General features: G+C 42.6%; 4 protein-coding genes and 1 pseudogene across 9 annotated transcripts; 2 read left to right on the top strand and 3 right to left on the bottom strand.

Annotated features, from left to right (window-relative positions):
• Positions 1-26863: 26863 nt before the first annotated feature.
• Positions 26864-28290, bottom strand: LOC139288279 (trace amine-associated receptor 13c-like). Its single transcript, XM_070909556.1, has 2 exons — positions 28124-28290; positions 26864-27671 (listed from the first exon to the last, which is right to left on the bottom strand). The coding sequence occupies exons 1-2, from the start codon at positions 28288-28290 to the stop codon at positions 26864-26866; spliced, it is 975 nt and encodes a 324-aa protein (XP_070765657.1).
• A 263-nt stretch (positions 28291-28553) lies between these two features.
• On the bottom strand, positions 28554-30732 carry LOC139287797 (trace amine-associated receptor 13c-like; annotated as a pseudogene).
• Positions 30733-39270: 8538 nt separating this feature from the next.
• LOC139288304 (trace amine-associated receptor 13c-like) lies at positions 39271-40695 on the top strand. Its single transcript, XM_070909586.1, has 2 exons — positions 39271-39437; positions 39888-40695. Exons 1-2 carry the CDS (start codon positions 39271-39273, stop codon positions 40693-40695), a joined length of 975 nt encoding a protein of 324 aa, XP_070765687.1.
• A 4493-nt stretch (positions 40696-45188) lies between these two features.
• henmt1 (HEN methyltransferase 1) lies at positions 45189-50894 on the top strand. Its single transcript, XM_070909536.1, has 9 exons — positions 45189-45272; positions 45528-45640; positions 47142-47276; positions 47512-47694; positions 47905-48088; positions 49200-49416; positions 49669-49801; positions 50064-50215; positions 50788-50894. The coding sequence occupies exons 1-9, from the start codon at positions 45189-45191 to the stop codon at positions 50892-50894; spliced, it is 1308 nt and encodes a 435-aa protein (XP_070765637.1).
• A 3683-nt stretch (positions 50895-54577) lies between these two features.
• On the bottom strand, positions 54578-71048 carry fam102bb (family with sequence similarity 102 member Bb). Of its 6 annotated transcripts, none has more exons than XM_070909021.1 (12): positions 70903-71048; positions 66760-66880; positions 65867-65896; positions 65294-65410; positions 64818-64864; positions 63888-63973; positions 63497-63515; positions 59619-59713; positions 58151-58385; positions 56744-56880; positions 55544-55613; positions 54578-54890 (listed from the first exon to the last, which is right to left on the bottom strand). In XM_070909021.1, exons 1-12 carry the CDS (start codon positions 71046-71048, stop codon positions 54848-54850), a joined length of 1146 nt encoding a protein of 381 aa, XP_070765122.1. In that variant the 3' UTR covers positions 54578-54847. The 6 variants fall into 6 exon arrangements, with proteins under 6 accessions (XP_070765122.1, XP_070765121.1, XP_070765124.1 ...); XM_070909020.1 differs by lacking the exon at positions 63497-63515 and adding an exon at positions 62839-62870 and having other exon boundaries at positions 59619-59700; XM_070909023.1 differs by lacking the exon at positions 63497-63515 and adding an exon at positions 60103-60134 and having other exon boundaries at positions 59619-59700; positions 63894-63973.
• Positions 71049-71621: the final 573 nt, after the last annotated feature.

The following is a 71621-nucleotide window of genomic DNA, read 5'->3' as shown; positions in this document are numbered from 1 at the left end:
CCACAAGACTGACCTGAGAGTGACCCTTGCCACACATCTGCCTCCCCCTCTCCACCAGCTCCGTGCGTTCCCACCCACCTCACAGCACGAGTGGACTGCCGGACTGGTATCACTGTGGTTACATGGGACGGCGCACTTGGTGCCACATCTTACACCGTCTACGCTCGGGGCAGTCTCGGCCACAACGCCGAATGTAACGGCACTGACACCAACTGTGACTTCCCTAGCCTGGCGTGTGGGCAGGACTACACCATCACAGTGGTGGCTCGCCATGACTCCTGCGTCAGTTTGGTGAGCGAGTCCTTCAACATCACCACAGGTAATAAAAGAATGCTGCTTTGTGTCTCCCCAAAGTGATAGAAAGCATCAGCAACCATACTAAATTGAAGGGCTTTACTGCATCTGAAAGGTGCTGTCAGTAATATTTAACTGGCTCTTTGATCAACGTAAACAGAATCTGTGTTTCTCTCTTTTTATTGTTGTGTTGTTTTCCAATCAGTTGCCTATGATAAGCTCAGAATTTGTAAAAACGTTGGAGTTTGTGCAGAAAGGCAAATTTGCTAATGTTGTTGTTTCTTATGGCTGCCACTAGGTGTTACTAAAGAACCATATTTTACAGGGGGCACTTTTAAAGTTATAAGCTCATAAAACCCATCTAAAATCCAACTACGAAGCCACAGAAGCAACTGCACTTAAATAGCTTTTCAGCGTGACAATGCTTCCACAAATTCTTACTCTTACTGACAAAATCACAACATTTATTTTGTATTTTATAGGGATTTAAAATGTAAATTACACATGAACCCCTGACTATGCATTTACTTTTCCCTCTCTACATGTAGGTCCTTGCCCCCACACTGGTCTGAAGACCACCCTGGACTGCGACACCAACACGGCCGTGGTGTCTTGGACGCCCGGCAGCGGCATCCTCTACTACAACGCCTCGGCCGACGCCTTCGACGTCGTGCACCTGCAGGCCTGCTCCACCAATGGCTCCTCCTGCAACATCAGCTCTCTGCGGTGCGGGGAGAGCTACAGGGTGAGCGTCAGTGGACAGGGACAGAACTGTCCCAGTCCGGCCCAGGACTGGAACAGACTCGTCACAGGTAACGCTGACACTCATCTGTTTGTAAAGTACTTTTAGCTAACTGTCCTATTATTATCCCATTACTTTTTCCACTGTTTCTCCACCATTTTTACCCAAAATGTTTAGCTGTTTATCAATTTCTTTAGCTATTAGTTTCAACTGTTTTTCCATCACTTTTGGCTAACTATGTCATCTGTTTATAAATTACTTTTATCCAACTATTTGAACTATTTATCCATTACATTTGACCACATTTTTCAACCGTTTATAAATTACTATTTTCTATTAATTATACGTAATTCATTCGTTTATGAATTACTTTTGTCCTCCTGCCTGACTATTTTGACCATTTATACTTTTATTTAGTAATTGTACAGTATGCACGCTGAATAAATTGAGAGAAAAAAAAATCCTAAATACCAATAGAATCATGCAAAAACCATAACATAACCAGGCATTATTGAACTAAAGTTTTATGCCAACAATCATTCTGCCATTTTCTTGAAGTCATCTGAAAAAGGAACCCCCAGATCTATTACATGCACTCTTTTAATGCATGTGATAATGCATGTAAGTGATCTGACTCACCATGCGCCTTGCACTCCTCCAGCTCCCTGCCCTCCGACCCTGCTGAGGGTCGACTCCTCGTGTGAATCGAACAACATCTCGGTGTCGTGGCAGGCCTCGCAGGGCTCCGTCTCCTACATGGCCGTGGCTGAGAACACGCAGGGCCACCGGTGGTCCTGCAACACCAGCAGCACCGCCTGCCAGATATCTGGTCTGCCCTGTGGACAGCAGTACCAGGTCTACGCAGCTGGTGTTGATGAAACGTGCGTGGGAGCCAAGAGCGACATGAAAATGATTCGTACAGGTAGGTATTAAAACCCAAGGCATCCCAAAGGTGTTCAGTGGGGTTGAGGTCAGGGCTCTGTGCGGGCCAGTCAAGTTCTTCCACACCAAACTCATCCAACCATGCCTTTATGGACCTTGCTTTGTGCACTGGGGGGGTACAGTCATGCTGGAACAGAAAAGGGCCTTCCCCAAACTGTTTCCACAAAGTTGGAAGCATAGAATTATCCAAAATGACTTGGTAAGATGAAGCATTAAGATGTCCCTACACTGGAACAAAGGGGCCTAGGCCAACCCCAGAAAAACAACCCCATAGCATTACCCCTCCTCCACCAAACTTTACAGTTGGCATAATGCAGTCAGGCAGGTAACGTTCTCCTGGCACTCGCCAAACCCAGACTCGTCCATCAGACTGTCAGATGGAGAAGCGTGACTCGTCACTCCACGGAACACGTTTCCACTGCTCCAGAGTCCAGTTCTTTCACAAATGTTTGTGAAGGCAGACTGCATGGCTAGGTGCTTGATTTTATACACCTGTGGCAATGGGACTGAATGAAACACCTGAATTCAATGATTAAGAGGAGTGGCCCGATACTTTTGTCCACATAGTGTATGTGGGATTTGTAAATGTCCTTCTTTGGCGCCCCCCAGTGGTAGCCTCAAAAAAGAAACTGTGGCAGACGGCAACGCATGCTGCTACACACTTCAGCAAATTACCAATAAAGATTCCACTATGTTAGAAAATACCGGTTGATGCTTTTATGTTAATTTACTTTTACACTAAATCCATATACAACTTTCCTTGAATTAATAATTCATTTTGGAAACTGATTTATAATCCTAATATTATTGCTCCCCCAGACAAAATATTTGAAATACTTTTCAAAACGTGCCATAGAACTGAGTCACCACATGAATAAACGAAGTAGTATTTTCAGCAAACATTTATCAGGTAGCTACCGAGGCTAGTATATGGCACTAAAGCCGTGTTCATTATTGCAGCAACCACATTTGTAATTCACTTAATAACGACAATTTTTGTACAAAGATCAATTACATTTTTGTTGGGTGATCATTTAAACCTCAAGAATAATTCAATTGTGATCACAAAACAAAGCCTTCACGAGCACACAGTAGTGACAGGATGTTTTCTCTCCAGCTCCGTGTGTGCCACAGAACGTACAGAACAACCTCGACTGTCTGTCTGGCGTCCTCAACGTTACCTGGCAGTCGACAGGTGACGTTCTTCAGTTCCGCACCTCCGTGGTGAGCAGCGAAGGTCACGTCAGCGTCTGCCAGACGGGCAAGCATCACTGCGTAGTGCGCAACATGCAGTGCGGTCTGACCTACGTCGTGACAGTGGTGGCCCAGGATGAGGCCTGCAACGGCTCCCACAGCCCCACAAAGCAGGTCCTTACAGGTAGGTAAAGCTCCAGGTGATAGTTGCAGTACATCTGATAGACAACAAGTACAAGTATAAAGGGTATTCTGTTCCTCATCTTCAACCCTCACCTCTTCTTCCACTCTTCCCCTCAGCTCCCTGTCCTCTCTCAACCTTCCTCCCCGCTGTCAACTGCACCACCGGCGTTGTGTCTGTAACCTGGAACAACAGCGTGGCGGGGGTCGTGTACACGGTGTCGGCGGTTGACGCCACAGGCCGGCGACACAACTGCAGCGGTACAAACGGCGGCTGCAATCTGAGCACGGTGGAGTGCGGGACGAAGTACAACGTCACCACCGCACCATCCAGGGACGGCTGCTGGGGCAAAGACAGCCCCACAAAAATGATCACGACAGGCGAGGATCAATAACATTATTATTATTATTACTGTTTTTTTTTATTCAATTTTAGCTTATTTTTTAATCTTCCATTTTATTTTACTTTTTAAAATCCTATTTCTATGTCTGCTTATAGGTGTGCTTTCACCTCCTGATTATTTGAGAATATTTGTCAAGTTTAAGATTAAAATTTGGCATGATTGTAATCTATGTTTTTAAGTTATATGAAGCAACCCTGCATTCTTACTAGGCAGCCATTTGCCACAGAAATGTTAAAATGTGTAAGTATATAGCCATTATTTTAACCCACAGCTCCTTTTTGACAGTGTGAAAATGGTCAAGATGAATGAACTTTGCTGTCAGGGTTAAAAGACAAGTTTCCTTTAAATCAAAAACTACACATTTATACCAATCAAAAACTCTTTAAGGTCCATGAATGAGAGCACTAACGTTTTGATCGGTTCCTGGTTACCTCCAGTTCCCTGCGTGCCTCGCCTGACGGACGTGGAGATCGACTGCCTGACAAACTCAGCCTGGGTGATGTACGAGGAGTCCGCCGGGGCTGAGGACTACGTTGTCATGACGACAGACAGCCAGGGTGACGTCCGGACGTTTGAGTGTAACTCCACGTCAGACGGGACGTGTTCTCTGCCGCCGCTGACGTGCAGCCAAAACCTCACCTTCACCCTCAAGGCCCGCGACCCGCAGTGCCCCAGTGCACCCAGCAATGCCGTCACAACTGAGACAGGTAGATTAAAAAAAAAAAAAAATACAATGAAACTATTAACATAAAGTTACAAAAAACAGTATTTATCATTTTAAAAACAAGAAAACCGGAAGTCACTTTCATCTATGACAACACCGACGTTATCTTTTCATTAAAACGTGATGCTTCAGATTTGCTCTTAACGCCATTTTTGAATAAATCTGAAATGTCATGTTTTAATGAATGGAGGATATCTTTTTTTGTGTTTTGCGACTCTTTTTGACCTCTTGAAATTTTTACAATTTTTTTTTTGGTATAAAATATGAGTTAAAGTCTCTATGTGTAGAATTAGAACATTTCTAACTTGCCCTTGAGTGGTCGCATCAACAAAGATGCTGTGGCAGACAGAAATGCCTCCGTATCAGACCTGGAGACCCTAAGATGAAGTGGCTGATTGACTGCACCAATTTTAATTAATCTATTTTAATCAGCATTGTCTGAGTTTTCTTCAAAGAAAATCTAATGCCCTTAGAATGACTTGAAATTCACGCTACATGAAACAAATGGCTTTAGTTGTTGTAAAAGGTTTCGGAGGATTCATTTTAAATTGTACCTCTCCAGCTCCCTGTCCTCCTGAGGACGTAGAGAAATCAGTGGGCTGCGACAATCGCACGGTCAGCATCGCCTGGTCCGCCGTCCCCGGTGCAGTTTCGTACACGGCCACGCTGGAGCACATGAACGGAGGCACCACCTGCTGCACCTCCTCGGACACCGGCTGCGACGTCACCGACGTGCCGTGCGGAGAGATGTACATTCTGCTCGTCGTGGCTGAGGGACGGACGTGCAACAGCTCCCAGAGCGAGGGGCAGATCGTCAGGACAGGTACGGTACACACAGCACGCGTTCACGCACATGCATGCTTTATAAACTGCGTGAAGAACTGGGAACTGAGAATAAAATACAGTGCTGCAGCCACAGTGTTCAGGGTTTGTGGAATGAAAAATGCGTAAATACGTTTCTGTATCGACCTCTCCTCCTCAGCGCCATGCGTTCCTCAGGACCTCGAAGCCAGTGTGAGCTGCCGCGACAATGTGGCCTCCATGTCGTGGACATACGGCAGAGGAGAAGGACAGTTTTACAGGGTGAGGGCTGTGGGCACCGACGGCCACGTGGGCGAGTGCAGCTCCCACGAGAACCAGTGTGACCTGACAGGTCTGCGATGCGGACAGCACTACACGGCTACTGTGACGGCAGAGGACAGAGACTGCAACAGCAAACCCAGCGACGGTGTGACGATCAAGACTGGTGTGTACTTTAAGTGCTGGATTCTGTGTGTGTGTTCAGGAATTCTGAAAAGCTGCTGCTGTTGTTATTCACAAACTTCTGTGGGAAAGGTCACAAATGTCCCTGTAAATCAAAAACTACACATTTATGCTGCCATGTTGTGATTTTATCTTCGTGAAGTTTACGCTCACTTCTGTTCCTTTTCGGCGGGAGAGTAAGCTGGTGCAGCTCATGCTATTTTTTTCCGGAAATAATTAACTGACATCAGGTGTTCGAACCGGCGAATATACAGTAAAGGTTTTCACAAATGTTCGACATTTTGGGAAATTAACTTATTCACTTTCTTATCAAAAGTCGGACAAGAAGAATGGAAAATATTGTTATGTTCAGTCTGTACAAAAACCAGAGTGTTAAAAATGACAAGTTGTGGTTAGCGGCCAATCAGCAGAGACTCCAGGAAGTCACTGCGGCCAAGAAATAGTCCGGTTCATAAACCCCTGTAAAACTGTTACTTTTGTTTTTTATGTCACGTCTTTTGGTGCCGGTAGGTGGATTTTGTTACTTCCGAACAGAGCCAGGCTAGTTGTTCCCCTCTGTTTCTAGTCTTTATGCTAAGCTAGGCTAACTGGCAGCTGCATGTAGCTTCATATTCAGCGTGAAGACATGATGTTCTCGACCTTCTCACCTGACTCTGGGCATGAAAGTGAATAAGCGTATTTTAGCCGATGTTAAATGATTTCTTGAAACTAAGGTGACAAAAGAAGACTTGCGCCAAATCTTTATCTCTCCTCCCCAGTGCCGTGCACCCCTGCAAACGTCTCCTCTGTGGTTGACTGCGAGGCCAGTGCTCTGATTGTGTCCTGGTCTGAGAGCTCAGGAGCCGACTCCTACATCGCCACAGTGCAGGACAGCGACGGGCAGACCACAACCTGCCAGGGCACGACCGAGGGCTCCTGCAACGTGACAGGAGTGGGCTGCGGTCAGATCTACCATGTCTCCGTGGTCTCCTCTGATGGATACTGCAACAGCCCGTCCACGCCTGTGCTTGACGCACCGTCAGGTAGGACAGAGAGTCAAGTGACGGGTGACGTGTGTCTCAAGAACGGAGGAATCAGACTAGAAATAGATTTGAAAAGAAATGAAGAAGAAATGGATGCAGTGATCCGGCAGAAAGGACTGAGCTTTAAAACACATTGCAAATTCCTTGCTGTCATGAGAAAAACTTGTTGTCTTCATGTTTTGTACTTGGAATAAAAGGCTTCATAGTTTCTGAGTTGAGGAGATTATTTGACCCTTTAGCATTATGAAATCACAATGGATAAAGTAATACTGATGTAAAATACGAAAATGTGTGCTTTTAAACACTGTGTGTCGCTGTGTAATTGTACAAAAAGATTCAAAACGAAATGAATTCAATATTGTTTCATATTTGTTAACAGTGAGACATTGATATTGCTGTTGGTATTAAAGTAAAATGTGCTGTCTCTCGATTTTGCTTTTCACGTTAGTCCGATAGACAATGCATTAGCAGCACACTCATCATCATTAACAAGCTTATCTTCCTTTTACAGTTCTTTTTAGACATCAGGGCAAAGTAGTAATATATATTTAAAGCAATGCTAAAGTGACGGCTGTCATAACCTGTCTCACCTGTCCTTTCAGCTCCCTGTAAGCCGAGACACATCGAGGCAGTGATGGACTGCCACTCGCGGACGGCCGTGGTGGCCTGGTACCCGGGTGACGGAGCTTTGACGTACGAGGTCACGGCCACCTCCACGTCGGGCCACAGCGCCACCTGCGAGGCCAGCGCCGCCCACTGTGATCTGGAGTCGCTGCTTTGTGGCCAGAGCTACTCAGTCTCTGTCAAAGCTGTGGGACAGACCTGCAGCAGCGTCGCTCAGATGGCGGGACGGCTGGTCACTGGTGAGCCACGCCGCGCAAACAAGCAAACGAAGCCTGCATGCATGCTTTAAAGTCCCCCTCCACTCAATAATATGTTCTGCTTGCTGTCACTTCACTCGAAGGGGGGAGCGTTTCTCTCTCTTAAGTTGAGTTACTAGGAACCCGATCATGGCCCATTATGCAACTTACACAACAAATGCGATGTGGAAACCTCGAGGTCGCACACACTGAAAGAGTGGAGTGGAAAATATCTCCATGTGTAGATTCAGGACGTTTCCATTTGAGGAGAAGGAATGGATATAACTTTAGGAGTGATGAGGTCCTTGAACTTGTCAGTGGAAAAACATATCAGACACAATTTTTTTGTCTTTTGGGGTGGGGCTTCACTCTGCCCTTTGACACTATCAAAAAAAAAAAAAGACACCCCGCCCTTCATAAATAGCGGTGGTACAAACTATGTCTATTGTTGAGTCCTAAAAGTCTTGTTTTCTTCAAAGAAATATGAGAATAATTCAAACTGTTTCCTAAACCAATCAACTATAATTTGATAGAATTGAGTGTTGGTATCTTAATAGTGATCGTTGCACTAGAATGATTCTAGAATTTTCTGTGCAAAGAGTTGGTTTGTATTGGAGACATGTCAAAATATCTACGTTTTATTTTTTGTGTTATTAGTCAATAATTACTCTTACTATACTAGACGCATGATTTATTTGAACGCTGTATTTTTCTGTTGTATCCACAGATAAAAAGCAGATAACGTAGTGCTATTGACTCACGAACGCTTTCCTCCATCCCCTCTTCCAGAGCCGTGCATCCCCGAGCGCATCACCACTCAGTACAGCCTGACGATCGGCCAGGTGCTGTGGGACATGACCGCCGGTGCTGATTACTACACAGTTGCCGGGGTAACGGAGCGGGGCCGGGTGGTCAACTGCATCACCAACGACACCTACTGTGCCATGTACAACATGGACTGTGGCCAGATGTACAGCATCAACGTCACGGCCAACAATGGCGTCTGCAAAGGGGTGTCCACCTCGAGCGAATCAGTAACGATGACGACAGGTGAGGAAACGCGATGATAGAACTGTCTTTATTCTTTCTCCAAGTGAGAGAAGATGCATCTTTGCACTTGCTTGAGAACGTCAACAGAAAACTGATAAAGATTTTCAAGCAGAAATACCAAACTTTTAGTCCAGCTTCTCAATAATGAGGATATGCTACAAGATCATTTGAGAGCATCATCTTCAGCATTTTCCCTATTTTGTGAATTTCAGAGCTAATGACTAGTCAATTAATCAAGGAAACAATCAGTAAGGAAAATAATAGCTGGACGCGGCCCTAGGACAGAACAAGTGTATGAACTTTAGGCTTAATGTGTCACTTTTGGCATGTTTTCAGATAATGTAGCGTATTTGTGTTTGTCATTATGCAGCGTAGACGGAAGATAATATCAGTATCCATTCCGCCTCCTTCATCCTGTCCTGTTCTCTCCTTCTGGCCCCCAGAGCCTTGCCCGCCCAACAACGTGCAGACCAATGTGCAGTGTCAGGGCGACGCGGGAACCGTGTCGTGGGAGGCCAGTTTCGGCGCGGTGGGCTACGAGGCCCGTCTCGCTGGGCGCGATGGCCACTCCGTGTCCTGCTACGCCAACGACACTTTCTGTAACGTGGAAGGCCTCCACTGTGGAATCGTCTACTACACCAACGTCGTCGCCATCGGAGAGACACTCAACAGTAGCATCTCCACTACTGTCCTGCTGGTCTCAGGTGTGCTGTCCTCACATATACATTTTTTTTTTTTTAGAATGTTATGCTGAATCCTCTGTGCCACACGTTATACCTGCACTTTTCCACCACAGTGAATCTATTTGATTGAAAAGCTGTGACTTGTTTTGGTTTAGAAACATTCATAAGGCAAGATTTTCATGTTTAGCTTAAATCACCAACTGGGGTTAGGGTTAGGGTTAGTAGAGAAGCATCCTGAGTATCCTCGGCAACTGAGCACTGTGTACCTAAATTAAAGGTGCCCTGTGGAGTTTTTGACCGCCAAGCTCTTATTTACAAGAGCTTACAAGATGTCTTTACAAGAAAATGTCACTCCAACACACATTTTTATATGCAAATCGTTCCACAACCGCATATGCAGTTTGATGCTTGTGACTTCTAGCGACCTTTAAGAGCAGGCTACTTTCCGAAAGAGACGGTGATTGATGAAGTTGCATCCATGTCCTGTATATCTTTTCGTCTCTAGCTCCCTGTGCAGCTGGAAATGTGGCCGCCGATATGGATTGCAACAACAACACAGCCGAAGTCTCCTGGAGCTCGGCCAGCGGAGCAAACTCCTACGTGGTGACTGCCGCGGGAGCGGGCGGCCACCGGGCCTCGTGCGAGACCGATGAGCACCAGTGCGATTTGACGGAGCTGCAGTGTGGTCACACGTATAACGTCAGCCTCGCCACCATCGGCGACCACTGCCAGACTGAGACACACACTAATGTCACCTTCAGCACCCGTGAGTTGAGCAACATCTCAGTCGTTGGAGTCGTTGGAGTCGAGTGTATATAAGGAATCTCATATAGGGGGGGATTTCTCATAGATGTTTTGACACTTAAACTCAACTGAACATGTTGTCCAGGACCCTGCAAACCTTTGCGTGTTGGAGTGGACCTGCAGTGTGGGACGAGTACGGCCAACATGTACTGGGAGGAAGGAGAGGGAGTGGAGCTCTACATGGCTACTGCCACCTGCAGCACGGGAAGGACTCTGCAGTGCAACTCCACCAACTCCACCTGCCAGTTCGCCAACTTGCACTGCGGGGAAACCTACGAATTGTCTGTAACTGCCTACAGTAACATGTGCTACAGCGAAGTCAGCAGCGCTGTGGAGGTTCAGACAGGTAGGGCTCATTATCATCGACTAATTAACTAGTTTGATTGATTAAGAAATTGGATTTTTAGTAATGACTTTTTAATTCTATTGATATATTTAAATATCTTTTTTTATTAATTAATCTTCCCCCATTATGTGTGCAAGAGGGTAGACCAAGAGGGAAGAACAGGTTCAGATGTTTCTGCAGTACTCTGTAAACTATGGAACCCAAATACCCAAAACGTTATACTAATTATAACAATTCTGTGAAGATTAAAGAATCCCATCCTATATTTTCTTTACTGATACTATTTGATTTTCTCTATTTATCATTTCAAAATATTTGTCATTGTGTCTGTTAAATCACTGTCTGTCACCCACCTCTGCGCAGACACTGCATAATGAACTTATCCTGCATTAGTCAGCAATCCGTTGTAGCCGATTAATCAATGAGTCGATCTCCAGACAATTCATCTGCAGCAATTTTAATAATTCATTAATTGTTTTAAGTACATTTTGAGGGAGAAATACAGTGAACTCTCTTGTTCCGGCTTTTTAGAATATGAATAACATGTTGGTTGTTTCAGTCTTCTATGATAGTAAACTGAATACTTCGGGTTGTGGTTTTTTAACAATTTGACAACCTATGATGGGCAGTTTTCACTATTTTATGACATTTTATGGACAAATGCTTGTCGGTTAAAAAGAGGACTAAGGACGCCGTGTGACGTTTGTGTCCAGATCCCTGCCAGCCAACTGACCTCACAGTCAGCGGGTCCTGTGACAACGAGACGGTGGTGTTGGATTGGTCCGCGGCTGAAGGGGCGTCGGTGTATGTGGTGACAGCCACAGGAGACCTGGGGTACGCCACGTCTTTCCAAACCGATGAGACATCAATAGAGGCGGAGCTGCCCTGCGGACAACTCTTTACCTTCACTGTAAAAGCTCAAGATGACCGATGTGACAGCGCTGTGAGCCGCCCTGAACAATTCAAGACGGGTATGCGTCTCATTTCTATTTTTGTCTAATGCGGTGCACAGCATAGTAAGTTGATGATGATGCAACAATACACCCTCTGCTCAGGTCCCTGCGTGCCTCGGCACGTACAGGGCTTTACGCACTGTGAGAACAACCTGGGCTCGGTCAGCTGGGCCGAGAGCGACGGGGCGGAGTCCTACATGGCCATCGCGGTGGGACAGGACGGCCACACCCACATGTGCCCCACGAACGCCACCAGCTGCACCTGGGACGACCTGCACTGTGGCGAGCAGTACACCATTCATGTCGTTGCCAACGACTACCTGTGCAGCAGCATGCCGAGCAACAGCACCTCAATACGAATGGGTAAACGCGCTTTCATACTGAACTATGTGACAGCCAGGAAGGTTTGAGAGGGAATTTTTTTTCGGGCCACTTCCTCGTTCTTGGGAAGTTACAGGTTGGAGAGAGTTGAGCGAATGAATCAGGCTTGAGTGCTGCTCTGAAATGCGATTAACCCATCAAGAGAAAATCAATCTGTGTCTATTTTGTTAATCGATTCATCGTTTAAGTCATTTTTTGTAAGCAAAAATGCCAAGCATTCCCTCGTTCTAGCGACTCCAAAGCAATGATTTGCTGTTTTTCTATGTTTTATACAACTGTAAATGTGTTATCTGTAGGTGGTGAACTGTTGGGGCTCTGGGACATTTTATGGACCACATGATAGATAATAGATGATAAAGGATTAATTGGGAAAATAATCACCAGATTAATCGAGAGTGAAGATGATAATTACTTGCAGCCCTAATCACAACTAAACTTTTGTCGTCTGTTTGTAGCACCCTGTATTCCTCAGAACTTGAAATCATCTCTGAACTGCACTACGAAGGTGAATACTTTGCCCTCTTTTCTGTCTTCAGATCCGCTCTGTGAATCACTTTTGGTTTGAAAGGGGCCATACAAATGAAGTTCATTATTGTTATGATATGAACTGAAATTAAAACTATATTGTAACCTGTTTCGAAGGTGGGATCCCTGACCTGGAATGCCAGTGATACTGCCGAGTTCTACATTGTGACCGCACAGACCAACAGTGACCACAAAGTGCAGCTCAGCACCAACGATACATGGACCTTCATTTCCGAGTTCCTGTGTGGCCAGGAGTACTTCCTGTCTGTCCAGGCGGCCGACTCTGTGTGCACAAGCCGCCCCAGTCAGCCCTCACGGCTTCAGTCAGGTAGATTCCAGTTTTTCTGACTTCTGGTCATTCCAAAGTCAGCCTTCACTAACAGGGCATATAGTCCTTGTAATGCCCTCCCACCGTCACCCGGTCTATTCTCCTTCGTTCCCTCAGAGCCCTGCCCGCCCACCGGCGTCTCCAGCTTCATGAACTGCCTCTCTAACATTGCTGTGGTGTCGTGGACCGGCTCGGCTGGGGCGGAGTACTACACTGCCACAGTGACGCAGGAGGACGGCCAGTCAAAAAGCTGCTGGTCTGAGAGCGAGCAGTGCGGCATGCCCAACGTCCACTGTGGACAGAACTCCACGGTGACCGTCGTCGCCTCGAACGAGAAGTGTAACTCTGACCCCAGTGAGGCGGACGCACTGCAGTCAGGTGAGACATTCAGGGCAATAGTGTTCATTCAACTTCGAGACTTCTTTTATACATTATGAATAGCTTTGGTCAAGAGTTTAGGTGGCTTTAATATATTACTTAATAAAGTTCTTCAGATTTAAGGGCCCTTACTTAAGGAACCAGTTAAAATGGGTTAAAATGTATCTTTATAATTAAAACTTATCTTAAGTGTCTTACGTCTGACAGAACATGGTTTCAAACATAAGACTGATAGTTTTGTTTTTCAAGATTTCTTTCAATCTACATATTTAATTTATATACAGAAATATCATTTTATATTTTTTTTTACGGAGGTAATAAACAAGCACTCCTTGAGCTGTCTTTCCTATTCCTGTAACTTTTATGTTGTTTTCTAAATTTTAATTTGTGCACGTAAAACTCAAAATAGAACTCAAACTCAAATGATTTTCCCTATCCCCATTCAGGCTGAACAAAATTATTTGCAGTAGTGGTGACAGGCAATGGGTGATGATAAACTGGCCCATGCCAAATGGGCAAAGAGAAATATATATATATACAGTATATATAAAAAATAAAATCTTTAAGGGAAGACAATGAATATAATTGTCTGCAAAATGGTCCCAGTGTTGTCTTATTGTTGCCTTAACTGTGATTGTTTAGCTCTTGTCACTCCATAATTAGTAATACATAAGTAAACCTTCTACAACCCCCCCCCCATGCCTTTCTCCAGTGCCTTGTGTTCCCACTGATGTGGAAGTGAACATAGACTGCTCTCAAAATCAAGCTGTGGTGTCCTGGAGTGCCAGCGAGGGCGCTCTGTCCTACAAAGTGTCGGCTCAGAGCACACAGGGAGACATGTCCATCTGTGAGACTACAAACCTAATGTGCACCTTGACCAACCTGACGTGCGGCCAGTCCTACTCTGTCCAGGTGGTGGCGCAGGATGATATTTGCTCAAGTCTGCCCAGCCCAGCTACAAAGTTCAGCTCAGGTAGGACAACTGGAGGGACATTCATCTCCTTTGGATGTCATAATGTGTACATGTGATTGTGACCTGTTGCTCTTAACGGGTACAAGTGTAACTCCAGTCCTCCGTTTCTTCCCCCCCTCTCTCAGTTCCCTGCACACCCGACATTGGCTCAGTGGTTCTGGACTGCTTCACCAACTCTGCCCTCTTGGATTGGGCCTTCGCCGCGGGGGCCCTGAACTACACCGCAACAGCCCGGTCCTCTAGTGGCCATGTTTCCACCTGCAACTCCAACTTCACCAACTGCGAGCTGCAGAACCTGCAGTGTGGCCAGACCTACAATGTGATCACTGTGGCCTCAAATGAGAAGTGCAGCAGCCCTCCAAGCACCAGGTTGCAGGTGGAGTCAGGTGAGCTCTCAAAAACTTTTAATTAGAAAATTAAAATTAGGATTTTTAAATACGGCTTTTGTTTGCTGACCTGTAGTGACTGAAATTCATATCTCTGCACATACTGAAGAAGTTACAGGTGCAAAACAGGTACGGATCTTTATTTTCACTTTGCATGTTTCCCCCCAAGAAATCTTGGAATAAGAAAAAAAAAATAAAAGAATCGATAAAAATGCGGGTGAAAATTGGATTTGAATGCAAACATTATTTGAATCATCTCTTTATTTATTTATATTTATTTATTTTTCCTCTACATTTTTTTCTTCACTTTGTCACTTGAACCAAGAGGATTGTTTACTGTTATATATGGTAAAAAGTCAATCCTGGTATTTCTTTTTTTTTGATGGATATCACACACTTCAGACCACACTTGTTTTTTTCGCTGTCCTTTCCTCCTCCAGTGCCTTGTCCCCCTGAAGATGTTGTGCCTGTACTGGACTGCTCGACCAACACAGCCCGTGTGGAGTGGCAGGCCAGCAGAGGGGCTGATTCCTACGTTGTCCAAGCCTTCGGCGTGGAAGAACATGAATCTGGCTGCGAGACAGAATCGCAGTCCTGCGTCCTGGAAGACCTCATGTGTGGCTTCACCTACAACATCAGCGTGATCGCCGTTAACAGTGTGTGCAATGTCTCGAAGAGTGACACGACGCAGCTGCAAGCAGGTAAGGGTGGTCACAGAGGTTTGATATGTTGAGGCCTGGCAGCTGATGTTCTTTTCGGTAACATTTGGAAATATTGGGATATTTCTGTTGCTGAAGATCATGCAGATGCTGTATGAATAAAAAACTTGGAGGACTAATAGTGCTGTATTCCTGTACGTCTTTGTGATTTTATATACTACTTAAATAACAATACAGTATTTCCATGAAACTGATTTGGGCAAAATAGTTGTAGCGTTGTCTTTTCTCTGGCAGCGCTGATATTGCTAATAATTATCAACGATGGTTCTCCATTTGTATGGATGTTTACTGATCCTGAATCATCAGATCGTTTGTCTCTCTTTGTGTCTGTGCAGTGCCCTGCGTACCGCAGCAGGTGGAGGCCCGGGTGGTTTGCGAGGCTGGCGCTGTGGCGGTCTCTTGGGAGCCCAGCAAAGGGGCATCATCATACACCGCAGTTGCCCAGGGCAACGGCGGCTACGCATCAACGCGCAGCAGCAACCAGACAACATGCTTGTTCGATGACTTGCTGTGCGGCCTCAACTACTCCATCACTGTTAGCGCTTCAGATGAGACGTGTAGCAGCGCCGGAAGCTCTGCTGCGGAGCTCAACACAGGTAGACTCATAATGATGTGGAAACCTTCATCAGACATTTATCCTGAACCGCAACATCCAGTGTAGCTGTAAGGCATCTTGCATGTTGTATTAAAGCTCTATTCATACCTGACTTCATCCACACCGGTCTGTCCGTCTGTCTGTAGTGCCGTGCGTACCGCAGAAAGTGACAGCAGAGACGGTGTGCAGTAATGACACAGGCGTTGTGTCGTGGGAAGAAGGAGAGGGTGTGTCCTCCTACACGGTGCGAGCTTTTGGGCCCGATGGTCACAAGACCATGTGTAACAGCACCGCGACCAGTTGCCAGCTACCCAACATGCATTGTGGCCAGCTCTACAACCTGACAGTGACGGCTCAGGATGGACGGTGTGACAACAGCCACGCCTACCTCAATCTGCAGTCAGGTAAGTGTGAACAACAATCTTTTTTTTTTAGTTAATGTGACAATAACAATGAATGAATGAACACAGACTTTTGAGAGGTTTGTTGGAGAATTGTGTTTGGAGAACCAGGGACGCAGCGCCTGAGTCAAAGTAGGACGATAATTATCTTTGTCCATCATTTTTCTTTTCAGGCTCCATAGAAAGAAACATTTATTGTTTAACATTTGCTTGTAGAACCTCACAAAGTGAGGTATAACCACAAACACTGCGCGTTTCGTCCTCTTAATTTAGTTGGAATCATTTAAACGTGTTGCCGACATGTGAATTTTCTCGTCTCTCTAATATATTTTGAAGCAACAGGAACTCTATAATCTTACTGCTTCTCTTTCCCCTCTCTCTCCCAGTGCCTTGCAGGCCGACCAACGTTAAGGCTTCCCTACGGTGCCTCTCAAACTCTGCTGCAGTGACATGGGAGCGAGCCAGTGGAGCGCTCTCCTATCTTGCAGTGGGTGTTACAGCAGATGGAAGCCACCGGACCGAATGTAACAGCACCGTGACCTACTGTGATCTGAGCGACCTGCAGTGTGGACAGACCTACAACGTGAGCGTGTTCGGCCGGGATGAGTCCTGCTCCAGTGTGGAGAGCGACGAGGCTTACATGCGGACAGGTATCGTCCTCAATGTCCCTCAACATTGAGGTTACTATCAATGTTGAGGAACACAACAGCAGCACAGAAATCTCCTGGGTAGTTTAACAATACGACATTAACCTGCCTCTTTGCCTCTGCCCCTCAGCGCCCTGCGCACCCCAGGATGTGGCTATTGATGCACAGTGTGCCGATGGTGCCATGACCGTGTCCTGGTCCCCCAACCCGGATGCCCAGTACTTCCATGTGGCGGCAGTGAGCAACACCGGGGCGAGACTCCACTGTAACACCAGTGGCACTTCCTGCACCTTAAGCAATCTGCCGTGTGGACAGAACTACAACGTTAGCGCGCTGTCTGTAAGAGACGGCTGCGAGAGTAAGCTGAGCCCTGTGGTAGAGACTTCCTCAGGTAAACGTCAAGCAGTCATCCACTTGTTCAAATGCAAAATGTGCATGCTTGTTCTCGGAAAGATGGTGAATAAGCATATTTCTTTTACCACCTGACTGAAAACTCAAGCAAGTCTTAGTGCGTTGTATCTCTCCCCTTATTAAATGATATTTTGCCTCAATATTGGGAGGAGGTTTAGTGCACTCCATGACACGACAGTTCATCAGGGGAGCTTCTTCCAGTCCACGCAAAATTCTAATTTGTATGACCATTCGTTGCAATATGTCAGCCAATCGTCTTTGTACCGAGCACTCGAACTACATGCTCATTGCTCTCCATCTCATCCTCCACAGCTCCATGTGTGCCCAGGGGCATTGAGGGCCATCTGGACTGCGTATCAAACTCGGCCTGGGTGACGTGGGACGCCTCAGAAGGAGCCCTCAGCTACTCTGTGCTGGCCGAAGGGGTCGGAGGTCACAACTCCAGCTGCGCTACCGCCTCCTCTCCCTGTAATGTGCCCGATCTGAAATGTGGGACGCTTTACACCTTCCACGTCACTGCTGTCAACAAACACTGCCAGAGTAATCACAGCGCCACCTTTGAGCTTGAGACAGGTATTCAACAACAATCTCAACATTTGTGAAGTGAAGTGCTTGTTGTCTCTGAAGGGCTACGAAGGGACATTATCTAGTAAGCATTTTACCATAGCACAGACAAGGTGTCTGGAACTAAAGTACTGTTACATTGACGTCTGTGGTTTCCAAACGTTTTAGGCTTGTGACCCCTTAAAATGAAGCAGTGGTCAGTTGGGACCCCTCTCAGCTTGAATTTGTTAATCAAACTGTGACTTCTACTCCTGAACTCAGATTCTCAGGTTGAGCATTGGAATTATTTTTAGCTGTAAAACAACAACAACAAAAAAATGATTTCAATTTGTGTAGCGAAACTTTTTTCTTCTTTTCCGGCCCAAATAATAATAATAATAATACAATGGCTGGGTTAAGTCATTTGGGGTTACAACTGATCGTCTGCAACATGAGATTTACTCTGTGCTTCTATATTGAACAATATAGTGAACTGCGTACAAAAAAGTTGTAAGAGCAGATTTAGATTTATAAACTGATCTAATCTGTGCTTCCATCTGCTGGAAGGAGCATCGTGGGTAATAAAAAGGGATATAGCAGTATCTGATCTGATTGGTTGGTACACCCCTCTGCCGGGTTTTAAAAGGTTTATAAAGAACAACTAATGCTGTAAAGCACCTATGAAGCTTTTGAACAAGGTGGCCTTAAAGATTACGTAGAACAAGAAATGAGAAGGACACAGTGATCATAACTTTCCCATATGTGTCCTGTCCTTTAGGTCCTTGCGCTCTAACATCCATTAGTGCAGTGACACAATGCAACAGCGACACGATCCATGTTGAATGGGAGCTGACGGAGGACACACCCCTCTACCTGGTGACCGCTGAGGGCCACGACCAAACCCTCATCTCCTGTAACAGCTCCTCCAACTCTTGTGAACTCCAGGATATCCGCTGTGGCATGCATTATAGCATCATAGTGTCGGCGTCTTCTGATAAATGCAGCAGCCTCAGAAGCCCACCAAAGAAGATAAAAACAGGTATTTGTAGACTGATTCGTTTTATCACTCCCTGAAGTTTTGAGAGGATAAACTACAGTTGATTGACAGAACAAATGTCTTGAGTGGATATAACGGGAATAAATTAGTTTTGGATGTGTCTAAGACAAAGTGCCAATTAATCAAGGGTCGAAGAAGCCAAGCTCCGTACAATCTTCTCATGCAACACTATGCAAACTGTCATGGGTGAAACACAAAGATACGATGCTAACTAGAATGGGAAAAGGTCTTGCTGTCACCAAGAGTTGTTACAAGATACAAGATACAGTGAAGCAAGTAATTCAGAACTTAAGTTGGATCCCATCTTGATTATTCCCCAGCAGTATGGTCAAGAGCTTCTGCAGGCAATCTGAAGAAGCAGAACAAGCTCAATGCACAGTCATATATCAAGCAATGGATGAACGGAATCCGAGCAGCTAAAGGGGATTTAAATAAACAAACACCTGTAGAAATATTCATGGTTATTCTGTCCTCTCTAGCGCCCTGTGTCCCAGACAATGTAACAGTGGTACCATCATGTGGGGAGAATGGCGCCAAGGTGACGTGGGGACGCTCCCCTGTGGCGACATCCTACCTCCTGACGGCCACAGGAAGGGATGGACATGTTGCGAGCTGCAACACCTCAGTGAGCAACTGCTCCCTGGAGGATCTGCACTGCGGACAGCCGTACAGCTTAAGCATCACCGCCAGTGGAGACAACTGCACCAGCCAGCCCAGCACTTCGTCCTTCAGAACAGGTAGATAAGTGATGATGATGATGATGATGATGATGATAAGACATTTTAGTTCAGCATCTCTTCGCTGTTCTTTTCCTTCAGTGACATTCATTATTGATTTAAGACCGTTTTTGACCGTTAGTGTGACGATGAAGGAGGATTTCCCAAATACTCTCTCTTTCGACAAAACAAGATGGGCATTATAGATAATTAATTGACAAATTCTTACTTGCGGCCCTGAAAAAGAAGTCATATTTTCAAACAGAGGAGGGAGCTAACTAATTGGAGACTGTCATACAGCAATAATCAGTTTTTTATTTCATGCGATAATTCATTAAAAATCAGTTCTGGGTGACTGAGCTTTTCCTGATGTTCTTGTAGTTCTGTTACTGCACTAATCAATAACAACCATAATCATCTACCTGCTACTTTCAGTTAAACTGACACATTGAAGTTATTGTAAAGCACACTTGATTTACACTTCACTAGTCACCTCTCTTAGAGTAGATTTTATTAATGTATAGCGCTTCATAACCAACAAGGATGAGTTAACATTATCCCTAAAAACTGCAGGCCCGCTTCCTGCTTGAATCTCTGACAGTAGTTTGTTTGTGTCTGTCCTCGCAGTGCCCTGTGCGCCCGCCGGTCTCGCAGTGGATATTGACTGTGAGACAAACTCTGCCGTCATGTCTTGGGATGCCAGCGAGGGCGCCGTGGAGTATTTTGGCTGTGCCCGGTCTATGGACGGAGACGCGCTCTACTGCGACAGCACCGTCACCTCCTGCACCATCGAAGGCCTGGAATGTGGTGACATTTACAATTTCTCTGTTGAAGCCTCTGACGACGTCTGCAACAGCTCGTTTACTGCACCTCTGCAGGCGGGAGCAGGTAAATATTAGAGGTCACCATTATTAACAATGCTCCAATTAGTTAATTCAGCATACAAAAGCAAGTGTTTAGATGTTATTTCTAGTCCTGTGTGCTTGCAGGAATATTTATTTCACTGAAAAACAACTTCAGGCCTCAGTGACACAAGATTTCTGTTTGTTAAATATAGTACGTAGATATAAAAATGTTGTATAGTCTTGCTTAGGTCTAATACAATAATCATGCCGAGAATTAGCTGTCGCTTCCCTGTCATTCGATTTAATACCTGCAATGTAGTACAGCTAATCTAGTGGTGAAGGTCTTGTAAAATGATTATTTTATTCTTTTTGAAAATGTTTCACAATTTTACGAGTGGTATGCCGACACACTGCAGCTGAAGAACAAGAGCGAAGCACGTTTTAACTGCGCTAATTCTCCTTCCTCGTCAGCTCCATGCGCTCCGACTGCTCTGAAAGTCCAAATGCAGGAGATAGGCCGAACTCACTGGGCCATGACGTCATGGGACAGCGTCAATTGTTCTGATGTTGAGTACCTTGTGGAGATAACCGGTCGGATCCAGAACAACCCACAGGCCCTGATGGAGGTCTCTTCCTACTGGCTGCCCAGGACGTACTTTGAGTTCCCCATGCCTTGCAGCACAGCTTATAACCTCACTGCACGCTCCAGAAACTCAGCCGGGGTCAGCGAGCCGTCCAGCGCCTTTACTGGAGTCACAGGTAACGCTTAACGCTGCTGTCATCCCAGGCTTTATACAGAAGGTTATTAGTGACCTTTACACATTTATACAAAAGTTCCCTTTTCTTCCTTTCTCTCTTTGGGTTTAGTTTTATGTAAATTAAAGTTGTCAACACTTGAATTCCCCCTATTTATGTAACAAACAGTTTAAAACACACAGTAATGTAGTTGTAAGCAATTATAAGTCCTCTCGTGGGTACGCATAAGTGGAAGCTGGTATGCAAACAAATTAATACACAGTTGAAATAATACAGAATATCGCTAACATATACTGTACATTAATAAATAATAGATGTTTGTATACTGCTTATAAATAGGGGGACTTTAAATAAAGTGTTAACCTAAAAATTTGCTTAACAACTCAAAATGTCTCCCAGTCCTCCTGTTAACAGCATTATCGCCGTGTCTTCCCCAGTCCCCTGTGCTCCACAGAATGTGAAATACACTGGCAACAGACAGTCTGCTGTGCTCTCCTGGGATGCGTCAGTGTTTGCCACGAGGTACGCTGTCTACAATGTGTCGGGGGCAGTCCGCGTGAAGCTCTGCAACACCACCGAGCTCTCCTGCCAGCTGACCAACTTCAGTCCTGGCGCCACTGAAGTGACAGCCAGCAACGCAGAGGGAGAGAGCAACGCTAACCGAGATATTACAGGTCAGGACACACGGTGAAAATGCACAGGACTCAGGAAAATAATCTGCCTTCCGTCCAATTTTGGCTGTTGCTGCAAGACTCATAACACATTGCTTTTTGTTTTATCTCATTGTTTGTCCGATGTCCAATGGTGTATGAGTACATAAGGGGGCTTTCACACCTCATCTGTTAGATTTGGTTCAAACAAACTTTCCGTTTTCCTGTTTGGTTCAGTTGGTTTGGCTTGGTATGAAAGCTGTCGGTTGGAACTATGGTGTGGGCTAAACAACCGGACCGAAACCACCTGAAAAGGAGGGTCTTGATCTGCACAGGGGTCCGCTTCGTTTGTGGTGTGAAAGCGAACGGACCAACCAAACAACTATGTGATAGTTGATACATGAATTCAAACGCTAAGCTACTATTGAATCCACTGTTAACTCTTAAGAAAGCGATCTCCTGATTTGTATAAGCGGTGTATATATGGCCTAGGCAACGTTTACTCAAGCTCGTATTGTAACCATGGTAACGCGAATGCACTTCAGCACGAGTAAAGGGATTTCCCCGGACACATTCGCAGTTCGTCTTTAAACAATTTTTTTGTGTCAATGTAGCAACCACACAGTAACGGCCCCCTCGTAACAAAATGTCTCTTATTGTGTCCCGTTTCTGTCTGTTTGCTACTAAATATATATAATATCCACGTAGCGCTGAAGATACGGGGTGACAAACTGTCCAGTAACCTGCGAGTCCATGCAGTGTGACTTCAAGGTTACAGCTCTTGGTTTGTTTTTTAAAACAGTGTGAATGAAGTGAACCATTACAGAACAATACAACCATTTTATAATTTTAGCAGCAATATCGCACCTTTTGAGGACTGCAACTTAAGATGAGAAACTAATGGGAGATTAAATGGATCACCAAAGTAGCTGACTGGCCCTCACAGAAAACTGTGTGCTGTGTGTTAGCCAGTTAACAGCCACAATTCTCTCAGTGCCGCCAAATCCATCCCATGATCTATTTCATCGAATCACTTGTTGCTCACCTTCCTCAGGTCCAACAGGAAGTCGCAGAAGAAGAGATTTGCGGGCCACTCAAGTCTATGCCCATTTAGACGAAGGTGAGTGTGGTGTTGTTACATAACCTAGAGATAATGTTATATATAGTTATGAATCATGACGGCCACATTATCGTAGGTCATATAGGCCTGTACTATAAAACAACAGTTCATTTCTCACCCATCTCTCTCAACCCCATCCCCCCTCCCTCTGTCTTTCAGGTCTTGAAATCCCAGAAGTGCTCACTGTAAATGTAAATGGGGTTTCCGTGTATGTGAAGTGGACGACAGTGACGGATGCGACCGAGTACACGCTCGTGATCGAGGAGGAACAGAGAGAGCAGCAGGCCAATCAGCAACCTAGAGTGAGAACCGTGGAAGGTGACTTTTACACAGAGACTGACCTCAAGCCCTGGACCACCTACTGCATCAGGCTGGCAGCCAAAAACACCATCAACCAAAGCGACTACTCCAGGCCAATGTGCAGAACCACCGGTGCCTCCTAATGAAATACCACACATCCACTTAAATAGACACTGGACTCTAAATACCATCACATGGGTTATATGTTTGTCCTCTTCACTGTGTAGCGTCCATGACAAAATTTTTACAGGGTCAATCTCTGAGAACTTTAGGAGGAAAATTGCAAAAAGAAAGTAATTACAACTACAAAGCTTTAACAAAAATATTCCGTTTGGGGTATGTCTTACGTGTCACAAATAAATTATGATCAAAGCTGAGGAGAACCTTTAGATTTGAAAGCTTTGAATCTTTGTTAGCAATAGCGTATATATACATTTTCATAATTGTGGCTGGTATCATAGCAGCATGTGGCATTATAGCTGTCTAACAAAGTATTTCTGAAATTATATTTATCAAAAATGGTTTTATTTTTGAGGTTAGGTTATTAGATTCTCTGGATGATTGTTAAACAAAAAAACAAACAAAAAAAGCGTAGTGTAAACAAATAAACAGATAATTTATCAAGCAATATTTTTAAAACCATGCAGTATATTTTCTTTATGATGTACTATGTGACTTCTCATTTTGTGCACACTGACAGATCTTTTTTAACAATCCCAGAAATGAAGGAATTGAAAAATCTGTGAAACATTAAATACACCCCTCTGTGTAAACATTATTGTTGATTACTTTTTTTAAATGTGTGTGTGTGTGTGTGTGTTTATCTAGGGCTGCAACTAATGATCATCTTCATTATAACTTAATCTGCCATTATCAATTGATTAATTTGGTCTATAAAACACAAGTGAAAAATTGTCCAAAATTTTAATTTAGGACAAAAGTGGAAAATAGGTTTAAGAACCTGAAACTATCAAAAGCGAGTAATCAATAATGAAAAAAGGTGCCTAATTTTCTTTTGACTCATCAATTAATAAACTAATCGTTGCAGCTCATCTGTTTACTGCAAGTAAAGGGGAATCATTGTGGGTACATTTTCTAAACTGGAGAATACAAGAATTTAACATGTCAACTTTTTTATTCTGTATGGTTTCATTTTTAATATATGATATAAAATATGAAGGGTCTGATGTATCATTAAGAGCCAGAGACAACTTTCTTTTTGTGCACGCAGGCTGAGAACTTGATTCTGATGAACAGGGAGACAACTGTACCACACACTGATTCCAATCAGAGCCTGGAGACCAGTGACTGATTTCCCTTTTCTTACAAGAAATCAAATCTTCCTGTGTGAGACCATTTGGTTCATAACTGTTTTGTTCTTGCTTTAATTTTACACAAACAACATATTATTTATTAGTACTTGTTGAGGTAATAAAGGCCAGATTATGTGAAATAAACTGCTGATATATATTTACAGAAAAAGCCCCAATACCTTTTATAGACAGAAAGTCATCATTGAATAATAATAATAATAATAATAATAATCTTCTTATATAGCACTTTTCTTAACAATGTTACAAAGAGCTTCACAAAAGGTTACACCTTCATAAAATGAGTCAGTATGTATACAGTATATTTCTAATTTCTACATTGAAACTGTATATTCAACAACTTTTCTAAACCGAGGGTGTTATAACTCCATCATCTTCACTGGCAAAGGTTGTTAGTATAAGTATAATGGTTTACATCTTGAATACTTTTTTGCAGCTCTATCAAGATGTCAATATATCAAAATATTGTGCTTTCACTGTGTTCACTAAAAATCTTTGTGTTGACAGTTGACAAAACAGCAAATAAATTGAATTCACCTTCAGAAAATGTCAGTATGTATCAGTATAATTCTAATTTCAACATTATTTTGGCCTCACAGGAATCGTGCTGCAGTATCTGAAGGCTGACAATGAGTTTAACTGCTTTTCTAAACCAGGGGTAGAAAAAGGCATAGATCAGAGGATTCAAACTGGAGTTACAATAGAACAGCCAAATTGGAGCTGATGAATCTACAGCACATGTGGTGTCCTGTCCTGCTATGGAAGGGATGTAGTATGGACAGAGACAGCATCTCATCGGACTCATCTCTGGTGAGGATGAGTCTGCCTACAGGTGGGAGATTGACCATCTGGTGACTTGGTGCAACAGCAACAACCTGGGAGCTGAACATCAGCTCCGTCATCAAGAAAGCACAGCAGAGGATGTACTTCCTGAGGCAGCTGAGGACGTTTAACCTGCCACAAACAATGCTGGTTCACTTCTACACTGCCATCATAGAGTCCATCCTCACCTCCTCCATCACTGTCTGGTACGCTGCTGCCTCCACCAAGGACAGACGCAGACTGCAGTGTCTGCAGAGAGGGTGATTGGCTGCAACCTCCCACCTCTTAAGGACTTGTACTCCTCCAGGACCCTGAGGAGAGCAGGGAAGATCGCTGCCGACCCCTCCCACCCCGGACACTATCTGTTTGACCCCCTCCCCTCTGGCAGGAGGCTGCGGTCCATCAGGACCAAAACCTCCCGCCACAAAAACAGCTTCTTCCCCTCTGCAGTCAACCTGACCAACACGGCCAAAGCCTTGCAAGTTATACGTTATATCAAAGTACACCGCCCCTGTCCCCCCTGCGTTACATTAACGTACGCACCCCCTACTGGACACTTTATTTGGTCACTGCACTGTTTGTTATTTATCTTATCTTATTCTTTTACCTTTACTTTTACATATTTGTTGTCAAAACAATAGCACCATCAGACCACGGCAAATTCCTTGTAATGTTGTATGTTACTTGGCAATAAACAGTTTCTGATTCTGATTCTGATTCTGAATTTAATTGCTCAATTTTACATTTGGTGCTTAGTCTACACAGGTACACTGGTGCCTACTTAGAACCCAAACTGTCTCAACAGTTTGACAGACAGGAATAAAGAAGGAGTTCCACAGTCTGTTCAGTCGAGCCCGTGGGACTTCTTCTGTTTGATGGCAAAAGCTGATATTCTTCAAATAAAATATGAAGGGTCTGATGCATCATTACAAGCCACAGACAACTTTCTTTTTGTGTACGCAGGTTGAAAACTTGACTCCAGCGTTTGACCCACAATATTTGAGGAGATGCGTAGCAGTCTAGGCAGTCTAGCTTTAAGATGAACAGGGAGAGAACCTGGAGACCAGTCACTGACTTCCCTTTTCTTACAGGAAATCAAGTTTATGGCCTGCAGCTGTCTCTTTTTGGGTCACAATAAAAGTGCTGTAGAACATGCTGCATAGTCTTCCTGTGTGAGACAATTTGGTACATAAATGTTGCTTTAATTTTACACAAACAAAATCTTCATTAGTACTTGTTGAGGTAATGAAGGCCAGATTATATGAACTAAACTGCTGATATATACATTTACATAAAAAAGTCCCAATTCCATGTATAGACAGAAAGTCATCAATGAAATATAGCAACAATAATAATCATAATAACAATAATCTTATATAGCACTTTTCTTAACAATGTGACAAAGTGCTTTATAAAAGGTTTCACATTCATAATATTAGTCAGTATGTATACAGTATATTTCTTCACCATTACTTAAGACTTCAATTCACCTTCATGAGTCAGTTTATATACTTATCCCTACATTATTTTGGCCTCACAGGAACCGTGCTGCAGTATCCGAAGGCTGACAATGAGTTTACTCGCTCTTTTAAACCAGGGGTAGAAAAGGGCATATATCAAAGGATTAAAACTGGAGTTACAAAAGAAGAGCCACATTTGAGCTGATGAGTCAACACCAGCTGTGGTGTCCTGTCCTGCTATGGAAGGGATGTAGTATGGACAGAGACAAATTATAAACACAAGAAGAGTAACACCAAGAGTTCGAGCAGCCTTGATCTCAGATTTCTTAACAGTCACAGTATTTGATTTGACAGCTGAAATTTGAGACCGCATGACACGAGCCTGTGACACAGCCACCACAAACACTCTCATATAGAGAACTATGATCACAGTAACAGGGCCGAAAAAGGTGAAGAGCAAGTCTACTGCCCCTGAAATGTAGTTTATGGTAACTGCACATTCTTGATAGCAGGAATTAGACAAATCTATTTGTGACAAGTGATCTTTCAGTATTATAAAGTTGTAGATAACAGAACAAAACCAACACAGAGACACACTGATTTTAACTGTTCTTGGTGTTATCATGGAAGAATAGTGCAGAGGGACACAAATAGCCACATAGCGGTCCACTGATATGAGCACCATGTTCCCAACAGAGGCAGAGGTGAGGGTGAAGCTAAACAGGTACGAAAGAGCACATGTGATTTTACCCAGAAACCCACAGGACTGCAGGAAGAGGATTGCAGATGGCATCACTGCAAGGCCCACCAGCAAGTCAGACACAGCCAGGGAGAGGAGGATGAGATTGGTGGGGGTGTGGAGCTGCCTGGAGGGGGAGAGTATGATTAGTGCCTCATAATAAGTGCAAATGAGTTTAGGTCACAGCAATTATTGTGAGAATACAGACAGAATATGGAAAGAGAAATGTTACTTTTATAGACACAGCAATATGAAAGCCAAACTCAACATAGCCGACATGACAAATAAAGCTTTAGAATATCAATCAGCTATTTGAACTAATCAGTACAGCAGTTTGGGCGTAGTAAGACATTAATCATCACGATTATTGCTATTGTGACACATTTATACAGTGAGAATAACATTTTCATCTGCAAGTGAAAGTAGTGACATCTCTGGCCTGTCTTAGCTTTTTGAAAACCTTGTATAGAGGGTGGGATTTTTTTTAGCATAGAACAGCAGAGAATAAACAAAACTTCCATCCATGAATTCAATTCATACACACTGTCAGATGTTATATTTCAAGAAAAGTGTCTGTGCCTGAAGTGGGAGATGGAGATGATGACCAACAAGTTGAGCATCACAGTGAGCAGAGCGATGCAGCACAGCAGTGTTATGATGAGCCTGGCTGTGGGAGTAACAGACATTGACCTGCAAGAGGTGTTGAGGGGAGGGATACAGAGGTCAGCTGCTTCCAGAGTCTCCATCATCATCAGAGACAGTGATAGACAGAGACAGTGCATCTGAACAGACAGCAGCTGAGGTCAGCCCTCTGATTCACTTCTTCATAAGATAAGATATTTATCTCCCTCTTCAGCTTTCCTGTTGCTCTCCCTCTCTCTCCTCCTCTTGCTCATCCCATCAGCTTGTTTTCTCCCTAGCTCCTAATAATCAGCTCTTTAATGATGTAATTCACTCCCCCACTCCATTGTTGTTCTCCCTGCATCTCCCTCCCTCTTTCAAACTACCACTATCCACTGTGAATCAGAATCAGAAATCAGAAATACTTTATTGATCCCCGGGGGGGAAATTTTACAGTACTGGTGCTCCCATTCAAGATTAGAAAGCAGCATAAATTTAGAAATAAAAGTATGTACAAAATATAAAAATAAGATATAGAAAATAAAAATATATACATTTACAATATTTAAGTGAAAAATAAAAGTTAAAAAATATATAGTGATGTGGTACCATGTGTTCAAACTGTCCATCAGTGATGTCCAAAGTTAACACTCTGGCAGCACTGGGCAGCTCCTTCAGTGACAGGCTGCTTCACCTGCAGTGTGTGAAGGAGAGATAGCGTAGGTCTTTCCTCCCGGCTGCTGTCAGGCTCTACAATCAGCATTGCTCCCAGAAGACCACGCACACCGGAATGGACAATTCAAATATTTCTGAATGGATAACAAATGGTGCAATGTCTCTCTATGTGCAATACAGCATAATTCCCTTACCTTTCTTTCTCTTGTTCTGTAAATTTCTAAATTATAGTTGTTTTTTTAGTTTTAGTATCTTTTTTTTATGATGGCCTTTATTGTTTTTATTCATTATGTCTTGATCTTTCTACTTATGTCTCTGCTATTGCACTATCCTGTATGTAACGTAGCAAATTTCTCCGCTGAGGGATTAATAAAGGATTATCTTATTTTATCGTATCTTCCTCATTTCCACCATCTTTCCTGGTGCCCTCCCTCTCTCTCTTCCTCTTGTTACTCTCCACACACCTTTTTCCCAGCTCCTAATCAGCAACTTTTCCATTTCATCGTTGACTCCATCACTACATTTTCGCCCTCCCTACATGTCCCTCCCTCTTTCAAACTACCACTATCCACTGTGATCCCCATCTCTACAACCCCGTTTTTCTTTCATTCTTTATCTAGTCATTGCTTCTAGTGTATTTTCCAGACATGGTATGATTTTTCATTGCAAACATGGACCACCAAATATTTGATCTGATTTGATTTCACTTTATTATCAGACGATATTTTTTAATTAGTCTTGCATCCCAAGACGTACACTGTTTCACATATATAAGAAAACATGACATTTAGCCAAACAAAAAAGGAACAAATACTACAATACTACAGGATTTCTTAACAGTCACAGTATTTGATTTGACAGCTGGAATTTGAGACCGCATGACACGAGCCTGTTTCACAGCCACCACAAACACTCTCATATAGAGAACTATGATCACAGTAACAGGGCCAAAAAAGGTGAGGAGCAAGTCTACTGCCCCTGAAATGTAGTTTATGGTAACTGCACATTCTTGATAGCAGGAATTAGACAAATCTATTTGTGACAAGTGATCTTTCAGTATTATAAAGTTGTAGAGAACAGAACAAAACCAACACAGAGACACACTGATTTTAACTGTTCTTGGTTTTATCATGGAAGAATAGCGCAGAGGGACACAAATAGCCACATAGCGGTCCACTGATATGAGCACCATGTTCCCAATAGAGGCAGAGGTGAGGGTGAAGCTAAACAGGTACGAAAGAGCACATGTGATTTTACCCAGAAACCCACAGGACTGCAGGAGGAGGATTGCAGATGGCATCACTGCAAGGCCCACCAGCAAGTCAGACACAGCGTGTGGTGGGGGTGTGGAGCTGCCTGGAGGGGGAGATTATGATTAGTGCCTCATAATAAGTGCAAATGAGTTCAGGTCACAGCAATTATTGTGAGAATACAGACAGAATATGGAATATGAAAGCCAAACTCTACATAGTCTACATGATCATCAATCATCTATCTGAACAAATCAGTACAGCAGTTTGGTGGTATTAAGTAGACGTTTATCATTATGATTACTGCTATTGTGACACATTTATTCAGAAAAACCCACTGGGAATCACATTTTCATTTATAAGAGCAAGTACTGACATCTCTGGCCTGTCTTAGCTTTTTAAAAACACAGTCAAATCCTTGAATAGAGGGTGGACTCAGAGCTAAAGTAGGTCGTAGAATAACAGCATAGAATAAACAAAGCTTCCGTGCCTGAAGTGGGAGATGGAGATGATGACCAACAAGTTGAGCATCACAGTGAGCAGAGCGATGCAGCACAGCAGTGCAATGATGAGCCTGACCTTGGGAGTAACAGTGTTGAGAGGAGAGATACAGAGGTCAGCTGCATCCAGAGTCTCCACCATCATCAGAGACAGTGATTGTGCATCTGAACAGAGCGTCTAGCAGCCCTCTGATTATCATTTTCATCATTTTTGATAAGACAAGACAAGATATTTATCTCTTATCTTCTTCATGTTTCCTGGTGCCCCCCTTTGAGCAGATGCGTAGCAGTCAGATGGTGACCAGTTACTGATTTCCCTTTTCTTACAGGAACTCAAATCTTCCTGTGTGAGACAATGAGACAAAGACATACAGGATTCTGAGGCAGGCAGTGGTCAGGGACAAGTGGCCTGGGAACTGAAGGACAGGGAAGTCACAGGGGACCTCAGGCGGATGGCCTGGGTGCAGGGCAGAGGCTGCGCAGGAAACCTCAGGTGGATGGCCTGGGGACTGGACAGACGGGTGGTGCCGGTCTGAAGGACGGGCAAGAGGATGACCGGACATGCGGAGATGCTCTGGAGGACAACCAGACAGACAAACTGGAGGATGGTGTTGGGACAGCAGGACTGGAGGTCGGTAGAGCCAGGGAAGCAGGAGAAAACAGCCGATTGTTGCAGCACAGGAACAGGTGTCAGTTGGTCCACCGACTGGGAGCCAGAGGCAGGAGTTGGCAGGAACGCTGACCGGGAGCCAGAAGCAGGAGTCAGCTGCAGCCTAGGAACCAGAGACGACAGGAGAAGTCTGCAGCTCAGGAGAAGCAGTAGTCGGCGGGGAATCCAACTGGGAACCAGGACTTGGCGGGGAGCCGGTGGAGCTGGTGTCATCTCTGAGGTGCTGGGCAGCGAGAAAACCGGGATGCTGGGCAGCTGAGATTCTGTGGCGCTGGGCAGCCTGGAGACCGGGATGCTGGGCAGCTGAGTCTCTGGAACGCTGGGCAGCTGAGGCTGGCAATGGCATTGGGAGCCATGATGACCATGTCTCCTGCGGCCTCCACGGGACCCTGTGAAAATAGCCAGGCGAGTACCCTCAAAAGGAGACCTCTGGATGTCAGGGTGGCTCCTCAGTTGTTCCACGAAAGGCTCCTGGGGATAGGGGAAAGTTGGCTTAGGACAGGCAGGTAGCAGGCTGGCCGGCTCAGGACAAGCAGGTAGCAGGCTAGCTGACTCAGGACAGGCAGGTAGCAGGCTAGCCAACTCAGGTATAACACCCGAACCCGCAAATTAAAGCAAACAGTGCAGAAACTTTAAAGGAAATGGCGTTCCACCAAACTGGAAGGATCACGTTTAATTTGGCAAGATAGTCTTAAACTTATAGGAAGGCCCTCTGTAAAGCCAGAGCAGCCTATTACTCAACATTAATAGAAGAGAACAAGAACAACCCCAGGTTTCTCTTCAGCACTGTAGCCAGGCTGACAGAGAGCCACAGCTCTATTGAGCCATGTATTCCTATAACCCTCAGCAGTAATGACTTCATGAGCTTCTTTAATGATAAAATTCTAACTAGAGACAGAATTGATCACCTCCTGGTGGTACCTTACCTTCAAACATAGGAATCTCAGAAACAGCTGTAAAACCTGATGTATATTTAGATTGCTTTTCTCCCATTGACCTTCACCAAATTACTAAAACCATTTCTCCATCTAAGCCATCAACTTCCCATCCCAACTAGGCTTCTTAAAGAGGTTTTACCTTTAGTCAGCACTTCTTTACTAGTCATGATCAATCTGTCTTTATTAACAGGCTACATACCACAGTCCTTTAAAGTAGCTGTAATTAAACCTCTTCTTAAAAAGCCCACTCTTGATCCAGAGGTTTTAGCCAACTATAGACCTATATCGAACCTTCCCTTTCTCTCCAAGATTCTTGAGAAAGCAGTCGCCAACCAGCTGTGTGATTTTCTACATGACAATAAGTTGCTTGAGGACTTTCAGTCAGGTGTCAGAGCTCATCATAGCACGGAGATGGCACTGGTGAAAGTTACAAATGACCTTCTAACTGCATCAGACAAGGGACTTGTCTCTATACTTGTTTTGTTAGATCTTAGTGCTGCATTCGACACCATTGACCATCATATCCTATTACAGAGACTGGAACATTTAATTGGCATCAAAGGAACCGCACTAAGCTGGTTTAAGTCATATTTATCAGATCGATCTCAGTTTGTACATGTTAACGATGAATCCTCCATGTACGCCAAAGTCAGTCATGGAGTTCTACAAGGTTCTGTGCTTGGACCAATACTATTCACCTTATATATGCTTCCTTTAGGGGATATTATTAGAAAACACTCCATACATTTTCATTGCTATGCGGATGATACCCAGCTATATTCATCGATCAAGACAGAAGAACCTCATCAGTTGGCCAAGCTCCAAGCATGCCTTAAGGACATAAAGACCTGGATGACCTGTAAGTATCTGATGTTGAATTCAGACAAGACAGAAGTTATTGTTCTTGGCCCTGAACACCTCAGAAACACAGTATCTAAGGATATTGTTACCCTAGATGGCATTGCCCTGGCCTTCAGCGCCACCGTGAGGAATCTCGGAGTTGTCTTTGATCAGGACATGTCCTTTAACTCCCACGTAAAACAAATTTCAAGGACTGCCTTCTTTCACCTCCGTAACATTGCAAAAATCAGGAAGATCCTGTCTCAAACAGATGCAGAAAAATTAGTCCATGCATTTGTCACGTCTAGGCTGGATTATTGCAATTCCTTATTATCAGGCTGTCCCAATAAGTCCCTGAGGACTCTCCAGCTGATCCAGAATGCTGCAGCACGTGTACTGACAGGAACCAGGAAAAGAGATCATATTTCTCCTGTGTTAGCTTCGCTGCACTGGCTCACTGTAAAATCTAGAATAGAGTTTAAAATCCTTCTCCTGATTTACAAAGCTCTTACTGGTCAGGCACCATCATATCTTAAAGAGCTCATAGTCCCCTATTACCCCACTAGAGCACTGCGCTCCCAGAATGCAGGGTTGCTTGTGGTTCCTAGAGTCTCCAAAAGCAGAACAGGAGCCAGAGCCTTCAGCTATCAAGCTCCTCTCCTGTGGAATCGGCTCCCAGTTTGGGTCCGGGAGGCAGACACACTCTCTACTTTTAAGAGTAGGCTTAAAACTTTGCTTTTTGATAACGCTTATAGTTAAGGGTTGGCTCAGGCCTGCCTGGACCAGCCCCCTAGTTATGCTGCTATAGGCCTAGACTGCTGGGGGACTTCCCATGATGCACTGCGCTTTCCTCCTCTCCCTCTTCATCTTTGCACATTCATCACAGTCCAATGCATGTTACTAACTTTATTTCTTCCCCGGAGTTTCTTTGTGCTTTCTCGTCTCGCAGGTTGCTGTGGATCGTGGTCCTGGTACGCCTGGGTGCTGCTGCCATGGGCCTGCCTGACTCTCATCACTACAGTTATTATGTTTAGTCGTAGTTCTGTAACTATTAAAGCTGCTATTATTAATCTCAGCTAGTATTACAGCTGTAACTACTATTATCAGTCATATTTCCAGTATCATTATAATTATAGCTGCTATTTCTACTGCTAGTGCTGCCATACATCTCTGTCTGTCTGTCTGTCTGTCCGTCTGTCTATCTGTGTCTCTATGTCTATCTCTCTCTCTCTGTCTCTTTCTGTCTGTCTGTCTGTCTCTCCCCCTCTCTCTTTCTCCCTCTCTCTCTCTCTCTCTCCCTCTCTCTCAAACCCAACCGGTCAAAGCAGATGACCGCCCACCTAGAGTCTGGTTCTGCTCGAGGTTTCTGCCTCTTAAAAGGAAGTTTTTCCTTGCCACTGTCGCCAAAGTGCTTGCTCATGGTGGGAACTGTTGGGTCTCTGTAATAACATTATAAAGAGTCGGTCTAGACCTGCTCTATTTGTAAAGTGTCATGAGATGACTTTTGTTGTGATTTGGCGCCATATAAATAAAATTGAACTGAATTGAATTGAATTTTTAATTAATGTTTGTCAAACACTGAAGACAACTCTCCGCCCTCTACTCGGCAGGACACACACATTCACACACACACACGTTCACACCACGTGGGGGCTGATACAGACAGATAGGTCATCATGCTCGCATTGTTTTGAAGCGAAGGCTACTAGTGGTCTTAAAATGTACACGCAAAGCAAATTCATCAGAATAATCAAAAATGAATATAATAACGTAGCCCGTCTTAAATGAGTAGTCATCTGTCCGGCCGGCACTTATTGAACGCTGAGTTGAGAGCTGTGAGAGTGAATCAAAACAGTAAAGTTGCGGACTGTAACATCAGAACAATGTGTTCAGAGACACTAAGAGCGACTTGTCCTCATTGAGGATCCATTGTTTATATAAAAAGGTTCAGTCAAGTGTATCCAGTCATATAGTTCTCACAGATAGTTTGGGTTTTATTTGTCCAGGTTGTGATCACTGAGATTGCTGATTAACCTTGACTTGTCTCATGGAAAAGATAATCAGGGGGCTGCTAGACACTCTGTTCAGATGCAAAATCACTGTCTCTGATGAAGCTAAATTTCATTAAATTCTTAGTGAGAGTTACTTTTGTGACAAGTATAGCTTGGACTTTTTCTTTTTTCTTTTTTGCCAGGGACCATGTATATAAAACAATCTCAAACAATGAGAATAGATACTATGTATCAAATTTAGATGTACAATAGATCAGCTAACACTGCACTGCACCACACACACACTTCCTGTCTAAACTGACAAATGCCTAAGAGAATATGATATTCCCTAAACTGAGAAACAACATGTCATTATACTACAAATAATGGCCCATTTTGCATGGCAGCCTTTTCACACCTTCTAGATAAATAATTATGTGTCAAACCACAGGGGCATGCCTCCAATCAAAGGTGTTAAGAAAACACCCCCTGTAACATAAACACATTGTACACTTCTCATCATCAAAACATGATGTAATAGTTTGGAAACAGGGAAGGTTGTAGCCCCAAAACAGTATGGGCTGTTTTGCATTTCAGTCACTTGTTCCGAAATGGGGTTACAAGGCCCAAGAACATGGATCAAAGCAAAGGAAGTTGACAACACACCATAGTGAACGTGACGTGTTTTTTCTGTGTGTTTTTAAGTTAAATTTGGACATCACTGATGCACAGTTTGCACACATGGTACCACATCACTATATCCACTGCAGTTTAGTTTCTAACAGTGTTGGTTACAAAGACCTTTGGGTTTTATGTAACCAATGCCCAATATAGTAATGTTGTAAACAAAGTCGAAACAGGACATATCCCAAAAAGATACGGACCAGGGTTGGGCGATATGTTAAAATTTTCCAACCGGCCAAAGTCAGCCCAACAACCGGCGATTGCCGATATATTCGTGTAGGTGAGGTTGTGGGTGTGTTCCCACTTATTCTGTTTGAATAAATTTGCCTTCACCTTATCCTCTGATGTCCGTGGTATGTAAAAATCTAATTTTACTGAAGCTTTACAGCCTATAGGCTAATCACCTTCAGATCTTTGCGAAGCAATAAGCTGTAAAGACTGGCAGAATAGCTATCTGAGGGTTCGATCTCCGCCTCCCCCCGTCATGACGAAGTGTCCATGAGCAAGACACTGAATCCGAACTTGCTCCCGATGGAGACCAGCACCCTGGATGGCAGCTCGGTCGCCATCAGTGTGTGAATGGGTGAATGTGACCTGATCTGTAAAGTGCTTTGGGAACCGCTAAGATTGATAAGCGCTATATAAGTGAAGACCATTTACCATTTACCAAAACAGTAAAGTTGCAACATCGAGCAAGAGCGACTCGTCCTTTCACATTACATGTTTGAACCATTGTTCACACACAAATATTGATTAGAGCAGCTTTAATTCAAGTGTATCCCGCCATATACTTACAACAGATAGTCTTGGTTTTAATTGTCCAGGTTTTGATCGTTGACAGTTTTAAACAATTATGGTTTCAGCTTGTCTGTCTGTCCGTCTCATGGTTGTGAACTTAATGTCTCACGAACGCCTTCAGGGAATTCCTTCAAATTTGGCACAAACGTCCACTTGGACTCAAGAATGAACTTATTACAATTTGGTGGTCAAAGGTCAAGGTCACAGTGACCTCACAAAACACATTTTTAATGTGTTTGAGTTGTTGACCATATTTTGAATTGGTGACCATATTTCATACTTTTGACTCAAAGGTCAACGTCACTGTGACCTCAAATTGACCTTGACAAACATGTTTTTGGGCATAATTCAAGAATTGATGCAGTAATTATGACAAATGCCTGCAAGTATGACAACGATGAAGTGATGACAGTTTTTGCCCACTTCATAATGTCCTGGAAAAACCCTTTTATGGCCATTACGCAACACTATCAGGAACAGAGGGGGAGATTGTGACCATATTTCACAGCTGGTCGGACACTGAATAGGTGACACTTTTGACTCAAAGGTCAAAGGTCATTGTGACCTCAAAATAGGTTTTTAGCCATAATAAGAATTGGGCGACTCCAGATTTCACACACGTTGACTGGGACGACACAATGAATAAACAATAACTAGCACAGTACGGGCTTCTTGTCCGTTCTGCCTTTCACTTCCTGCCTCATTCTCACATTTTGTGTAACTATACTCCATAAGGATCCATCTCACCAGAGTAATCAAGTACATGTGTACCTGTTTAGCCGGAACATCTATGATAATACTTTCAGTTCAACAATGTATATTCATGGGAATCATACATATGTATCATCAATATAGTAAATACTTACTTTCAGCAAAAACATACACTTTATTTACCTTTTATTCAATTCCTTTTATTCACTATATATATGAGTCTGGACAGACATGAATGTGAACTGCGACTGGTTGGTGTAGGCTTGCACCGGGAGCGGTAAGCGTAAAGGAGGAGGGCTTGGGGTTCTCGTTAACAACAGGTGGTGCAATCCTTCCCACATCACCATCAAGGATCGTGTCTGTTGCCCGGACATTGAACTGTTGGCTGTTGGACTCAGGCCGTACTATTTGCCCAGGGGAATTCTCACATGCCATTGTTGTGACTGTTTTACACCCCCCACTCTGCAAACCCGAAGTCGGCGTGTGACGTCATTCATTTCGGGTGACTTCAACCACGTCACCATGGCTAAGACACTTCCCACCTTCACTCAGCATGTGAGCTGTCCTACTAGAGAGGAGAGGACCCTGGACTTGCTGTATGCTAACGCGAAGGATGCATACAACTCCTCTCCCCTCCCCCCTCTGGGTAGGTCAGACCACAACCTAGTGCACCTCAAACCCTGTTATGTGCCTCTGGTGCAGAGCCAGCCTGCAACCACGAGGGCAGTGAGGAGATGGTCGGAGGAGGCTTATGAGACACTTCAGGGGTGTTTTGAGGTGACTGACTGGCAGGCACTCTGTGAGCCACATGGAGAGGACTTTGAGGGGTTCACAGAGTGCATCACGGACTACATCAAATTCTGTGTGGACTCCACTGTCCCAGCAAGGACTGTCCATTGTCATTCAAATAACAAGCCATGGGTGACAAAGGACATCAAGGCCATCCTAAATAAAAAGAAGAGGGCCTTCAGAGCTGGCAACAGGGAGGAGGTGAGATCGATCCAGGGGGAACTGAAGGTAAAGATCAGGGAGGCCAAGGAGAGGTACAGGAGGAAGCTGGAGTGGAAACTCAGCAATAGTCGGATGTATCAGTGAGGGTGATGAGGAGGAGTACAGGGCTGCTGTGGACAACTTTGTCGCATGGTGCGAGCAGAACCACCTGCAGCTCAACGTGACAAAGACTAAGGAGCTGACTGTGGATCTGAGGAGGACCAAGGTGCCGATGACCCCTGTTTCCATCCAGGGGGTCAGTGTGGACATTGTAGAGGATTACAAGTACCTGGGAGTTCACATTGACAATAAACTGGACTGGTTAAGAACACTAATGCCCTCTACAGGAAGGGCCAGAGCCGTCTCTACTTTCTGAGGCGGCTGAGGTCCTTCAACATCTGCCGGACTATGCTGAGGATGCTCTATGAGTCTGTGGTGGCCAGTGGTGGCAGAGAGGAGGATGCTGTCCAAGCTGCGGGGGATCTTGGACAATGTCTCACATCCTCTCCATGACGTACTGGTCAGGCAAAAGAGCAGCTTCAGTGGGAGACTCATTCCTCCCAAATGTACAACGGAGCGCCACAGGAAATCATTCCTGCCTGTGGCCATCAAACTGTCCAACTCCTCCCTCTGAGTGTCACTTACATGAATAAACAGACTGAAAATCTTCTACATACACTACCTCAATATTACCTATTCTTATATGGCAATACATACATATATATATTTATATTGACATACATATATATGTACACATCAATAAAGTATTTCTGATTTCTGATTCACAGTGGATAGTGGTAGTTTGAAAGAGGGAGGGAGATGCAGGGAGAACAACAATGGAGTGGGGGAGTGAATTACATCATTAAAGAGTTGATTATTCGGAGCTAGGGAGAAAACAAGCTGATGGGAGGAGCAAGAGGAGGAGAGAGAGGGAGAGCAACAGGAAAGCTGAAGAGGGAGATAAATATCTTATCTTATGAAGAAGTGAATCAGAGGGCTGACCTCAGCTGCTGTCTGTTCAGATGCACTGTCTCTGTCTATCACTGTCTCTGATGATGATGGAGACTCTGGAAGCAGCTGACCTCTGTATCCCTCCCCTCAACACCTCTTGCAGGTCAATGTCTGTTACTCCCACAGCCAGGCTCATCATAACACTGCTGTGCTGCATCGCTCTGCTCACTGTGATGCTCAACTTGTTGGTCATCATCTCCATCTCCCACTTCAGGCACAGACACTTTTCTTGAAATATAACATCTGACAGTGTGTATGAATTGAATTCATGGATGGAAGTTTTGTTTATTCTATGCTGTTCTATGCTAAAAAATCCCACCCTCTATACAAGGTTTTCTAAAAGCTAAGACAGGCCAGAGATGTCACTACTTTCACTTGCAGATGAAAATGTTATTCTCACTGTATAAATGTGTCACAATAGCAATAATCGTGATGATTAATGTCTTACTACGCCCAAACTGCTGTACTGATTAGTTCAAATAGCTGATTGATATTCTAAAGCTTTATTTGTCATGTCGGCTATGTTGAGTTTGGCTTTCATATTGCTGTGTCTATAAAAGTAACATTTCTCTTTCCATATTCTGTCTGTATTCTCACAATAATTGCTGTGACCTGAACTCATTTGCACTTATTATGAGGCACTAATCATACTCTCCCCCTCCAGGCAGCTCCACACCCCCACCAATCTCATCCTCCTCTCCCTGGCTGTGTCTGACTTGCTGGTGGGCCTTGCAGTGATACCATCTGCAATCCTCCTCCTGCAGTCCTGTGGGTTTCAGGATCAAATCACATGTGCTCTTTCGTACCTGTTGGGCTTCATCCTCACCTCTGCCTCTGTTGGGAACATGGTGCTCATATCAGTGGACCGCTATGTGGCTATTTGTGACCCTCTGCGCTATTCTTCCATGATAACACCAAGCAGAGTTAAAATCAGTGTGTCTCTGTGTTGGTTTTGTTCTGTTCTCTACAACTTTATAACACTGAAAGATCACTTGTCACAAATAGATTGGTCTAATTCCTGCTATCAAGAATGTGCAGTTACCATAAACTACATTTCAGGGGCAGTAGACTTGCTCTTCACCTTTTTCGGCCCTGTTACTGTGATCATAGTTCTCTATATGAGAGTGTTTGTGGTGGCTGTGTCACAGGCTCGTGTCATGCGGTCTCAAATTTCAGCTGTCAAATCAAATACTGTGACTGTTAAGAAATCTGAGATCAAGGCTGCTAGAACTCTTGGTGTTACTCTTCTTGTGTTTATAATTTGTCTCTGTCCATACTACATCCCTTCCATAGCAGGACAGGACACCGCAGCTGGTGTTGACTCATCAGCTCCAATTTGGCTGTTCTATTGTAACTCCAGTTTTAATCCTTTGATATATGCCCTTTTCTACCCCTGGTTTAAAAGAGCGAGTAAACTCATTGTCAGCCTTCGGATACTGCAGCACGGTTCCTGTGAGGCCAAAATAATGTAGGGAGGTCATCATCTCCATCTCCCACTTCAGGCACAGAAGCTTTGTTTATTCTATGCTGTTCTAAAAGACTGACTTCAGCTCTGAGTCCACCCTCTATACAAGGTTTTTGACTGTTTTTAAAAAGCTATCAACAGGCCAGAGATTCATCACTTCTCAATGGGGTTTTCAGTGCAGATGTGTCACAATAGCAGTAATCATGATCAACGAATCCTTCATAACGCGACCAAACTGCTGTACTGATTAGTTCAAATAGCCTGCAGCTGATTGATAATCTAAAGCTTTATATGGCCAAAAAAAAATAAAAATCCAAGCTATACTTCGCATCACAAAAGTAACTCTCAGTAAGAATTGAATGAAATCTAGCTCAACAGGATTGAAATTAAGGCCCTGACTCCAAACACCACTTTTAAACATACAAAAAACGGTTTAAGACAAAAAGATGCATTTTACCAAGACTATAAGTCACAGCCGTCCCAGGGTGCTGTGAGACTGGTGCTTGGAGCTAAATCCCAACATGTTCACAATGAAAATGTTAACAAGCTGAAGGTATAACATTTACCATGTTCACCGTATCAGTGAAGTGCAAAATTAGATCTGTTACGGTTAGTCAATTGATCAAACAGGCCATCGACAGAAAAATCATTTAATGGTTACTTAACCTGCAGAACCAGAGAGCCCCCATGTGTTTAGATTGAATAATGCAATATGAGTTCAGTTTATCTGATGCATGTCATATACAGTATACAGTGGCTTGCAAAAGTATTCAGCCCCCTTGAACTTTTCCACATTTTGTCACGTTACGACCACAAATCTAAATATATTTTATTGGAATTTTATGTGAAAGACCAACACAAAGTGGCACACAATTGTGAAGTAGAAAGAAAATTATATATGATTTAAAAAAAAATTTACAAATAAAAAACTGAAAAGTACGGTGTGCAAAAGTATTCAGCCCCCTTTTCTCTGAGTGTAACCAATTGCCTTCAGAAGTTGCCTGATGATTGCTGAATGATCGAATGTTGACCTAATGACTAAATAGAGTCCACCTGTGTGTAATCTAATCTGAGTACAAATACAGCTGTTCTGTGACGGCCTCAGAGGTTTGTTAAGAGAATATTGGGGAGCAAACAGCATCATGATGTCCAAGGAACACACCAGACAGGTCAGGGATAAAGTTGTGGAGAAGTTTAAAGCAGGGTTAGGCTATAAAAAGATTTCCCAAGCTTTGAACATCTCACGGAGCGCTGTTCAATCCATCATCTGGAAATGGAAATTGTATGGCACAACTGCAAACCTACCAAGACACGGCCGTCCACCTAAACTTACAGGCCGAACAAGGAGAGCACTGATCAGAGATGCAGCCAAGAGGCCCATGGTGACTCTCGACAAACTGCAGAGATCCACAGCTCAGGTGGGGGAATCTGTCCACAGGACAACTATTAGTCGTGCGCTGCACAAATCTGGCCTTTATGGAAGAGTGGCAAGAAGAAAGCCATTGTTAAAAGAAAACCATAAGAAGTCCCGTTTGCAGTTTGCCAGAAGCCATATGGGAGACACAGCAAACATGTGGAAGAAGGTGCTCTGGTCAGATGAGACCAAAATTGAACTTTTTGGCCTAAATGCAAAACGCTATGTGTGGCGGAAAACTAACACTGCACATCACTCTAAACACACCATCCCCACTGTCAAACATGGTGGTGGCAGCATCATGCTCTGGGGGTGCTTCTCTTCAGCAGGGACAGGGAAGATGGTCAGAGTTGATGGGAAGATGGATGGAGCCAAATACCGGGCAATCTTGGAAGAAAACCTGTTGGAGTCTGCAAAAGACTTGAGACTGGGGTGGAGGTTCACCTTCCAGCAGGACAACGACCCTAAACATAAAGCCAGGGCTACAATGGAATGGTTTAAAACAAAACATATTCATGTGTTAGAATGGCCCAGTCAAAGTCCAGACCTAAATCCAATCGAGAATCTGTGGCAAGATCTGAAAACTGCCGTTCACAAACGCTCTCTCCATCTAATCTGACTGAGCTTGAGCTGTTTTGCAAGGAAGAATGGGCAAAAATTTCAGTCTCTCGATGTGCAAAGCTGGTAGAGACATACCCCAAAAGACTTGCAGCTGTAATTGCAGCAAAAGGCGGTTCCACAAAGTATTGACTCAGGGGGGCTGAATACTTTTGCACACCGTACTTTTCAGTTTTTTATTTGTAAATTTTTTTTTTAATCATGTATAATTTTCTTTCTACTTCACAATTGTGTGCCACTTTGTGTTGGTCTTTCACATAAAATTCCAATAAAATATATTTCTGTTTGTGGTCGTAACGTGACAAAATGTGGAAAAGTTCAAGGGGGCTGAATACTTTTGCAAGCCACTGTATATATATATATGTGTGTATATATATATATATATATATACAGTGCTTAACAAATTTATTAGACCACCACCCAGTGTAAAATATTTGCCACCGCTGCCCTAAATTAACAGTATTGCGGATTACCAAAATATTTTATGTTTCTGTAATGGTTAATCCACCAGTATGTGCAAGCCAAGCTCTTTAATCAAAATCTTCAATGCTAAAATATAATTATTGTTGTTATCCATGAATTCTCAAATTTACTGTTTAAGATGTTTGGTTAATATATGTGAATAAGGACTATTTAGTTGTTCCAGTTTGTTATTTGCCTAATAAATAACAATACAATTTTTAGTTTGAAACAAGTTTTTGACAGATTTCTAAAATATTTGTGTTTTCTCATTTTTATGACAGGTGGTCTAATAAATTTGTTAAGCACTGTATATATATATAAATATATATATACACACACTACTCACAATAGGTTAGGGATACTGTTATTTACATGAGTGCTTGTCCTATTTGGTCTGAATTTTAATGAAATAAGTAAAAGTTCCCTTTGATATTACTAATAATGAATGAGAAGAAACACCATTTTCATTAGTTTGATATTTATTACCCCAAAAATTTAGACTATAACAAGGATAGCCCCAAATAACAAAAATTGACAATGTCAGTAGCGGGTGTTTCCACCATTTGCGCAATGACAGCATGACAGCGACGTCTCATGCTCCTCGCTAGCCTCATGATGTTGTTCTGAGGCAATGCGTTCCACTCTTCCACAAGTGCTACACGCAGTTCTGCCAGGTCACGTGGGGGTGGGGTACGATCATCCAGTCTCTGCTTCAGCTGGTCCCAGACGTGCTCTATGGGGTTCAGGTCAGGGGACATTGCCGGCCATACCATATGAGGCACTCCGACTTCCTGAAGTCGAGCTGTGACAATTCTGGCACGATGTGGTGGAGCATTATCATCCATGAACAGAAAGTCGGGGGTGTGCTGGCGGAATTGGGGGATGATGATGGGTTCTATGATGTCTCTGAGGTAAGAACGTGCAGTGACTGAGCCATCTACAATAACCAAATCTGTTTTGCGCTGACTGGTGTTGCCTGCCCAGACTGTTGCACCTCCTCCACCAAAGCGAACCCTGGGGACCATGTTGACCTCGGCGTATCGCTCACCTCGCCTTCTCCAGCAACGCTGACGACCATCATTTCTGTGCAAGGTGACCCGACACTCATCAGTGAACAGGACGGTAGACCACTGCTGCATTGTCCAGGTCACATGGTCTTGTGCCCACTGCAAACGTTCACGGCGGTGTCTTGGTGTCAGTGGAGTCACCTGCAACGCTCGTCTGGCATTCAAGCCAAAGCGGTGGAGTCGGTTGCGAATGGTTTGTCTGGAAACCCTAGTATCCCTCACATCTCGTAAACGGGCCTGCAGCTGTGTGGCAGTTGCATAACGATGTCTGAGTGCATAGGTCCTTAGGTACTGGTCATCGTTGCGGTCTGTCACTCGTGGGGCTCCACTCCTGGGTCTGTCACGAACTCTGCCAGTAGTTCTGTGTCTTGATGCAAGTCTGCTGATGACACTTTGAGACACACCAAGTTCACGAGCAACATCTGACTGCCTGCCACCGACCCGAAGGCGCGCTATGGCCAGGTGGCGCTGCTCGTCCGTTAAGTGACGTCGTGTGTTCATGACTTACTGACAATACCAGCTTTTTATACCCACAGAATGTTGAAATTGATGCCACATTGAAAAGAGTTGTCTTTTGGTATTTTTTGGTATTGGCCCCAATATTTCAGGAGAAGTTAAGTATAAATTTAGTAAAAAGAAAAGTCAACCCGGAAGTTGCTCTTTAATGTTTTGTTGAGATTTTTCAGTCTGGACCAAAGTGGGGGAATCGGTCAACAGAAAGGTTGCAGACTCTAGAGGCTAAAACACTTTAAAGAGAAAATTGGTCTTTACCTGCACCGATCTGCCTTTAATTTGCAAACATCGTCGTTGTTATAAAGATAAATAAATATTAGAAATAAATAAAATACCGCTCAATAACACTCAACAACAACAACAACAGCGCCCTCTGGCGTCCGGCGGGGCTGCAGACGTTACCGTTTGCTGAATAAAACGTTAAAGATGGAGCCACTTTTCAGTCCGCCGCTTCACATGCAGAGGCATCAGTTTGTCATCGACTTTGTCAAGAGGAACAAACCCCGAAAGGTAGCTATCATCTCAACGAGAGACATAATTATCATTTTGGCTTCAAAGCCGAGGTTTGTTTGAGCGATAGTTCGAAAGCGAACGCAGCTTAATCGCTGTAGCTTAACTTGCTAACTTTTTCCACCGAAACGATTAACGGCATACTGCTACGCTAACATTAGCTAGCTAGGTTCGCACGTCATAATTCAAGATTGTAGCGGTCATGTCTTGATAAACTCTGTCATGAACCTAGAATAAACACTCCCTCCTCCTCAGGTGGCGGACTTGGGGTGCAGCGAGTGCAGCCTTCTCAAAAAACTGAGGTTTCACCGTGAAATTGAACTGCTGGTTGGAGTGGACATCAACGGTGCCAAAGTGAAAAGAAAGATGTATGTAACGCTAGCTAACCGCCAGCTAACAGTTGTTTATAAACTCAAAAGCGTGACCGAATACTAAATCATTCAGGGCCGGGTCCATGTTTGAAATGAGATTGGGGCTTCTTCTTCTGATATCAGTGCATGGCATGATATGGCAGGTGCATGCAGAGCCGTCTTATCAACATTAAAACAATCAGCATCAACGTTGATTATCACCTGATCATTTCAGGTGTTTACTCAGGCTAAAATGGCTAAAATATTCTGTGGGTGTAGCTTCTCAAATGTGAATATTTGCTGCATTTTGATTGTTTTAAAAATACAGAGATATTTCGTCCTTGTCCTCCTCTCTGTCCGACCATCTAATTTCTGTTTTTGCGATTTTTTTTTTCTTTCAAGTTTGTGGGTTTCTGATTTCCCCCAGCCCCTTCACTCTGCGCATGCGCCGAAAGTGAAAAAGCGCAGGGGAGCGCGCACAGCAAAAAAAGTGTTTGTGACAGACATTAACCGTTACTATCCGGTTCACCAGTGTTGACAGACGGCCTGCAGCCTGCCTAATAATCAAATGGGCATTATTAGATTAGAAATATACCGATAGATAGGCTGAAGTAGGCCAAGTGTTTCAATGATAATGAGGTAACTTCAGCTTCGCTATTAAAAAAGTTACACATTCCCCTTGTATATTGTCTTTGTGTGTGTGATGTCTGTTTAGTTTTGTATTTACGAATACGCGCAATATTTGATAATTCCCTGAAGACGTAAACAAGACAACACCAGGTCGTTTTCCTTTTTTAACACAAAAAACAAAATTCTGACTCGTTTTGCTGTTTGCAGTCTGTCAGACGGAATGAAATAATTGAATGATCAGATGATACACGGACCCATTTTCCACCGCCACCCATTTCACCATATTCATACAGTACATCAGACAACTCTTAATGATAACTAAACCTTCAGTGACACATTTCGTTTTTGTTTTTTTTAATACTGTTTGCTTGCAGTCATTGATGTGGACAATATAATTTTGTAACAACAATAACACAATGAGATCATATCACTACGCTAAAAGTGATTTTAAAAATGATTTAATCGAATGATCGCCCCGCCCTTTTATCATTAAATCAGTAAACTGACTGAGAGCCTAAATTATTCTGTACCACATGTTAAACCTATTACAACACAAACGTGATCTCAAGAGTTGGTTTCTTAAATGATTTATACCTCGGATCCAAATTAAACATGAGCAGTCTTGCAGGGCTCCAGACTTTTTAAAACATGTAAACCTTTCTCATTAAAAATTGTGATTATTGTGCTTTACATTCATTTTCGACTTAAAGTTGAATTATTTCCACATGTGTAAATATAAAAAAGACAACAAAAAAAAAGGAAATTGTCTGTCAAAAATCAAGCGATCTTTGACCCCTCAAATACCTTGTGTGTTTTGGCTGCGTTTTGCTGTGATAACTAATACTGTGTGGGTTGATAATGTATACACTCTGCTTGTATGTTCCGTCAGGCATGGATTAGCTCCCATATCAGCTTACTATCTTCAGCCAACTTATGATCAGCTGCGCATTGAGCTGTACCAGGGCTCAGTCACGCAGAAAGACGTCCGCCTCAGAGGATTTGATCTGGTGACCAGTATAGAGCTGTAAGGGGCTGTTTGGCCATTGAGGTTCAATGTCTTCAAGTGTTCATGTGTTGGCAGCTGTCCATATTAATACGAGTCGTTGTTTCTTGTTTCATGTTTTGTCAATTTATTATTCTGTTGTTTCTCTTCTTTTTCCCCCATCTTTCTCTCTATCTGTGTTGTTTCCTTCTTTCTGTTTCTCTGCGTCCCTCTGTGCCATCATTCGTCACCATGTTTCCTCCCCCGCCGTCTGCAGCATAGAGCACCTCACTCTTGCTGATGTGGAGCGCTTCTCTGAGGTGGTGTTTGGTCACATGACCCCAGTGGCGGTTATCGTCAGCACCCCGAACTCTGAGTTCAACCCCCTTCTCCCTGGACTGGTAGGATTCAGGCACAGTGACCACAAGTTTGAGTGGACCAGAGCAGAGTTCAAGTCCTGGTATGCTGGTTTTTGAGGATCCATTTTCAGCCTTTTTTTTTATTTTTTTGCGTGTAGTGGACACTGGGAAGTTGAGTGTTAATGAAGATGGTAACGACAGGGAATGTTGATGGATAAATCCACCCTAAAACACACCAGCACTGTCTTAATATTCCTTAATGAACAATAAAGATTTAAACTGCATTCTGTAAACATTACCTCTGTCATCAGGGCTCTTAAGGTGTGTTTGGAGTATGGTTATGAGGTGGAGTTCACGGGCGTTGGACAGGCACCGCCAGGCCAGCAGGACAGAGTCGGCTTCTGCTCACAGATTGGCGTGTTTCACCGGCTCAAGGGGAGAGATTTCTGCAACATGTTTGGTGATGATGCAGAGGATGTGTTTTCATACACACTGGTGAGTAGACTTCTGAATATATATTTTATTTTGGGCATCATGTCGGCCCAGTCTTCAAAGACACATAACCTCTAATTGCTTTGTCATCGATTCATGGGGATTTTTACCCCTCTTTCTTCCTCCCTACATTTCCAGTTGCTATCGGATTCCGCCATCAAATAAAGGCGAAATAGGAAAAAAATCTTTTTTTCAACGATGTGTGACAATTGACTGACATGTATGCAGACCTGTGACACATTTTTGAGTTGGTCGTTAGAATAATTTGTTAAAATTAAAACATGTTCACGGTTTCACATTCTGTACTCTTTCAAACACAATATACTCAAATCTCTTTATCTATGGATAACTAATTTAAAGTCAACCTGCAGTTGACCTAAATCCATCCACGATCCAACGATCTCCAATTGTTCTCAAACTATTCCTGTTCTTTGGGGACAAATATATTCCAGTAGACTGTGCAAAAGTGGCTTCAAGTCAGATTCTTAATTTAACTCTTGGGCTTAATGTGGCCAATTAGAGATCAAGAGTGAAGACATGAACCGGAAACTGATTTAATCATTTCATACAGTATTTTAGATTTTATTCATACATTAACTTAATTTATTAAGTGTTCATTAAGCAAAAACAATGTGACAATAAAGATTTTTTTTTTCTAAAGAAAAAAATAAAGCAATGGATAAGCCAGAGAACATGATAACCAGTGAAAACAGTAGTGAGTTTTGAAAGGGACATTAAGTAATCCAATGCCTTTGTCGGCCTCTGCTGGTGACCATCAGCAACTACAGCATTGGTAGTCTTGGTAGTGTGCATATGCACCTGAGGCACGAAACCTGTAATTAACAGTCAAAATGTTTCGTAATTTTGGATGAGTGAACTAGCGGGTCAGAGTACAGATTCAGCAGACAAATTATGAAACAGTTACAGGCATGAAAGGTACATTTTTAAAGCCAGATGTTTCTACACCAGGCTAAGTAATATCTGACTTACTGTTATTGATCAGCAACCGTATTAGGCTCTTGAGATTACTGTAACTATAATCCCTGTGTGCTGTGGGTCTCAGAATCAGCAAAGGTTTCTACGATAATCTGATATTGATCTGTCTCTATATCAGCTTTACAGTATAAACTACCCCAGCCTGCGGGACAACAACATCTTGGGGAGGGTCCTGGTGAGTGAGGTGTTGCACTGGGCGGAAAAGCTGAAGACAAGATGGATCGAGGAGAAGACTGGCAAGAGGGATGACTCTTACACCCTGTGCCAGACCGTGGGAGGAGGAGGGGAGGAATGTCTCGGAGTGCCAGAGCAACGCATGGAAGAGAAACAGACAGGTGAACATCTTGGCAGCTATTCTCAATTCCTAAAAAAAAGTTGTGTATATAGTTGGTAATATGGAAGCCAATATTGAAAGCAATAGAGCAAAAAAAGACCTGAAATATAACTGTCTAAAATGGGAAAGGGTCAGTGAGGTTATTTTGCTCAGTTCTTGTGGTGTGTTTTCTCTGAATCAGAGGTTTCTCCAGGATATCGTTGTGTTTTGTAAAATGTTCTTGGCCAATTAAACACACAAAATGCTTGCACAGCAGCATGTGGGGCAGAGCTGAAAAATCCAGCGGAGCAGCGTGGCAGAGGTGTGCCAGAGGATCAGGACAGCGAGGATGAAGAGTTGTTTTGGATGTGCGTCCAAGGACAACAGGAGCCTTGCAGATTACACAGGTGTGTTTCCTTGAGGAAGATGTGAGGAGGAACGGTATGGCCATGGCGAGTCTGTTTTGTTGCATGCAGATCACAAACACAGGCCTTTTGTCTGTGGCACCTCTACGTTTGACTGGCTGTGAAGATACTGGCTTTCCTCCTTTACAGTTGTCTCATTACATTTCATGCTTTACCATGTCAACTACTAAAATATATATATATATATATATATATATATATATGAGATTTCCAAACATTTGTCATCGCATCACTGTGCTGGTAGGTGTGTGTCTGTACCTCTGGCTGTGCTGTGGTCCCGCTGCCCCAAAGTCAGAGCCCTGAGTGGAAATCTCAGTATTCTCCGACATTTCCTGATGGAGGCCCCTGAGGTTAAACTGAGTCAGGACGGCTCTGCTGTGCTTGTACCAGAGCAAGGTATTGTTAACATTTGAACACTTTTATGCCTATTTTATTATGTGTACAACGTGAAATATTTATAGCGAGAAGGGGGAGGAAAATATCATAAGATGTGAAAATGAATAAAAGGTCGACACAGTATCAGCAGAGGCATCACTGCGGGATGTGTCACGCTCGGATGTGCTTGTCAATCACATGCAGAGCTGTGGATTCTGTTTAAACGTAGTCCCTTTTTACAATACAACATTTACTGAGCAAAATGGCAGTAATGACGGCAGGAACACAATTTACACTCACTTTCATCACTGTCTTTGATTCAATCCATCCACCACAAATCAAATACCAAGAGTTGCCCAGCAGATGTCACCAATGCGTCGTAACAATGAACCATTTTCAGCACAGTGGCCTCATAGTGGTTAAGTGGTTCACAAAGCTTAGTTTCTCTAATCACCACTCTCCACAACTCAGCTCATCGCTCTTATGAAAACAATGCATCATCAGCTGGCTTTTCAACGTTTATTTCCTGCTCTTCTGCTTATCCCATGAATGTGATAACTCAATGGTTGTGACAGTGGTCCCTTCATTTTTAGACTTTGAAGACAAGGATCACAATGATTTGGAGGACAGTGGGTATGCAGAGGCCAGCCAGTGCTCCCACAGTGCTGAGCAAGAGGAAGACTGGGAGGCAAATGTTTGATCTGGAAGATATAGCTTTGTTGGACAAGTAGGTGGCTTGTTCAAATTTACCAAGGGAAGCCATGAGTGAACAAATGGTTTCCCTTCCACTGTGGAAACTTTGGCTTTTGGATTTGTTATACGGCTTGTTTGTACTGCATTTTGTGTTTAGAGTATGAGACAAATGTCTTCAAGGGAAATTCTGTATTTTTAAACCTGGGCCCTATTTTTATTTTTAAACAAATTTTGGTGTCTAAATGAATAATAGTTAGCGAACGTTTTGGAACTGGTCCAGTAGATTGCTGTTCACGGCTGCCAACTGAGGCGATCAACAGGACCAATTCCAAAACTCTTTGGTAACTATTACTCATTTAGACACCAACATTTGTAAAAAGAAAAAAAAAAAATTAATAATAATAAAATGAAGCCTAGGTTAAAAAACAGCAGAATTTCCCTGTAAGGCAGGTCAGTGAGAATAAAATATCTGTTGGCCTCAAAAATATGAGTTTACTGATGGAAGGCAACTCAGACAGTCCAAATGTAAATAGTTCAATAAAGTGAGAAAATGTTCATATTGCGATTGATTGACACCCAGACAGAAGTGCAATCCACACGTGCTCAAGGTTTTTTAACAGCTTTATTGAACAGTGCAAGGTACACATTTGAAGCATCCAGTACACTTGTCAAGGAGGCTAATGTTGGTCGAAAGAACAAGTCTGTAACAGGAAACACTGGACAGTGTCAGAACAGCGCAGAACATCACTTTACAGGAGAATACATTTTACAGTTTTATATAGACAACAGCTTCACAGAAGAGAAGAAGAAACCATGTTTGTAACAACATGTTAGGTACCAAGATGAACATACCTGTGTCACACAGGTAAAACAAGTGATGATCCAAATAACACACACAAATCTCCAATAGTAGCCATAAATCATACACTTAACACTGCCTTATGTAGTGAGAACACTTTTCCCCCTTAACAATAGAATATTTAGCAAAAATATGGCACAGTATCAGCAATGAAAGATTGGCAAAAAAAAAAATCCTATGGATGTGACTTTCAACATTGGACGTTTAAACCATGCCGGAAAAAAACGCAAAATGAGAACACTGACTCACAGTAACGTCATACACCGTGCAGATAATCTGCTTTTAACATGAAGTCATGAGAGCAAAATGATTTCCATGCTAAATAGGCGAGCGCAATTGTTCCTTCAATGTGGAAATATTCAGATTAAAAGATGGCACAATGTTAAATAAGGGAAAAAAAACACGAAGATGTGTCAAGTTATGCAAGCTAACAAAAGGACATCTGAATCATGCAGGACATACGAACATAATAACAGAGAACACTGACGTATAGGTAAAACACCATACACTGGTGACGCTTGTGCAGCTATTGATCGAACATGTATATAGTTTATCTAGAAGAGGGAGTATCCTACCTCCATTATGGCTTATGAGACAGAAGATTACAGATACTGTACAGTCTGTTTTCACTAGTTTATAATGTGTCTAATATTCTCCATATGCATAGGCCTGACAGGGTCCCAGGTAATAACAGTGTATTGTGTACTTTGGTTAATTTGCTAACTGAATAAATTGTGCACTTAATCTCCTATTAGGCCGGAAATGCAAATAGTCCACAAGCATGACACTGTCGGGATTTCAAAACTCAGCAGATTTCTATTGTAGTCAGATTAGACTTCTGTCTGTAGCACTAAATCGATCTTATTGATTGCGTTGGTTATTAGACTGGTTATAAGACTATTCTCAATTCTAACAATTGATGAGATGTTAGGAGATATACATACACACATAAAACTGTTACTGTTACGGTTCTTTTCAAAGACAGGTGCTTCTTCATGGCAGTGGATTACTTAACTAGTCCTTCATGGTACAATCCTAAAGTGAAACAACCTAGAGTATGCATCAGTCGCACATTAATGAAATTGTTGGTCCGTCACAGGATCTCCCATACGCTCACTGAAGATGCAGTTGAGTTGCAAAGCGTAGGTATACAATAGATTCGCGGCACGAAACGCTGGGCATTAGATATATGCCCTTATATTATTGGTGTTCATCACAGAAGCCTATTTTACTCTGGATTTACTGCCCTACAAAGGCAGACCGCAGTAACTTACAGAAGCTGTGAATTCGAGAAAAAAAAGGAGCTGGAAAATATCTTTGTTTTTTACATTTTAGGCCGATTATTTTACTCAAAGAACCATTGACCTACATAATACCTGGAAAAAGGAAACCAAAAGCAGAAACTGCACTCTGCGTTTGTGTAATCTTTAGGGAATCTGAGGGGAAAACCATATATTCTTTTCCTTTTTTTAAACTAAGAAAATAAACTTTATTTGGATTACTTATAGTCTATAGATTATAGGAATTCAATGTATCTGTTTGCTGGGTATGTGTCTGTGCATCTATATATATTTATATTTAAATCAATATAATTTACAATGAATACATTTAAATGTGATTTGAAGGTAGCTTAACTTCACCAAAGCACATGAATTTCACTTGAGTCAAAAGCAAAGATGGAGGTTACTGAGATCTGCTAAGATAGTTACCCTTTGCAAGGGTTTTGCCATCATGATTGGATTTAACTAGTGCTTCATTTGGTTACGTGGAATAAGACACTGAATTACCAAGATGTTTGTTCATCAAAATGGATATTTTACATTTAAAAAGGTAACACCAAGGGAAAAATCAGTGAGCAGTTCACCTTTCGGTGAGGCAAGCCGTGCCTATCTCACCAGCTAGCTTTCAACTGATGCAGCTCTTTTGCTTTAGCTGTCTAGTTGGTCTCTCTGTGACAGAGTGCAGTTAATGTGAGTAACAGCTTCTAGAGGGGGGCAGACCTGGGGAGCAATACAAAGCCAGAATGCAGTATCTATATATATTGCAAGGATTTAAACAGCTGTTTTAACAGAAATTATACATTTTGTACAGCATTATATTTGATTATACGGAGAAGCAAATATCTCAGTTTTTCCAAAATATGTTGTTACTGCGTTTTGCCTTTTGTAGGGCAGATTAGCACTGCAGGGTTTTCTAAAACAGTCCTCAGCAGTGTGCCAAACAAATAAAAACAAAGGCCCCCTATGATATCAAGTAAGCAAATTGAAATGTTCTCCCATTTTGTCTTTGCAAGTACCCATAACAGCATTCCTTACAAGAGATCAGGTCATACCCCTCCACTCATCCAAGGTAACTGTTACTGCTAATAAAAGTGGTCTTTCCAGCAGACACATACGCACTCGCACACAGTCCACGTTCACACGGATATCAATAGCTCAAGTCTGACGCCTCGTCTTTGTAGTAAAATATACTCGCCTTCAAAACACCAGCGGTTGTCAGGGTGCTAACAACGCTTTTTAGCAGCTTTATAGGCAAATATTAAATAGAACGTCCTATTTGAAAAGGAAGTCCAAAACATACACAGAGAGACAAAAGGAATGTATTGAAAACGCATCGCATGCTCCTCTTCAGTGTAGATTTCAGTTTGTTCTGCTGATTCACACACACACAGTCCGTCTTGGTGTCGTCCATTAGAGGAACAAGTTTTCTTCCAGTTCTTAACAGTTTAAATTGGGTTGGGCTCGTATGCTGGGTGCTAAAATTGATCTCAAAAATATGAGACTAATCTACACCCAGAAACCCCCCCCCCCCCACCCCCAGGAGTGCACAGTTTCAATTAAATGCATGTTTTGAACAATCTGGTCAAAGTTTAATTTCACACTGAGATTATAACTGTCTACCTCTCGCTCTTCAACATCTATCAGGGGAGCTACAGTGTCATGTAGGAGATATGAACGCAGGAGGGCACTGTTGTAAACTGTTCACAGAGCGATCGGGTCACGTGTGTGCAGAAGTAATGCAGATTGAAACGAACACAGCCCCGCATCAGTTTTTTTTTTTTGATGTAAGCAGTGTAAGTCCACCTGTGAGAGGATGCAGGTCTAACGCTTTATCACCACCTGCTCGTACGCTCCACCACCAACCCTGGGATGAAAAGACAAAATTAGCAACCCGATGTAATGTAGAGATGACATCTTACAATTCACAATTCCCTCTTTTTCTGGTGTTAATGTTTATGCACCTAACCAGGCCACTTTTCCAATACAGAACATATATCAATACACATTTAAAATGGGCCCAAAAGTTGCGTGAGCATCAGGTGGGCAACCGCTCAATAACTGGTGTTTCGTTGAGTTGGGCCCACAACACTCATTATAGGTGTTGGTGCAAGTACACCAAAGTCATGGTCAAAAGTGATTCAAAATTAAAACATGTCAACTCTTTTCCAGTAAACCTCTATCTTCATCAAACGTTTTCAGCTATCTTGCCTGAAAGAAGATAACCCAAAGTGTTTGCTGGAGAAGGGCTCTGCGATGTGTTTTTACTTCAGATGGACTTGTATTGAAGCTCACCCTGGGGGGGGGGGGGGGTTAGTTACAGCTAAGGTTAATGGTATTGTCATAAGTTTTGCAGGTTTTAGTTATAAACCAAAGTACAGTAAAGTGGTGGACAGACCAACCGTCAGACTGATATTGCCATCCCTGGAACGGTAAAAGAAACATTCTCCTAGACAGTCCACCCATCTACTATTAAGAACAAATCAGTTTATATGACTTCTGTGAATATCCCACGCTCACCTGGTGGGAAGGTGATGGCTTCCAAGGGCTGTACTTCCCCCAGGGCCAACAAACAGACGCAAGCCTTCCTCTGAAACAGACAGGGTTGTAGCAACATTTGGTCAGTGCCGAGACAAATGACTGTATAATTCTTGTCATGAGGAGCAGCCAGTTGCTAGGCAATCTAAAAATAATCATGTATTGACAGCAGCTTTCTTTTCCTAGCTTTGAGCTGGATGAGACCTTGGAGAGAAAAACAAAGTCCTACACAGACTGACTTGTGGGGTAACACAATACTGATACACGTTAATTACTGTGTTATGCAAAGTAGCTGTGCATTTAACACATACAGTAGTATTCCAGAGCAGGGCTGCAACTAATGACAGATTTGCATGAATTTAATGATATTTTTGTGTTGCTTGTAGAGCTGAAACAATTAGTAGTTATTTGATTGGTTGATGGTCAGAAAAGTAGTTTGCAAATATTTTGATAATCGATTTAAAATCATTTGAGGCAATTTTCAAGCAAAAATCCAAACATTTGCTGATACCAGTTCCCTAAAAATTGGGGAGCATTTTTCACAAATTTGATATTTTATAGACAAAACAATTAATAGATGAATCAAGAAAAACCGCCAATAGAAACGCTGAAGTGAGGTAAGATGGCCAGCAGTCGGTATAGCAACATCACACATGATTTTATTTTATATTTTTTTTTATTTCACTTAGAGTCGCGTTTTATTTCACGTTTTGCATATACGTTCAATAAAGCCTGGACATCACTGTCAGTCCATTTGTCCATGTTTTGGTACATCTTTAAGGCTACAAGTTTTTACACAGGTTTTTAAAGATGGCGGTCACTTAAGGTTCCTCTTGTTCTGGGAGAGTACCTACTCGAAACGTCGTTCTAAGAACTACGATCATTCCCAGTTCTTGCAGAGCGAACACAATAAAAAGTGGTGGGGTCCTCCAACTGTTCTTAGAACTATGAAAAAGTTCCTCTAGTCCGAAAATGCCTAATAATGAGAATGATCGTTGGATGCAGCCCTAGGTAATTTTTGTAGGTTTTTTGTGTATAAAGTATGAAAAATTGGGTAACATCTTCAACAATCCAGGACATTAAAGTAATGAATTTCCAATTGTATAAAACGGAGAAAAGCCGCAATCCTTACTTGATAAAAACAATTTTCAAAATTGTTGCTGATTAATTAATGTTGCCTACCTTCAGCACTGGAGTCCAGTAGGCTGGGTGTGAAGTCTTGACTCTGGAGAATCTTTTCCACAACATCGTCAGCATCCACCCGTGTGTCGTCCATTCTCTTTAGCTGAGACTCCATGGAGTCCTGCTTCACTGGGTGTCTGAGTGGAGGATATACAAGTCATTTTGGGTCTACTTGACCACTAATGGCTTCCACCGCAAACTGAAAATGCTGTTTGATTCTCATTCTGAACCTACATTCCACTTTGGGGTCGTGGCCAACCAGTGAGCCCGAGGGATTCCATCTAAGCAGCTGCTAAGAAAGCTTGTTTCTTTTTTTAAAATCAGACTTATCTTGCTTTAGAAGATTAGAAACTATGCTCAGCTTGGCAGTTACATCATTTGAGCAGTCTTCTGTCAAAACCCAGAATGTTTACAGGAACAGTTCAGCATTTTGGGAAATATGCTTATTCATTTTCTTGCCAGGAATTAGATTAGAAGATTGATGCCTCTATCATATCTAGGTAAATATGAAGGTACAGCTTTGCAGCTGGTTTAGTTAGCTTAGCATTAAGACTGAAACAGCTAGCCTTAGTCTGAAGGTAACAAAATCTGCCAACCAGCTCACTAATGAACACATTATATCTCATTTGTTTAATCCACACAAGAACCAAAGTGTAAAACGACACGCTGTGGTTTTACGGCGGGATATGAGCCAGACTATTTCTCGGTTGGTGCAGTAACTTCCTGGACTCTTGTTGTCTCTGTGAGGTTGCCAGGCAGCCAGTGGTGACTCAAGCTGCCAGTTGTAGCTTCATATTTATATGTACAGATATGAGAGTGGTATCGATTTCCTCATCTAACTCTCGGCAAGAAAAAAGAAAAAAACATTTTTTAGTATTCGTTCAAAAACCTCAAAATCAGATTCGGTAAAACATGTTACATTGTCTGGGGAAATAAAGATGTGAGCACTGAATGACTAAATGCTGGTCTTCAAGGAGGTTGGCCAAATATAAAGTGCACCTTAAGCCATAAAAGTACTTAAAACCATCCCCAGTCTAGAGTTTGAGAAGCGTGATTCATGGTTGGACATTTTTAGATCCCAAACAAACACAATGGCTAACATTTTTATAAATACTAAGAACCCCTACTGACAACACATAATGAAACCACAGATTATCTTCCGCTGTTCTGCCTCATAGCTTTTTACTGCATGACAGCTGCTTCCTGAAATGTGACACAGGTCTCAGGTGTGATTGTCAACTTCCCTAAAACAACTTACTGCTACTCTGTTTTGTACTCTTTACCTACAATAAAAAGATATTACCATGTTTGACTTGCTTTCTCTTGACGTGATCATCACGTCTGCATGTACTTTTCATAAATCACATTCCCTTGTGCTCCTTACTTGCCAAATAAATTAAGACTCACCTGTTGAGTCGTTCACAGGACGAGGCGCTCCGTACTGGTGTACCTGCTGGGTTGCTAGTGGTGGCGGAGGGGACTGGATGTTCAGGTAGAGCAGGACATGGTCTGGACTCTCTGTCTCGGTCCTCGCTGGGCTCTGGGATGCTGCCGATGCCCGTTGAGGCGCTGCCCACTGAATGGTTTCTCCGGTGGCTGAACTCTGACATGCTGGAGGAGCGGGAGTGACCTGTGCTGTAGCCTGACAGAGATAGGCAATGATTTTATAACATAATAATAATAATACAGCAGTTCTTAAACTTGCAACTTAAGCTGCCACGTTGAGGGGGGCAGTAGAAACAAGTTGTAATCACAGCCTGGACACATTACCAGCTTTTAAGTTGATATGGCGAACTTATTTGCGAACAGTTGCTTTTATTCCCCACATCCAGCAGTTACAAAGCAACATTATGATTCATTAAGAGATTAAGAGTTGTGTTACTGGCCACATAGTGAATGTACATCTAATATTCTCTTTCTTTTAGCTCTGCTTTTTGTCTTTACTAACTCCTGAGGGAAATATCTGAGTCTTTAGCTGCTAAAGTCTCAACTATGAGAGTGGAGCTTTTTCACTGAAAACAGCTGCTGAAAACGACGCTATAGAATGAACCAAAACAGTAAGGTTGTGGGCTGGACAGCTTAACAGTCAGTTGAAACTCACTACAAAGTTAAAATGTTAATGAGGATCAATTTGATACATGCACATAAAAGTCCAATAATTGCTTTACTAATGGAAGATGAGTGTAGAAGAAGACACAGATTTACTAGCCTAACATCTGAATTAAAACATAAAACAATGTTAATATACAGTATTATTATTTTTTTCTGGCAAAACCCATGTTGCTGTGCTGTCGAGCAGATTGGCAAATTGCAGTGTGTTAAAAGATTTAGCAGTTCAGTAGAGTTGCAGTGACACCCACACACTCGCGTGCTGTTAATGTCTGCAGGAAGCCATTTCAAGCAAGAGACATCTCAGGGCATCAGTTCACTACAGCCATGGAAGAGTAAACTCGAGGTACACGAGGCAGGAAATACATTTTCAAATTCAAAATTAGAGGGCCATTAGAGCTGTTCTCAGTGAATCTCTACTTCCTCTGATCTTTCATTACAGTCATCTGATCTGCCTATAATGGAAACTCAAGCTTCAGGTTTGAACTGCTCTGCTGGAGTGTCACTGGAAAATAATTTTATCACTTGCCACCTCCTTAGGCAAAAGCTTTTCTCAGTTTGACCACACACACATTTTTTCCAGTAAAAAAATGTTTTTTTATTTTATGTACTTTGAGGCTGGAATCAACTAGTTTCAATTCTGTCACTCACCAGCACATTACATCTGTAAAAATGGTCTGTATGATTTCCTGCCATTCACGTCAGGTCAACAAGAGTAAATCAGAAAAGAAACCTTTTTATTTTCTTAATGCGTGGTGCCCCCTACCTGAGAGTTTGGACTGTTGGCTGGCATAGCTGGACGTTCGGGAGTGGCCGCAGCCCCCAAAGTCATCAGAAACAACAGGACACTTCCCTTCTCGACTCTCTGCTAGATTAGAAAGAACAGAAGAAAAGACAGAAGGGGATGACGAGGGCCTGAAAGCTAGTAAAGTAAAAACAAGTTTAAAAAAACAACCTACTTTTACAGCTATTCTTATGTCTCCACAAGTTGTGGTTTGTGTGTGGTATAGGTAGTGGTTTTGTGAATGAAAGCAGGAATGGCTGAACAAAGTGATTCAGCGTTGTGTCTGCAGTGAGACATTCGATTGGTCAATTGATAAAATAAAAAAGGCAATACAGTAAAAAACTTGAAAACGCAGCACCATCCCTCACCACATGTTCCTTTTGTAAATGGTAATTTAAACAGTCAACATACTAATCTCTTCTTTGCAGATTAGACAGACATGACCAGACATTTCTGGCGCGGAGACAGATTTGGGTGGCATGGGGACGCAGTGGTTAGTCATGTCGAAGTGTCCTTGAGCAAGACCTTGCACCTTGCATGGCAGCCTGGTCGCCATTGGTGTGTGAATGTGTGAGTGAATGGGTGATTGAGACTTTGGGAACCGTGAAGGTTGAAAAGCGCTATATAAGTAAGATCATTTACCATTAGATGCGGTATGTTCGTAGGAATGAGATCTGGTGTACTGTCGGCCAGACAAGTTTCTGTCTCCTTACATGTGGACCAACTTGGTGATGGTATATTCTATATAACCTGGATTGTGTTTCTGGCTGTTGACTTGTAGCTTATTGCTGCCAACAGACAACAAGACAACGCCCCTCTGCCTCCCACACACCAGCCCTGGGTTAATGAGCGAGTGACCGCAGCTGGCAGCTGCTTGGGTTATAGCAAAAATAAACACTTTTAGAAGAATGGCTGGGAATCGCAGAGTAACTCCTTATTCTTTGATTCAAGATTCAATGCTTTGTTGCCATTTAAACAGAGCTGAATTTCGGTTTGGTGAAACCCAAAATAAGACAAAACCAACACCTCTCATACAGTGACCACCTTTGGGACATACAAGCAAATTAAGTAATAATAATAAATAATTAAAATAAGCAATCCCATGGGGGTGCTATCAGTGTCATAACCAGCTATGATGTATACATACGCAACAGAGCAATACATGCACATATAATATATATATATATATCCATATATATATACATCCATATACATTGTTATTGTATATGTGTATATATATATATTTTTTTTTTAAAATTTTATTTCTAAATTCATGCTACTTTCTACTCTTGAATGGGAGCACCGGTACTGTATAATTTCCCCCCGGGGATCAATAAAGTATTTATGATTCTGATTCAATGTGTACATACAGAGAGGAATACTAGCAGCACATTAATGAGAGGAATAATAGCAGCACATTAATGAGAGGAATAATAGCAGCACATTAATGATTTAGTTTCCAGAGTTAAAGCTACAGTAGGCAATATTGAACTATAATTTTGGGTGAAATAACTAGTTTTGACCATTTCATGTCATTAACAACATTTAACTGAAGGGCTCCTTTAAAAAAATGTGTGTCTGTGAGAACCCGCCCCTTTGTATTTAATGTTTTTCAAAACAGGACCCGGTCTGAATCAAACAACCGATCAGGGTAATCAGGGGCTCTGTGTTTTGATTCCTCTATTCCAACTGTTTCACACTGATTCACACTCCAATCCAGAAGGTGGAACCTTCTGTAGAAGCCCTTGTTTGTACTGGCCGATGTAATTGGCCAGTTACGTGCTAGCTAACCCTGATTGGTTGTTTGATTCAGACCTGGTCCTTGAACGGCCCCCGGGTTGGCGCTGTTGCAGACCCTGGTTGTCCTGGTTCTGATGTTTTTCAGTCTTTCAAAAGAGAGGAGGAAGTTAAAAAGATGGTCAGCAGGGTGAGAGGAGTCTCTACGAAAATTGTGTCCCTGTTTCCATACCGTACAGTTATTCCAAAGGTGAGGATGCTCTTGATGCCAGCATGATAAAATTTCATCACACCTTCCTGTGATATGGAAAACCCTTTCAGCTGTCTTCAATTCAATTCAGTACTATTACAATATTTTGCCCAACAACACTATCAGAGCTCCAGTGATACTACAATCTAAAAGGAAACCATCTACAATACACAAAATCTATGTGACTGAAGAGGAAAATATAACCCCCAAAAAAGCTAAGTTATGACAGTTGAGCCTTTTAAAAAACATGTGCAGCAACATGAACACGTGTGCTACCATTTTAATGTCAAGAGGCCAAACTGGCAGAAGGTTGAGCAGTTCAGAGTTCAAATGTCTGCAGGAAAAGAAGGAACAGCCTCTGCCTCAGCAACACAACAGAAAATAGACACCATTTCAAGAGATATTAACCCTGAGATATGCAGAGGTGGGCCAAATATTACCCAGCTACTGTTTTTCCTCTGAATATTTTGGTGGCGTAATGTCATATTCCGGGTATTCCTCAAAAATCCTGTTTTTGATATCCCCCAAGTGAAAAAGTCAGATCCACCCAAGTAAAACTGACCATAAAGTATGGTGTAAAATAAACAATAGTTTACTTTTATGTAAATAAACCAGGGAGCAATGATCACAGCCAGAAACAGGTCTGAAATGCTACTTTTTCTTACCCTTTTCTTTTAAATTTAGTTAAAAATGACAAATAAACATGAGAAATCTTTATAATTCTTGTGTAGAATTCAAATATATTTTTTGTGTGAAACTGATGATGGTGTATATTCATTTTGAACAAAAACTATTGATTCTAATTCTAATACAGGTAACCTTTGATCCACTTATGGAACTTATAGGTTCCAGTGATCTATGCATCCAAGGGTTAAGGGTTAATATCTCAATAGCCTATTTGTCCCACTCCAACTTAGTATAAATAAATATATTACAATAAAAATCCACCTACAAAATAATACACCATAATTGCTCATAATTTAACAAACTGACCAATCACGTTTGAGCGGGCTTTGACCACATTGACCAAAATGCTATTGCAGAACCCATAGACGACGATTTAGTAATCAGTCTCAGAACCCTACAGATTTGCTTTTTATTAGCTTTTTTTTTTTATATATATATCTGCATTGAAACCGTCATCAGACAACATCTGATGGGTTCCAAGATTGCTAATCGGCCTGTAAACAATGACTGACGCATGGAAGAGGACGCTTTGGCCCGGATATCCGTGATTTGGATATCCACTGGCGACACCGGAAGCTCCGAAGCATAGGCTGTTGCCCCCAGAGGCTGAATCGTCATAAGACGATAGCCGATGGGCTCCGAGATGCTGATGCTGATGCTGATGGGAAAGAGCATTGTCTTGAGCAGACAAATACACACGTGGTGTGCACATGCAAACACACAACACCCCCCTACACAGATTTGCACAGAGTCCTATTTTTAACCATGTAAGAGCCTACAGGGTCAGAGCAGATTGTAGCTAATCTAAAAGAGAACTAGTTTAAATTATACATGAAAGAGCTGCACTACACTCTGAAGCTTTTCAGGGGGAGCAAGCATTCAACACTGCAATGTGTTCACACATGTACACACACAAGAGAGTGGGGGGTGAAACAGGGGAGTGAATGTAGCAGAAAGGGGCAGCTGGAAGATGAATATTTTCGTAGTGCTGGGTGGGAGATAAATAGCAGTTATATGAAGTAAGTGCATCATGCTGTAGAGGCATGGGTGCACACACACATAAATAAGGAGAATACAACCATTCTAAGATTAAAAGTGCAACCGAATTACTTTAAATCTATTATTTTGTTTGCTAGCTACATAGCCACATGTAATAGAAACTGACGCTACAGCAACGGCAGGCGACGAGGTGATGCTGAGGAACTCTATGATGTGCAGCAAGTTTACACAACTATGCGGATGGGATCTAACCAAAATGAAAATTAGTTTCAGCCTCGTGATATGTTGGGAGGAATATTTTCGCTTTCCTGAAAGTTATTCGGGACGTGTCCATATCATTTCAATGTAAATCTACACCAATTATTAGCAGGAGCCTATCAAAGCAAAGGTTACAGTATCTGTTAGATAAATATGAGAACACAAACGTAAAAGTGGAACAAAGCTCCAAACCTAACACTGGCTCATGGGGTGGATAAATTGTGCTCTACCAGGTGCCTGTAGATGTTTGGAGAAGCCAATAGTATGACTAAGCAGAGCAGAGGAGCTTAATGTGGCGTGATTGGTCTCACCCGAGCAGCCTTTCTGCGAGTCCCCTCCCCTCCTCTCCTCCAGCAGGCTCTCGCCATCACCCTGGATCCCGATCACTGTGGCTGTGGAGGGAGGCCTGATGACAGAGGAAAGACAATAAGGCCTTTTCTCCTCCCTCGTATTTCAACGGGTCAATCATTTAAATCATTGTCAGGGAAAAGGGAAAAAGGCAAAGGCAAAAACAGGGAGAAATGGGGATGAGAGCATTAAAACATTAATATTAATCCAGGGAAAGACCACAAAGTTATGTTATAAACTATTAGCATTCAGTTAAGGCTGAAAGTCAATCTACTGTAGATACATGCTGAAAAGAATGCTTTTGGCATAAACATACAGGCTACTGAATCATTTTTAGGTCAAATTCTGCCCTTGGGTAAAGCAGCATTTCTCTCCCCGCACTGACACACACTTCCACTGAAGAGTATATTTCTACTAGAAGAACCATAATACTTGCAGGATGCAATCAGTCAGTGCTTTTGACACGTGAAAATACGATTAGCTAACAGTTACTGAGCCTTGCATAATCCCGTATCGTTTGGTTCCCATGAAACTTTCCCAAGACCGACAAAGCACAACGTGGACAGACGTCAGTACCACACCTACAGCGGCATTCTTGGAACAGCTCCCAAACAAATGCAGTCAGCAGCAGATTTGTCAGAACTTTTTTTTTTTCTTTTTTTGGCATTTTTGCCTTTATCTGATGGGGTGGTTAGAGGTACAGACAGGAAATGTGGGAAGAGAGAGAGCTATATGACATGCAACAAAGGTCCCCCAGCCAGGAATCCAGTGTGCACGTTGTGTGATTATGTGCTATGCGCCTTAACCATTAAGCTATCAGAATAATAAAAAAATACAAAAAAAACTAATTGACACACAGATTCAGTACCATATTAAAGTTGAAAAATACGACTTTAACTTACGTTTTAAAACAGGGATCCCCTGACATGAGCTGTGTACTGATGATAACCTATGAAAAGAAAAAGAGGCTTGTTAATTGATTCAGGCTTGACTTGCATTCAAGGTTTCCATTAACAGAAAGAAAAGGGAAGGTGTTTTTGTTCCAACTTTACAAGAATCAAATATGAAAACTCCAAAAGTCACCGGAGAACTGTAGAATTACCAACTGATCTTAAAAAGTCATGGGGAATCCAGGAACTGTAATAATTCTTAAGAATAAAGCAGAAATAAAGCAGATCATGACTGTGGTAAGGCCAGGTGGTGTTTCTGCCTACAGTCTAGTGGACTATCTGGAAACTAGCCACTGTCGCAAAATGCAAAAACCTTTTTCGATGCCTAGTTAGGAAAAATACCAGGCTTGTATTCAAAACACCAAGTTATCCTCCTAAAGCAGTCAAATCAGACGGGTGTGGCCACTTTACCGCAGCTTCAATGTTACCTTGAGAATGGAATTATCCTGGCGAGTATTTTTGGTATCGTAGCCTTCCAGCAGACATCTGCGGGTTGTATTCCCTGAGCCGGCAAACTCTGCTAAATTCAGATCTGCAAAACCAAGCTGAAGGAGAAAGAATGACAGTGGATGAACTTTGTTTTCTCTCAGGAGACTCGTGTCTTGCCCAGTCAGCACTGTGACAATCTCAGGATGTAAAATGCCAGCAGTCAGGACGTGAGAGAAACTTCAGGCAAATTTAACAATATTAACACATCTTACAACTCAGGTTATCTTCAACGACAAGCTGGTAATCTTCTGCTATTTTAATATTTAAAGGGGGGAAAAAAGCACTTATCAAGAATGTCCACAAGAAGGGGTTTAGCATGCTCAGTAACTACTTTCAAACAGTGAGCAAGAATACGTGACATAATGAGCCAGCCTGCAGGCAGTGAAGGCCATCTGTTTGCTACGGGCTCACGTGGCTATCTACATAAATACGGCTGATTACTGTAAATGTAGGTGACCTGGAGGTTGGGTTAGTGGATGGGGGTTGGTTAACATACGTATGTGAGGAAGTACCTTTGCATATGCCTTGCCACCTTTCAGCTCCTGGAAAAGAGGAGCATAAACATTTAAATTAAAACATTACTCAAAAAAGTCATGCTTCATGTCAGCACAAAAAAGAAAAAAAGATTACATTAGTGATCAGTGAAGAGATTCATACTCTACAGTCCAGGTACTATAAATGGCATGTGTCCTTATAAAAGTTATTGAACTTAAGACTAATAACTTACCAACGTAATACTGGTCTGGTTAAAGTCTAATAATAAAATATTACAAATATGCCACTTTCCATCAGCAAAAATGACATCAATGTAACACAGTTTTGAATTTTCTTGTGCCTAAAGCAAAGGGCAATAACAAAGGTTTTTCTGGGTACTTGACATGCTTGGTGAGAGGGCAGGGCACACCAGAAATAGCTTGCAGATACAATGTGGATACATGAGACGCATTTCACCAGGAAGGCTTATTCAGGCTGAATAACTTGCTTGTTTTTACTGCTGTTTTTGTCCTTTACATCCTTAAAAACTATGTAACGTGACATGATTAAACAACTAGAGCACAGAGCACACTCATGTTTAAGGCTAAAGGGTAGCAAAAGGATGAGGGGCAAAAGGTTTCACAGTGGTGAGTCTGTTTTCTCCAGAATGCTGTGCTTGCTGACTGCTGTTCACATTTCACTCTCAAGTTTCAATTTGCCACATAAACGTCTCCGTAACCAATACCAGAATTTACCCAAGGTACAGCAATCCTGTTAGCAAGGATGAGACACTCCTCTTTACTGCAGCCTTGTTTTTACACGAGACAAGAACAATAGCCTCTATTTATGCATTAAACCCTCGCCTGAACCTTGTATGCTCACATGCAAAGCATCCGTTTATGGTTCAACACTCAGCAGCCACATACTCTACCTTTCTGACAGATACACGACACACACACGGGTCCAGTACACCTGTCCCGGCATTGGCACTCATCTTGCAGGGGAAAGAGAACCGTTTCCTCCATCGAACACAGTTGGCCTGCACTGGCTCTCTGTAAGGGGAAATCACAAATACTTTAGCACTTAGCACTCAGTTCAGCAGTTCAGATATCATGTGCATTTGTGCATGCGCTGCATGTTGGGAGTCTCAAAGGCCAATTTGCAAATGGATGGTAGAGAGCTTCAGATACTGCTTTCAGATTTAAATGAGTAGAGGCAGGTGCAAACACTGGCAGGATGTCATTCCTTATGTAGCTCAGTCATTTGAGCATGTCTCTGTTCAAGTGAAAAGCTGGTTAATTTCCCCTTGCGTTTTGTACAACTCACATTATAACCCCTAATGAACTGTTTGGCTCGGCACCAGAATCACAATGCATCATATACTAGACATGGGAAAGAGTGTTTATTACAAAAACATACAAAACACTTTGGTATCAAACCTCAAAAGCGGGCATCAAATATCGAAACAGTTTCGATTTTTAAACAAAGACGATTTGTTTTTTTAGAACCATTTATTCCTTTATTGCTTGCCGCCCTGATCACATCCCTAAAATATGGAGGCACAACTTAATTTCATTCATATTAATATCACTATTACACAACAATGAAAACCACTTAGGTCGAATGACTGCTGGATTAACAATCCTCACATCTCTTCCCTGTTTAAGGCCACTGATTCAAGTTGCCAATACAAGCTTATGTGCTAAGCCTCAGATTTTTTTTTTCTGGCCACTTAATAAACAGGCAAATTAATTACAGTCCTGTTTTCACCCATTGATTCATTTGACTGCTGAAAAGGTTGCGGCAGCAGGTGTAGCTCGTTTTGGCATAAGAGCAGTAGAAAAACACGTGCAGGACACATCCTCGGGCCAATAACTAGAGGTTAAAGTGAGAGTGAGGTGTAGCCTACTCTCAGTGAAAGGATGAGATGAAGTGAAAGCGAAAAGAGCGTGCATGCGTGGGCAGCATTACGATACCCCAGATGGCCTCTCTTTCACAGCCATCCTCTCCTCTCCCACTCATCTCACCAACTCCCTTCTGTGAAGACACAGACAGCCCTCGTGCCATTCATTTCGATCAGCTTTGCTGGATTTAAATGCAAGCAGAGCTGATAGTTTTCCTCTCTAATACAGTACACATTACAAGGTAAACAAGCAAATATTTAACAAGAGTTTGCATCTGAAACAGTGACAAGAAGAAACAAAGACTGGGGGATAAAGACAGAAAATGTTGTAGAGCGAGGCGTGTTGATGACATAAGACTTAAACCATTAACAGGGTGTGCAGATCCCTGTTAAGAGGGTTAAGAGTGACTGAATATACAGGGTCGTGCTGTGCTGCATCCGTGCCTCACTATACATAAAAAGCAGCAGATGCGTGACCAATGTTTTACAAACGCTGACTTCATCCTGGGGTTGATACATTTCAGAGAGTGAACTCCCTGAGTCGGAAAGGGAACTCCCGAGCAGCTGGACATTGTGTGCTTCGGGAATTCGTGCTAGATTGCATGTACTGTAACTAACAGCACTTCTCAGAACAGCAACATATTATTAGTGAGTGTGAGTAAGTCTGGTTTTAAGCACAAGTGGAAGTTGTCTCTATCATCTCTATACATGTGTCAGATATCTTGTTAAACTGCAGCTGCTCTCCCGTAGCTGCGGTCTGACTTCAGGCATAAACACATTGTTACACACACAAAAAAAAAAAAGAATCTTTTTTTTGACATGAACATGCTGCTGTGTTTTCCAAAGTCTAGCAGCAATGAAACGATGAATTTGTCCATAAAACGTTATATAACAAGGACAACTTGTTTTGGGAAGGAACAATGGTGCTGTCCTGATGACAGACCACACCAAAGGAAAAGAAAGGCTCATAAAACAACAATCCTCACTTCCCTTACACTCACAGTTGGGATGACTCAAACGAGTATCAGAGGAAATCCAGTGTGTGGCTCCAGCAAATCAAACTGCTGCAGAAATATGTAATTTAACGACACTCGTGACTACAAATTCTGCTAGCTAAAGTATTTAAGAGCCAGAAACGGATGTTTTAATTAGAATCTGAACCATTTGAACTTCACTGTCGGGGGTTATGGGATTAAAGAACATTTTCCTTCCTTCACTCTCATTTAGCTAGAGTGGCTGCTCACACGTGGAAAAAAAAATGCACAAAGACGCCATGAACGCCATGACCTTAGACACATCCTGATTTACAAAGTCCAAGACACTGGGCCTTTCTTTGTAGCCATTTTATAAGAGCTACTTACTGTAGAGCAAAGAGAGGGCTTGTTATATAATCAGAGTGAAGCCATCTAATCGCTACAGTCTCACTCCAAAACAAATGCTTTTCCCTTAATCCAATGTTAGAAGTCATTCTAATTAATGAGCAAAAAACCCAAAACAGGTTACAGAGGAAGGGACAGTCTTTGCTTGTCTCAACTTGGCGACTTGAGCAATAATAGCGTTATCATGACATTCAGAGTCACCATGGGATCTACAGCAGTAATGGGTACGGGGTCATTTCCTTTTAGTGTAAATGTGAACCATGTTTTATAAAGTGTCACATCATCTGTCGTCCGACAAACATCATCACTTTGTCCATTCAGCTACACAGGAAAATATTTCCAGCCATAGCTGAAGCGATTAGTCAGTTAATCCATTAGCCTATCAACACATCGGTTCGTCATTTTCCAAAACATAAAATGGCAAAAATGTGCTGGCTCCAGCTTCTGCTCTGATTCCAAATGTGAATATTTACTGGGTTTCTTAGACTTCTGTGGTAATAAATTGAATACCTTTGGGTTTCGGACCAAAGCTGCGATTAGATGTATAATCGATAGGCAGAAAATGAATTAACTATTTTGATAATCGAGCTGATTTTTCAAGCCAAAAAGCCAAACACTACCTTGAAGGATTTGCTACTTTTCCCTCTCCTTATTGGATAGTAAATTAAATTGGGTTTTAGACTGTTGGCCAGACAGAAATACCCATATGAAGACAAATAATTGTCAGTTGCAGCCCTGAATACTTTTCCCTTTGTAGTCTGTAAGGGAGAAGGCATCAAATGATAAAAACCACTTTAATTGTAACTTGTGAGCGTCTTTGCTTTATCATGCATTATCATGACACTGCTGTGGACTGCAGGGTGACTCTGAATAATGGGTATGGGGCAATTTCCTTTCATGCCAAACTATGTGATAACCACTATTTCAGTTTAAACCCTTATAGTGTAGGCGGCAAATGTACAGTTTCAGTTGACCTATTAGGAGACAAACATGGTGTCATACTCTTCCCATTCATTTACACAGGGAAATATTTCCAACTATGAGACAGAAGTGATTTGGGACAGCATTGTCCAAAATGATAACTCCTTGTGCAATGACTTTTAGTTCACAACTGTGCATTGTCCTTGCATTTCATATAATCATATAATCAATAACAGGTTGACTAAGTTAGACAGATAACTCCTAGTGCAATGACTTTTAGGGGTTCACAAGACAGTCAGACACCTTGCACCTAGTTCAATGGTAATTTTATGACCAAACAGGGACCAAAGACAACCCAGGGCATAAGTGACTACTGATTAAGCAGCAAAAGATGGATGGAGGGTTCGTATTTAGCTTTGTGGCAGTTATGTGGCAAGTCAGCTGGCTTCTCGTAAGCACAGTAATCAATTCCACAACCTGCGAGGAAGTTAGCCTGTGAATCAGATGTCGCCTTGAACACGAAGAAAACGCCAACTAATGAATGGATATTTCAGAGCACTACCTGTTACATATGCTAATATTTGTTTGCTCCAGTCGATGCTAGCGTGTCCTTTACAACACTGCCTGACATTACTCAGTTCAAACAGCTTTGACTGGCAGGTAACGTTGAATTTGAACAACCAAAACACAGTCACGGTGGCTGACAACTGACGGACGTTAGCTAGTTTCTAACGTTGGTCGTGTAGCCTGTTAGCTGCTTAGCTAGTAACGGGACATTGTAGGCGAAAGCTCCTACGCTAGTTGAACCTGCGAGCTAAAGAAAAGCAGTCAGAGTTTTTATGGCCGCATATTTAAGACCAAACATCCTCACCGAGAAGACTCTTCGGAGAACCCGCCGTCCAGTAGTCTGACTTTACAAAAGAGGACACCGTTGACAAAGGGGACCGACGAGAGCTCGTCCAGCTCAAAATCCACCTTGAACTTGAATTTCTTCTTTTTCATCATCATTAAATCCATACACAGATTCAGTACTCTTGAGAGGATGCTCTAGTCTCGCCCGTCGCTGACATTACAGCCCCATTGTGTTGTACTACAGATTCAGTGTTGTGTGTTGTGGGAGGATGGTGACGCTGCTGGTGACAACAGTCAGTCACACGACTGAGGCGGCAGAGGAGAGCTACTTCCTGTTGTGAATTTTCAAAATAGAGGCATATGCTTTGCAACCCATTAATCGGCCTTACGGAAGAGAGGGCATATTAAAATCAGTTTTGAAGAACAGATTTATTCTGCAGCAGATTAATACTGCTTTTATAAATGCTTACGCAAAATCAAACACTTTCAAACAGGCCACAACGTTGAAGTCCTCTCTGTTTGCTAATAGTCATGAGGGCAGTGAACCAAATATCAGCCTTAACTGTGGCTTAAGACATCCATATTTACCTGATATGTGAGCAAAGTAGCTTTCCTTCAAAACTATGTGTTGTACATTCAAAATATGCTGAGAAGGAATTGTATTTTCTCATTTGCACTGCTGGGTCATGCGGATATCCTCGTGGCTGTCATGTTACCACATGACACACTAAACACAGT

The sequence above is a fragment of the Enoplosus armatus genome, chromosome 7 (assembly GCF_043641665.1).
Source record: "Enoplosus armatus isolate fEnoArm2 chromosome 7, fEnoArm2.hap1, whole genome shotgun sequence".
Classification (NCBI taxonomy): domain Eukaryota; kingdom Metazoa; phylum Chordata; class Actinopteri; order Centrarchiformes; family Enoplosidae; genus Enoplosus; species Enoplosus armatus.
The sequence above is the reverse complement of the archived record's forward strand: the minus strand, read 5'-3'. Positions and strand labels throughout refer to the sequence as shown.

What these genes read in the sequence shown, in the direction of transcription:
- henmt1 (XM_070909536.1), top strand. Translation starts at nt 45,189, where the DNA reads ATGGAGCCACTTTTCAGTCCGCCGCTTCACATGCAGAGGCATCAGTTT. An exon ending in CTGGTGACCAGTATAGAGCT is followed by an intron (nt 47,277 to 47,511) that starts GTAAGGGGCTGT and finishes CGCCGTCTGCAG; the next exon opens with CATAGAGCACCTCACTCTTG. An exon ending in ATGTGTTTTCATACACACTG is followed by an intron (nt 48,089 to 49,199) that starts GTGAGTAGACTT and finishes TCTCTATATCAG; the next exon opens with CTTTACAGTATAAACTACCC.
- fam102bb (XM_070909021.1), bottom strand. Translation starts at nt 71,048, where the DNA reads ATGGATTTAATGATGATGAAAAAGAAGAAATTCAAGTTCAAGGTGGAT. An exon ending in GGGGATCCCTGTTTTAAAAC is followed by an intron (nt 63,974 to 64,817) that starts GTAAGTTAAAGT and finishes CTCTGTCATCAG; the next exon opens with GCCTCCCTCCACAGCCACAG. An exon ending in ACTGGACTCCAGTGCTGAAG is followed by an intron (nt 55,614 to 56,743) that starts GTAGGCAACATT and finishes TGTCTGTTTCAG; the next exon opens with AGGAAGGCTTGCGTCTGTTT.
- LOC139288304 (XM_070909586.1), top strand. Translation starts at nt 39,271, where the DNA reads ATGGAGACTCTGGAAGCAGCTGACCTCTGTATCCCTCCCCTCAACACC. An exon ending in ATCTCCATCTCCCACTTCAG is followed by an intron (nt 39,438 to 39,887) that starts GCACAGACACTT and finishes CTCCCCCTCCAG; the next exon opens with GCAGCTCCACACCCCCACCA.
- LOC139288279 (XM_070909556.1), bottom strand. Translation starts at nt 28,290, where the DNA reads ATGGAGACTCTGGAAGCAGCTGACCTCTGTATCCCTCCCCTCAACACC. An exon ending in ATCTCCATCTCCCACTTCAG is followed by an intron (nt 27,672 to 28,123) that starts GCACAGACACTT and finishes CTCCCCCTCCAG; the next exon opens with GCAGCTCCACACCCCCACCA.